Below are 72,089 nucleotides of genomic sequence, written 5' to 3' on the forward strand. Positions count from 1 at the left end.
ACTTTTATTTATCAATAGATAAATTGAGTTTCCCTAAGAAAATAGAAGAAACTTGGTGGAGCTGTTCCCAAATGGGATAAACATATCATAAAAGTTGATCCAATTGGTGCTGGGATATACTCCATTCAAGCTGCTGTGCACTGACCAGATCCCCGTTCAGCAGAAGTAAACATTCCCTATCTATTGGGAGTACTGTCTGTTGACTTATCAATGAATTTATTCCTAGATATGTTCCTCAGCTGAGGGTAGATATCTTGCCCAAAATAATAGCTTCTGCTTAGGGGCAGCCTGCATTAGGTGGCTTGTCCTTCTATAGCACAAAATCCAATCCTCTTGTTTCGATCTAGAACTTCTCTAAAAGGCTATCTCAATTCATAGTTTTCCCAGAGGATTAGCTCAGGCTTTGGCTGCAGGTGCTATTTTACTTTAACTTCTATCCAATTCTACTTCTCTTTCCTAGGTAGGTTTTTCTTGTTTGCTTGTTTTTTGTTTTGTTGTTTGTTTTCATTTGTTTTGCTTTGTTGTTGTTTTTTTTTTTTTTTTAAGATTGTATTTATTTATTCATGAAAGACACACAGAGAGAGGCAGAGACATAGGCAGAGGGAGAAGCAGGCTCCTCGAAGGGACCCCAGGATCATGCCCCGAGCCGCTGAGCTACCCAGGCGTCCCCATTGTTTTCCCTATAAATACTGTCCCAGTAAAATTTCTGTTTGCAATTTCTTGGGGAATTTGTCTCAAGACATCTACTGCTGAATGACAATGTTTAGTGGAGAAGACAGACAAGCAAAGACTTCACCAAAATATAATGTGGAAAAATACAGTGTAAGGAGCTCTAGAATAATGATCTGAGCATATCACTAGAGGCCCAAAGAGTCTGGGGAGCAAGTACATTACCTCTGCCTGGGAATTGGGGAGGGAGGTCATTAAATGTTATACACTAGGTATCACTAATTTAGCTTCTATCTATAAAATAGATGTCCATAGCCAGAGGTCTAAGAGTCCTCTTCTGTGGGGCTCCAAACCTAGAGGCACACATTACCGGCTGCCTTTCTGGGGGAGATTTACATATACATTTAGTTAAGCCTCTTCCTCTGATACACATCGTCACCAAGACTGAAGATCCAAATGTCTCTGCCTTTAATGATTCTGGGTATTTAAAGCATTGGCATGGTCCAATCTGGGTTTCTTTGGAACTAAAATAAAAATGGGAATACTGTGGTTTTTGTCACTTGGTTTTGCAATGCAGAACCGCTCTTCCTCCACCACACATTTCGGACAGCAGTTTGGGCAGTAATTCTTTTTTTTTTTTTTTTTAGAGAAGAAAAACCTAAACTTTAGATTTATATTCCCATTATAATGCTAAACACACCTCTGCATTTACACTTTTAAGTTATTATTACAGTGCTTCTTTCTCATAGCTTAACTCTGGGGAAAAGATAAATGTATGTGATTTTGGATATGTCTAATTTGCATATCAATCTTAAATAATGGATGGAAGGGCAGCTAGAAAACCCTGCAATATTCCTCTAAGATTTCAGAGATATCATTAACTCTGACCCTAAGGTTCAGGACATATTTCTTTGAATTAGTAGCTGATGTGGAATAGAAACACAGAAATTGAATTTGAAGAGATGAAAAAATTTTGTGGAAGTGAATAATATAGATGTGTTTTGCTCAGTAATAAAACCACTAGCTACATGGTGACTTAATTTAAAATAGGTAAAATTAATTACATTAAAAAATTCAGTTCCCTAGTCACACTAGCCACCTCACAAATGTAATTCAGACAGCAACAGACCATCCTTATTACAGTGTCTGATAACAATGGGGCCTAATAAATAATTGTTCATGTATGTATTGACTACACTTCTACTTCCCACTGCCTGATACCACATGTAGTTTACCTCATCCACTTGTTCTTCTTTTCCCATTTTCTAGAAAACGGTGGAAATACCCCCATTGAGTCTTCTTCTTAGATCTTTGAGAATCTTAATTTCTCAATTTCTCAAAATCTCAATTTTTGAGAAATCTCAATTTCTTTGAATCACATTATTAATAGTAGCAGACTCTGAGTCCCTGTGCACCAGGAGGTTTTGTCAATAAGTGGATCAGGCCAGGTGGAAATTGAAAAATGGAAGAGAACATGTCTTGTGTGATGCAACAACCACCACTTAGTTTCATATTTCCCCCTGAAGTAATGCAAATTCTCTGTGGTGACACTACTGACTTTAATTTTTGTTTTTGTTATCACTATTAGTTCAGATCAATGACATAGTGTCAAACTTCTTCACTTTGTAAACCTTTTCATTTGGGTGGCTTCCGGGATTCGACAACCAAAGAGTAAACCAAAGAGACTTTCAAAAAAATAAACTAGTTTCATTGTCTCTTATCTAAAATATAGTTACATGAGGGATATTATTTCACAGAAATATCTTGTTTAAGGTAAATGATTCCTTTTATTGCTACTATATGGTTCCATCGAGCACTACTGATTATTTCAAATTTAATTTTAGGGAATGTATACCTTTCCTAATGATATGTATAATTTTATCCAGATCAAAGTTCCCTTTACTTAGACTCTCTTCACCTGTTCCCACTATTTGTCTGTATAGAATCAGTAACTCCCTATGGACTGACTGACACTAGCTTTATTACAGATAAGTTTATTCTATGACTATGGAAATTTAAAAAGAAAGGGCATGGAGACATTGCATAAATTGAGGAAGCAAAATAGAATTACATGTTTAAATGTTTCTTTAGTAATTTCACTTCTAGTCAACAAAATTGGGAGACATTAAGTACCTACATATTTTAGGTGACTTTCAAGTGGAAGGGCTAGTCCAAATGAAATCAATGTTTGTAATTTTTGAAGCACTTTGATAGTACTAATGGACAAAATATTCCTATATGACATTTTTATAAATAACTCAAGGTGTATACATTAATTAATATACCAATTAATTCCAGTACATAGACTAATACTGTTCTTTTCATGTGCTAATGTTCTATGATCATTGTGATTGAAACATAAAGGATATGGGTGCCTGCATGGCTCAGTGGTAGAGCGTCTGCCCTTGGCTCAGGTCGAGATCCCAGCGTCCTGGGGTTGAGTTCCGCATCAGGTCCCCTGCATGGAACCTGATTCTCCCTCTGCCTGTGTCTCTGCCTACCTCTCTGTGTCTCTCATAAATAAATGAATAAAATCTTTATATATATAAAAAGAAACATATAAAGGATAGAAGCGTTGAATTATGTAAAATATGCACACTTAATTTATAATTAAGAATGTAACAACATGAAACTGAAAAATGGCTGTTGCTATTGGAGCAGTGCTTAGTATCATATATATAATACTATATATGTATAAGATTCATGGGAATGTTGTTAATTATAACTTCATAATTGAATTTTACTAATCTTTGTGTGTTTTTCATATTTTCTTGAACTGTCTGATACTATATATGATGCCAGTACAGATTACTAATCAGCTGAAAAATAGTCAACTATTACTTCTATGTAAGTTTGTATGGTGGCAAATGACTCACTGTATTGACTTATTTCACTGAATTAAGCTACCTAACAAACATAACCTTCTATAGGTATTTAATTAGATCTAATGCACACTGTAGCTATTAGGAAAATTAAGCAAAAATAATTCCCTTTTCTTTTGGGATACAAAGACTTGTTCAGATTCACATTTCACTTCTAAAATTGGTGTGCTTAAATTCCTTCTGTGTTGCTCTATTTTGTTCAATAGAAACCTATATGCAAAAACAACAAAAAAAAAAACAAAAACAAAAACAACAAAAAAACAAAAAAACAAAAAAAAGAAACCTATATGCTTGAGCGGGCCAGTCATGTAGTATTGTGTATGCAATATCCTAAACCATATGAGAGTATAAATCTGGCTGTGGCTTTAATTATACTCTACCCTCTCTCCTGTTGTTAAGGCTTTTGTCTCTCTTTTTCCATGTTAGCAAACCACATCACACCAAGCCAGGTTGCCACTGGGACCATCAGAGCCATCCTTAGCTGTCACTGCGAACCCACTGACCAGATACCCTTTATTTAGCTGCTAGGATTTATGGTAAGTTTTGAGATGTTTGTGTTACATTATTATAAATTCAGGAGCTTTATCAGAATCAGTTTCAAAAACAGAAAGCATGTCTGACCTCACTTAACAATGTTTCTGACACTGAAATGTGATAAACTGACAGCATAGGAAACAGAATTCTATTTTGGCGTTTGAGGAGAACACCATTTGGGGAAAAGACACTCTAGTTGCGTTTAACATTATTTACTTTCTTTTAACTTTGAACATTTTGAACGGTACATAACCTCATGAGAGAAAAGTAATCAAAAATCTAAGAAAAATTTGTATTTATTTCAAATTTTAAAGACTAGTGTAAAGAACTGAAGAGAAAAGAAACTCTAATTATTCCAGAATTATATTTGCAGTGCTGTATTCAATGCTTTTTAAAATAGCAGACAGACATCTGATTGAGAGGAAAATAAATTTTGCCTTGTAAACTTCAGCATTTGATGTCCAGTGAAAAGACAAAGTAGGTTAACAGCTCAGGCTTCTCCGAATGACTAATGACAATGTCAGATCTATTTTAGAAGGAGATATCATGGTTGCTAAAGTATCTTTAGGCTCATGAGTCCTTTTATTGAAAATATACAAAGGAAAGCAATGATCAAGGTCACCATTCACTGCGAACACTAAACAGTGTAATGACATGGACTATTGGAAACTTCAAACATTTTATCAAGCAGGAAAAATTGAATTACTAAGAACAAGAATACCGTGAAGCATCAAAAACTGAGAATAATTTTAAGATGCTAGACTAGCATATTTTGAACATCCAATTCTTCACCCTCTTGGCATGGCAGACCTTTGGGAGTGGTGGGTTAACCACAAATACACTGTGTGTTTGTCACTTGTAGAACTGGCTAGTGTTTGATATTGCTAAGTAACATCTTACCTGGTTAGACTCCTCAAAAGTGTGCCATCCCACAGGTTACCTGCTGTTTACACGATTTGTTCATTGGACAGTGAAGTCCCAGATTATTGAAGATAATGATCTAATTCACTGAAGAAGGGGAAATACAAACAAATTTAAGGAAAAGAACTCAAGTTATATTAACCAGCATAAGAACCAAATAAGGCAGAAGAGAAGCTTTACAAAGAGCTGATGAAGAGCAAAAGGGAGGGCATAACCTCCTATTGTATTGGCCCTTTTCAGGTGTAGATAACATTTCACATTAGCAAAATATTCCATATTACTCCACTTACTTACCATTTTAACTGTTTTGCAGACTAAAAATTATGAGAAATTTGGCTTAAAAAGCTCTACTGAAGAAAAAAAAAAGCTCTACTGAAATTTAATTACCTATTTTTTACATACATATTGTCTAAATAAGAAATCCAGAAATATTAAAGAATAGCCAGAAGTCCCTTCTTCCATTTCCATATTATCAGCTGTAGTATTTTTTATCTCACTTAATTACTTGGTATTTGTTTTTGTTAGAGATCTTTGTAATTTGTAGAATAAATCAATTACTATAAGGTTTCCTACTTTTTTAGTTTTACTGTGATTCAACTTTAGAATTTTTTTTTTAATCATTTGATTTTATCTTATTTTTTCATCATTATGATGATGAAACCCCATCCCTTCTTTCCCCTATCCCCCTACCCAACTCCCTTCTGGTAAGCATCAATTTGTTTTGTCTAGTTAAGGGTCTATTTCTGGGGTTTGTCTCCTTTTTTTTTCCTTTGGCTCATTTGGTTTCTTAAATTCCACATATGAGTGAGATTATATGGTATTTGTTTCTCTGATTGACTTATTTCTCAACTTTATAATTTCTTTATGGAGAAATATTATATTCTTTTATTTGTTTTCATCTTCCCCATTATTCCGTCAAAAAGTTTTTATAATATCATCACGTAGTGTGTACCTTTGTGAAATCTAATGTGATATGTAGCTTACACTTATCCTGTTATGTTTTATTTTCTCTATTTTAATCTCTGTATTTCATACTTACACTTTTAGGTAAATTTACAATGGATATAGGCTCAGATTTCATATTTGTCAATGGATATATTTGACCCAGTAAGAGACAGAGAAAATTAACATATACACATAGCTGAAAATATGCACTACTATTGTCTCTATTTCTTTGTAACACAGCAAAACTTTAAAAGTTTTGCAAACATGGGGCACCTGGGTGACTCAATCAGTTAAATGTCTGACTCTTGATTTTAGCTAAGGTCATGATCTCAAGGTCATGATTTCAGGGTCCTGTTACCTGGCCTGTATTGTTATTTATGAGAAATCAATGGTCATTATAATTATGGTTCCCCGGTATAAAGGTCATTTTTCTCTGGCTAATTTCAAGACATTTTATTTATCTTTTGTTTCCAGTGTTTTGTGGGCATGGTTTTCTTCACATTTATCTTTCTTGAGTCTAGTGGGCTAATTGAATATACAGATTTAAGTCTTTCATAAAATTGTGAAAATTTGGGGCCATCAGTTCTGACATTCTCTCTCCTTTCTCTCTGTAGAATTCTACACATATTTTGGACTTTTTAATATCACTCAAGAAATTGCTATGTTTTTTTTTTCCCCTTTTCTAAAACAATCTGTTTTCACATAGGATAATCTCTATTGAACTGTTTGAAAATTTGATGATGCTTTATATATGAACATCCTTCTGATATTTAAGCTGTCTAGAAATGTTTAAATTCTAGATATTATATTATTCAGTTCTACAATTTCCATCTTGTTCTTTTTTCAGAGAGAGAAAAGAGAGCACAGGCTCAAGCTGGGTGTAGAGGGTTGGGCAGAGGGAGAGGAAGAGAGAATCTTAAACAGGCTCCACAACCATTGTGAGCCCATAATGGGGCTCGGTCTCATGACCCAAGATCGTGACCTGAGCCAGATCAAGAGTTAGGCACATACCTATTGAGGCAGCCAGGTGCCCCATTATTATTTTTTCTTTTTTTTTAAGATTTATTTATTTACTTGAGTGGGGAAGGGAAAAGGGAGAGGGTGAGAGAGAATTACTGAGCAGTCTCTCCAGTGATCACAGAGCCCTACACAGGGCTCGGTCTTAGGACCCTGAGATCATGACGTAAGGGGAAACCAGGTGTTGAACACTTAACCTACTGAGTCACTCAGGTACTTTATCATTTTTCATTTTCTTAAGTGTAATTTCTCTGCTGATATTTTCTATCTTCTTGTTCCAAACAAGCAATTTTCCTTTATCTCATCAAGCATACTTATAGCAGCTATTTTAAATTCTTTCTCTGATAATTCTAAAATATCAGGATTGGTATCCATTGATTTTATTTTCTCTAAGAATGGGCTACATTTTCCTATTTCTTCATATATCAAGCAATTTTGGATTGTTCTTGTATGTTATGTTGTGTATACTTTAGATTCTACTCAGTTTCTTCCATGAGTGTTAGTATTATTGCTTCAACTGGCAATTAACTTGGTTGTATACAAACTAAAAATTCTGTCTTTTACAGGAGCTCACATCTTGGTCTGGTCCTTCTTTTCCCATCCTTTTCTTTCCCTTCCTTTTCTTTTCTTTTCATTACTTTTCTTCTCTCTTTTCTTTCTCTTTATCTGGGTTGTTTATAGTCTGTCCATGTGTGGTAGCAATGGGGCCAGCCAAAGATTTGCACATGTACATAGAAATTTGGCTTCTGTCTCTGTTCTCCATTTTCTACAATTATCTTCTACTATTTTCATCTCATTCTATCATTTTAGTGGCTATAGGTGCCCTGATCACTGGCCTCTTGCATTTCAAAGTCAAAAGGCTGTGAGCCATCAAAGTTTTGGCCAGCCAAAAAATCCCCAAAAGACAACAAAACAAAACAAAACAAAACAGGACAGAACAACAAAAATGGATGACTGCAGCATTCCCACAGGCATAGCAAATAAAAAAGGGAGGACGTGGTGGTCGTGGTGGAGTATATCACATGCTCGTCTCTTCATCCAAGTTTCTACCTCCTTCTAGAATCTTCTACCTTTATTCACTTTCTAGATCCTTTAGGTAGCTTGTTGTGTATTGTACAGAGTTCATGGTTCTAATCTGCAAGAATGTTGGCCTGTTAGAAACTTAGGTGGTTACACTGGAAGTGGAAACTGGAGTAGATTATATATTTGTGCATAGAAGGGGAAATAAAACCTGAATATTGGTGTACATTGGTGATACTGTCTTCCAAAACTTCCTTCAGTGTACCCCAAACTCTTCTGATAGAAGTATTAGAGTTGAAGTCCCTGTTTAAGATAAATTGCATAGTATAATAGTTTTTCCCACTTAACCAACATTTGGTGAAGTGCACAGAAATAGATATTAAATAAACCCTTGTTACATTAGCACTCTATAAAGACTGAATAAAACATAATAACTTTCATCTAAAACCTGACATATTTCTTGAATTTGCTAACTGAATTCACTAAGTATAAGTATCTAAAATATTAGATCAATATCACATTTTAATATGGCAATTAACGTACTAAAATGTGAGATAATTTTAATATATAATTGCTTGAGAGCTCATCTTGACATCTTTTACTACAGATTTAGAACTGAAAATATATGAATAGATTCCTTCTGGTAGTAAGCCAGAAGCTCCAAGGAAGCGTGCCACCTTCTTAGAAAGAAATAGTAAGATAAGAATGGTTTACTGAGGACACACTAATTCTCAGATATAAGGAATTTTATATAAATATATAGATAGATAGATACAAATATAACTGTGGATAACCACAATTCTATTTTGCTTTTCATATATATATATTTTTTATGAAAATTAAATTTGTCATGAAGTAGCATTCCATGAAATGATATAAGAAGGGTATTAAATTGTTATTAAAGATGAAATATATATGATAAAACAAATGCTTTGAGAATGTCCTTCATTTGCCTCATCTAACTGCATGTACAAACAACTGAATACCTTTAATCTTAAATCTAATTCACTAATAACAACTAAAACAAATCAAACTGGAAGACAAAACACAGTGACATATTACCAATATAGAATTATTGAATCTAAGTTAGGTTTTTAAATATTATAAACATACTCATGTGGCAAAGAACATTTTATTATAGAGATCAAATATGCATTTTAAAAATCAATCTAAACTTTGTTATTTTTTAGACACATTTTGTTTTTCCCCCCAAATTTCTCAAGGTCATGCATATTAATTAATTGCTTTGAGGTATAATTTTATTGTAGCTATAAACTATTCACAAAAAAGTTTTATAGTAAAGAGTCATGAGCCTAAGAACTAAGTGTAGCTATAAAGAAATATCTTAGCACTTGGACTTTTACATCCCTAATACATTATTTCTAAAAGTGACTTAATAAATCTGACAGTCTTTATTTATTTTTTATTTTATTTTATTTTATTTTATTTTATTTTATTTTATTTTATTTTATTTTATTTTTTTATACGATAGTCACACAGAGAGAGAGAGAGAGAGAGGCAAAGACACAGGCAGAGGGAGAAGCAGGCTCCATGCACCGGGACCCTGACGTGGGACTCTATCCCGGGTCTCCAGGATCGCTCCCTGGGCCAAAGGCAGGCGCCAAACCGCTGCACCACCCAGGGATCCCGACAGTCTTTATTTCTGTTACTTGGTCTCAATTTATATCTTTTAGTTCATGGGGTATTAAATAAGTTGGTCATCCTAAGAAATTTGTGAGACCCACCAAAGACAACTAGAACACTGTAGAGCTAATAGTCACACATGTATACATATACACAGGGTGGTAGAAAAATCCTCACTTCTTGTGTTCAAAAAAAAAAAAAAAAAGAAAGAAAGAAAGAAAGAAAAGAAAAGAAAAGAAAAGAAAAAAAAAGAAAAAGTAATGGCAGCCCAGGCCACACCACAAAATTGCTTCTAATGCTCATATCCTAATAGTCTTCAAGCCATTTGGAACAAAAACAAAAACAAAAAAAATCCCAAACAAAACAAAACAAAAACAACAAAAAAACATTTGGAACTAAAATCTAGACTTCTACTCTTTTCTTCATCATTGTGGTTGGCAGAGTAATTTCTGTGTCCTAACTCTCAGAACCTTTGATATATTATCTCATGGCAAATGGGATTTTTCAGATGTGATTAATGGCTTTGAAATAGGGAGATTATTTTGTATTATCTGAGTAGACCCCAATGTAACCACAAAAGTCTTTATAAGAGGAAGGCAGGAAAACTCAAAGTAAGAAGTAGAAGATGATGGGACAAAAAATTGGAATGATATAAAAAAGGGGCCATGATCCAAGAAATGCAGGCAGCCTCTATAAGCCAGAAAAGGCAAGAAAATCATTTTTCCTTTAAACCTTTAGAAGTAATGCTGCCCTTACAACACCTTGAGTATAGACTTTTCTCAACAACATGGATGCATCTTAAAAACAGCAAATTAAGCAAAAGATGTTAGGTTAAAGCAGGTAAATAATATATGATTTTATTTATTCAAAACAACTTTAGAAACAGAGAAAAAATATTGTACAGTGATAGACGTAGGGATAGTGATTTCCTAGTGAGTTGTGAGTGACTGGAAATACCATAAGGAAAATTCTTGAGTGCTGAAGATATTCAAGTTCATAATTCTGGTGGCGGTAACATAGGTTGGTTCAATTTGTGAAACTTTAACAAGCTGCAAACATATGATTCCTATATTTTCCTGTATATGTCATATTTCAGTGAGTTTACTTAGAAAAAATATATCAGACTACTTATGCAAAAAAACATTTCCTAATCCACAATTCAAAGAGTTGAATAATGGAGCACAGGCGTGGCTCAGTAGGTTAAGTGTCTGCCTTTGGCTCAGGTCATGATCCCAGGGTCCTGGGATCCTGCTCCACATTGAGGAACGTTCTTCTCCCTCCCCTTTGTGCCCCGCCCCCTTGCTTGTGCTTGTTCTCTCTCTCTTTCAAATAAATAAATAAAATCTTTTTAAAAAACGGAAGGAGAATTCAGTTAAAGTAGATTGTTACAGTTTTGGCACAGCGGTATGTAGCTGACCTGTTCCATAGCCCTGGGTTAACCTAAGCATTATGCTACTCGGTTCAGGTGCCCTGTTCTGATCCAATCAACTATAAGCTTGGAGAGTGGAGAAAGGACACAATGCACTCATGGAAGAGCTGTGGATGGGAAAATGTATCTTGAAAAGGAACTGCAGGATGTCTGATTGGAAATGTTTTTATGATGTTTCACTATGAGACCTTATATAATCACAATATACGAGGGCAATCTAATTTGATGATCTGAGCTGTTTGAAAGGAACTTTTTAAAGCTTCTGCAACCCTAATTAAGGTGATTTGGAAGCCATAACTTTAATGTTGATCATTAAGCATGACACTAGATGGTAAACAAGAGATGCTGAGAAGCCCACAAGTCCCTGCTGTTATTTCAAAAGCAATACATTTGAAATAAAGTCATTGGGACTGAGATTCTTCTGACAGAACAAAGTGATCTGGGAGATAGGTAATATTGCCTGTCAGAATAAATTGTCTTGTTTCCTCTGTTGTGCCTTAATTATTAATTAGGGATGAACATTTAATGTCCATTCTACATTTTCTTAGATCTCCGTAATCATGACACATAAAGTTTACTACAGAAAAATACAATTAATTCAAGAAATAAAGAAAGAGATCAATATCATTAAATCAAATATCATTAAATCCATTGCTCATAAAATCACCAAATTGTCTTATTTACAAAAAAATGGCAGTTTTAATCAGTTGAACTGCAAATATTATGGCTTAAGATGGTAAACTGAAATTTTATTATTTTTAACAAATGGGACACAAAATTAAATTATTTTCATACTGTTTTACTTAAAGAATAGATTTTTGAAATTTCTAAAAATAACTGAAAGGTGTAATGGCTGTTTTTTTTTACCTTCAATATATTCTTACGAGTAAATCTAAGAGGAAGTGAATAGGTTCCTTTTTGTTTTTTATAATATATATTTATTTTATTTATTTTTTTAAAAAGATTTGTTTATTTATTCATAGAGACACACAGAGAGAGAGAGAGAGGCAGAGACACAGGCAGAGGGAGAAGCAGGCTCCATCCAGGAAGCCGGACGTGGGACTCGATCCCGGGTCTCCAGGATTATGCCCTGGGCTGCAGGTGGTGCTAAACCGCTGCGCCACCGGGACTGCCCATGATATATATTTATATATTTAGTTATTTTTGTTTTTTATAATATCTAAAAAGGAAAATCCATCCTTTCATAGGTATTCTAGAAAGCATTAATTTGAAAATTATGATTTTTGGTTGGAAGTTATTACATAACAACCAAATTCGATAACTTATATTGGAGAACAATTTGACCATGTGAATCTTTGGAGAAATGCATATTATGTAGGAATTGGACCAGAAGTTCATAAAATTGATGGCTTCAGGATCTTTGTGCATTATTTTAACAGTAGATCATGTTTGTCTATGAGTAATACATTTATTCATCTAATTGGTCAACAAATATGCACTAAAATTATATTATATCTGGGAAACCTGGGTGGCTGGTTGATTAATCAGCCAACTCCTGGATTCAGCTCAGGTTGAGCCCCACAACTGACTTCCCACTCAGCACAGAATCTGCTTAAGATTCTCTCTTCCTTTATCACTCTCCACTCCCTAAAATAAATAAATAAATAAATATTAAAAAAATAAAAAGAAATTGTATTGCATCCATTTGTTATCCTAAACTTCATTAAATTACTCATTCATTGCCATCTAGAGCATGGTAAAATAACTATATTGAACCAGCTCTCCACTATAAATAGTTGTGTGTCTGATCAAAATATAAGAGACAACTACTTTCAAGTATTTTATTATAAGCATTAAGCAACAGACAGTGAAGAACTATAATCCTTGATGGAAAAAAAAAAAAAACATAAAATGTGAGTTCTATATTTATCCTAGCTCCTTGCCTTAGGTCATACTCTAGACTGGGGCCCATGCAAGTGGGGTGCAAGCAAGACAAAGCACTATGAGTAGAGAAGGTAGGAATCAGCATTCGGTGCTGCTTATGCAGCTTGAATTTATGGAGGGCCTAAAAGAAAGATCTGAGCAGAAAAGAGGACTCAACAATCTACAAGGCCCTGTTGCAAGGCTGATCTGTGCATATGCAGGGTGAATTTCCATAAAACTTAGTGGAGAGTAGCTGTGGTGGCACCTAACACTGAAGAGAGGTATTACACATTAAGCAGATCTGAAGGTTGTTGGAATTGTGGCTCAACCAGGGTGGGCATACTTCACTGGGGAATTTATTTAGTTCAGAAACCTGAATGGAAAGACAGGCCGTAAGGGCTCTACCCTCCAACATATGACATACCCTGAGTCTAAGGCAAAGTTAAAAATATATCAACTCTATCAAACAATAAGTGTGAAAGGACAAATATGATCTACCATTAGTTGTCTGCCAGAACAAAGCTATTGAATATAATTAAAAATCTCTTCAAGGTATCATGCAGATGTATAGAATAAAACAAAATTTATGTCATGTGAAGCAGAAGAAGGTGACATAAAAAAGGTTTTTTGTTTTGTATTGTTTTGTTTTTAAGTTGATATGTGTTGGGCTCAGTGGTCAAGGGACTTTATTTTTTTTAATTTTTTAAAAAAATTTATTTTTTATTGGTGTTCAATTTGCCAACATATAGAATAACACCCAGTGCTCATCCCATCCATTTCCCCCCACAGTGCCTGCCACCCAGTCACCCCCACCCCGCACCCACCTCCCAGAGTTAGGAGTCTCTCATGTTTTGTCTCCCTTTCTGATATTTCCTGCTCATTTTTCTCCTTTCCCCTTTATTAGGTTAAGGACTTTAAAAGAGGTATTTTAAATATGTTCAAAGCTCTTAAGGAAAACATTGATATAGTATGTGGACAGATAACAAATTTCAGAAAAGAAAATGAAACAAATATAAATAAATAATAAAAAATTGAAATTAAGTAAAATATCTGAAAAGGAGTAGTTATTTAGATAGGTTTGATAGCTGCATCAGATTGAAGAAAAAGATCACTGAAGAATATCTTGCACTAATGTTTGAAAATCCAACAGCTGCACATTTTCAAAATTGGTGAAAAACATCAATGTGGTTTTCTGAAATGCAATTAAATCGAAGTAGGACACAAACAATAACCACACATCATAGATAACCTTAAAAGCCAAGGATAGAGAGAAAACTTAAAAGTAGTCAGAGGAAAAAAGTCACATTACATAGAGAAGGTATACAAATAAATGATGAATCGCCTCAGAAACGGAGGCCAAGAGACAAAGAAACAGAATCCTTAAAGTGATGAAAACAGTTACAAAAATCACTGCCAATCTAGAAATCAATATCCAGCAAGAATGTTATTTAAGAGCAGGAAAAACAAGCACATTTTCTGATAATCTTAATCCAAAGATGAATTTGTTGTCAGTAAAATTGCAAAAACAAACATACAAAAAAAAAAAAAAAACCTCAAATGAACTCTTCAGTCTGAAGGAAATGTTGTTAATGTTCTTAAACTTATATGGAGTGGAACAATATTCATATTAAGTGTACAATGATAAGTTAAAGGTACATATTGTTATCCAGAATTAATCTGTGTAACCAATAGCATATGGTAGAGGAGATGTATGTCACTAACAAGAATGGATTATAAAACAGTGTAGATTATGTCTTTTCAAATCTCCCTCTCTCTTCCTTTGTCCCTTATGAGAGAGACCATCACAATTAGGCAGACTTTGGAAAGGCCTACATAAGAGACAGAGGTTTCTGACTAACAGAGATTTCTGATTAATGAGAAATCAGGCTTTGCTAGCAAAACAGTGTGTGAGCAGATTCTCCTGCTCATTTGAGCCCTGATATGATTTGTAGCCTCATCTGACAGCCCGACTGCAACGACATGAAGGACACTGAGCCAGCGGAATTCAGCTAAGCAACTTGTAGATTCCTGACCCTAAGAAATTCTGTGGGATAATGAAGGTTTGTTGTTTTTAAGTTGCTGGGTTTAAAATTATTTGCTGGGCAGTGACAGTAGCTAACATGACAATGCATTTCACAACAAATAAAATAGACAATTTCCTTGAAAGCTACGGGTTACCAAAGCTCACTCTTTGAGAAATAAACTGAATAAATCTATAACCATTAAAAAATGGAAACATCAAAAGCAAAACTAAAAAAAGTACTGTATTTTAAACTGAGCCAAAAGATCGTATTTATGGGCTGCTATTAAAGCAGTGTTAAAAGGGAACTAACTTCATAGCCTTCTACACTTATGTTGGAAAAGAATAAAGGTCTTGAATCAATGACTAATGCTTCCATTGTAAATGAAAAAAAGAACAACCCAAAACAAATTAAGTCTAAAATAAACAGAAGAAAGGAAACAATAACAAGCATAAGTCATCAGATAGAAATTTTTAAAAAATTAATGGGACCAGAAGTTGTTACTCGAGATCAATAAAATTGATAAGGTTCCTGTCTGATTGATTGAGGGAAAAGGATACAAATTTTAAATATCAGGAATGATAGGAGAAATGCCACTAAAGATCCTGCAGACATTAAAATGGGTAATTTATTAGTATAAGTAAAGTATTTTCTATGTGCTTATAAATATTTCACATTATTATAGAGTGTAAAGATCTAAGTAGGCACAGCCTACACTCACTCTATGTATGTATGCTGATACTGAATTATTGTTCTTCCCTAATAACTGGTTGTGGCTAGTCATTTGGATTATTTGAGTAATGTTTCTTATATGAAAAACAAGGCATTAAAAAAAAAAAAAAAGAAAAACAAGGCATTGATTCTTCACTTTTATTAATCATCGCAAATTATAGAAAATACAAAGAACATACTTTAATTCAACTGATAAAATATAAAAACATTTTACTATTACTGAACTAATTTTTTAAAGGTTTTATTTATTTATTCATGAAAGACACAGAGAGAGAGAGAGAGGCAGAGACATAGGAAGAGGGAGAAGCAGGCTCCATGCAGGGAGCCCAATGTGGGACTTGTGATCCAGGGACTCCATCTGGAGACTCCAGGACCATGCCCTGGGCCCAAGGCAGACTTTAAACCACTGAGCCACTCAGGCTCAGTGAACTACTGAACTGATTAATCAGGATAATTACAACAATAACGAAATATTAATATTACTGCACCATAAGGCTAAAAAATACTGGTTCTTTTAGTTCAGTCTCTATAGAGCTTATCGTACTGCTGATATGATATGTAGGAGCTCAATAAACTTGTGTTGCATAAATAAAGAGGTTTAAATATTGCTCTTCACCTGAATTTTTATTCAAAATATTTCTAACTTATTCAAAGGCAAATATTTCTCATGATGGTGGTTTAGAGTTTCAGAGAACAGTGTTTAAGTTTCAGCAAAAAATGTAGAAAAATATTTGTGTACACTAAAATTATATGAGGCCATTCTCATTATTTTTATAAGCATGACAATGTAATTAGCTTTGTGTAAATCACATTTGTTTGGGACACACATTCTTTTTGCTTTCTAAGTATTCTTGAGTAATCCCAATATTTATGGCCAAATATATGAATAGTACTTTCATTCCTAGTTCCTTGACATGGAACCAAGTTTCAAATATTGATTTTCCAATGCCTGTGGAATAGTATACTCGCCATATGGCATCTAGATGATATACCTGGACACTTCTGTTTTATGGGTCAGCCAGCTTGATTTTCATGGGATGAAATCAATGGCTTTCAGCAATCGTAACGAATAGATGACAATTTGTTGACTTTAATTCTTTATCTTTTAGTGTACTCTTTGATGCAAAGGCATAATTGTCATTTACATCTTCATATTTCTCATCCAATCATTAGACATCCAATCCACTCTTTCCTTAGAGCACTATACTGCTAATCTCACTAGCATTTTGTATATTAATATGTTATATTTTGTGGTTGGGAAATACCATTCAATCTGAAACTGACAGTAACACATCAGTGTCCAAGACAATGACTCATAATTACTTGCTGTTATATGACGAAAGAGACATTTCGGTTGTTTCAATGACCATTTTGTTTTATTCTTTGGTAGTATAAAAGTATTAATTCTTGTGAAGGGTAAGCTTATTGGAATATCAACATTGACTGGTTTAATTTAAAATATATATGAATATTTTTGTGCCTTGAATGTTGGAGAGAGAAATCTGTGAAGTATCAATATAAAAAACATTGAACAACATAAACAGAATATCTGTAATCATTCTTAATTAGCTATTGAAGGTCTATCAAGTCAAAAGTTCTTATGAATGTTTTGAATTATCATAGTGCCATAAGTCTTGGAGATAAATTATTGCAGAGTTTTAGGCTTATAAGGCAGAATCAAGTAACTATTTTGGTCTCTATCAGAAGATCTCTTTGGTTCTACAGAGAAGATGGATTATAGGAATGCAAGAAGTAAAGAAAGAAAATCAGTTCCACAGTTTTCCGAGTAGTCTACCAATTAGATATTGGTCAATTCTGGGCCAGGATAGTGGTATTAATGTGTGGTCCAAGAGCTTTTGAGCAAGATGAGACACTTCAGTGGATCTGCAAGGTCAAAACTATTTTTTTTTTTCATAATAGTGGTAGGATAGGATTTACCTTTTTCACTTTCATTATCTCAAAGTGTGCAGTAGAGTTTGCCAGAGGCTACATAACATGTGTGAGTGTAAGGGATTAAATATAGAATCTGAAGCAAGAAAGCAGTTATCTTCTGTTAAATCAGGCCAAAGAAATAGATAAATATTTGAAACAGTACCACTCTCCTCACCTAGTTTTTGTTTTGGTAAAAGCAGTTATTTTCCATTAAGTATACTAACAAGAAATGTTGATACTTATAAATTAATAAATATGCATGTATATATAATTCATAGTTGTACAACCCAATATAGTAAGTGTCAATAGCTACAACCAAATAACCAAAAGCTATTTCGGGAGGATCCTCAATGATTTTTAAGAGTGTATAAGGGTCTTGTGACCAGAGTATTTGAGAACCAGTGGACTAAGATTCTGGTAGCTATAGCATTACCCTTCTAATTTTAAACTGTTAGGTTATTAGACTTTGTCTTATTTCCTGAGCTCTCTCAGCCTCTACATACAATTGCTCCATAATTTCTATTGATTCTAGTTCTAACTTCTTTTCATAAATACATAATTTTGCTATTTCCACTACCAGGGAATGATTAAGTCAGATACTTTCTTTTGACACACTCTTTTTTTTTTTTAAGATTTTATTTATTTATTCATGAGAGACCCAGAAAGAGAAGCAGAGAGACAGGCAGAAGGAGAAGCAGGCTCCATGCAGGGAGCCTGACGTGGGACTCGATCCCAGGACCCCGGGATCAAGCCTTGAGCTAAAGGCAGATGCTCAACCACTGAGCCACCCAGGCGTCCTTGATAAATATATCATTTTACTATTTCCACTCCCAGAGAATAATTAGGTCAGATACTTGACACTCTCGAATTCCATTTCCATTCTCCTCTATGGGAACATTGGAAGGCTAAATTCTAAAGTTCTCACTATGAGGGAGACTAATTTGCCCAACCAAATCCATTTTTCCTTTTATTATAGGAATATAAGCTTATTTAAGGCAATGAGTGGTCATGGGGTTTCACTGGTTTAGTGTGACAGTAAGTGACCCCTGTTTCTTTGCTTAAATGACACTTATCCTACTTTCTCACACCTCACCTTTTCTTCATGCCTGTTGTAAATGAAGACAATCACCCTTGGCAGCCATATCTTGTAATTAGCAGAACAGTCTACTTACTATGTTGACCGGAAACCAAAAACTCATCAGGGATTACTACATGTCATTAAAATAATGTTCTTTAGCAATTGCATTTCTGGGTCGTGTTGTTTTAGTAACTTTTCTCTGCATCCTATTATAATAAATGTGCTTGAAGAATAAAGGTACTTCAAATAGTTACTTAAAGTAGGTCTCAAAGTATAAATAGAAGTTATACCAACACTGTGCAAACATGCTGAAACCAAAAGGACTTTTCAAAATTATGTTAATGCAAAAAAAAAAAAAAAAGGGAAAGTGAATGGAGCCAAGGCCAGTATTCAGGGTGTACCAAATGGTGTATTAGCAGATTCAGTTGGAATGGAACTCTTATTCAGGATTGACTGAACTATAAAAAGAAAGCTGGAAATGCTTATAGAGCAAATGGCCCCTTTTCTCAAAAAAATTCTCTGACAACCTAACTCCTTAGCTGTCTTCCTCTGCTTATTGTCTTCTATACCACTCACCAACCTCTGCATAGTATATATTTATTGCCTTATTTGTTTTTGTATTTCCATCACTAGAATAGAAATTCCAAGAGGGCAGAGAATTTAAGTCTATTGCTGGCTGATTCTTAGTAATTAACATAGTAAGTGACATCTAAAGGTGCTCAATGAGCATTTTATTGCATGAATACATACTTTAACTTTTCATAGCACAAAATGCCTTTCTTTTTGTGTCACTGCCACACTTCTATTTGTCATTTTAGCACATACATGTTAGTATGATTATTTTAACAAGGCGTATCACAGAAAGTTCCAAGGGGCGCGAACAGCTCCTATTTTGTTCAACATTATACAAATGTCCAGCACCTTGTACAATAACTGATATATATGAGAGGCTCAATACAAATTTATTGAATTAATCAGAAGACTCTTTGAACCTTTTAAGGTGGGGATAAGTAGGTGATTTCCTTTCCACAAGTTCTGAAGCAAAGTGACTTGGTAAATATTAAGTTTAAAGACAGCTCTTTAATACAACAAAGACTTTGAAGTAGAGAGAAGTATCAAATTATACTTTTAATTTTCCCTTTTAAAGTATGAGTTGCTGAGTGGATCAATTATACACTGACTTTGGTGCAAAGTGAGACATAGGTAGTTGTCTATTGTGAAGTGTATTCAGTGACTGATTTTTGACTGACAAAGTTTGATGTCAATCACTAGCTGCACTATAATGAGAAAAATTGAAAATCCTCAAAATACTGTTATTTTGTTATCTTCTGTTAGTAGACTTAAAATATCTTATAATATAGTTTCTTGAGATTATGAGAAAAATAGATACTTCCATTTCTATTGCTTCAGATAAAAATTGGAGGGAAGTAGGATGTGTTGACAGAAAATTGTGAAATAAAATTGAGTGATGGTAGATTACATGTGTTGTGTTGGCAATTACATGCTGTTGTTTATCAGCTGGAAGGTTTGACACTAAGTTGTAGTAATCCTATTGATGTCCTATTGAACCAGGATGTAAAGTGGGAAATGATTTAATTACCTTTACCTTTCCTGGATTCTTATTTGGTATGTTCATTATGGAAAAAGTATGTGAACATAATTCCAAGATGGCATATACTTTAGAAGGAACATAATTTTTTTGAAAGAAATTCTCCAACAAATCTTTACATTTTTACAATAAATGGTATGAAGAGTTAGTTTTTTTTTTTTTTAAGATTTTATTTATTTATTCATGAGAGAGAGAGAGAGAGAGAGAGAGAGAGAGCCAGAGACACAGGCAGAGGCAGAAGCAGGCTCCATGCAGGGAGCCCAATGTGGGACTCGATCCTGGGACTCCAGGATCACACCATGGGCCGATGGCAGGCGCTAAACTGCTGAGTCACCCAGGGATCCCCAAATAGTTACAGTTTTATTAAGGATTGTTAATAAACATGATAGGAAAAAATGGTAGAAATTTTGCTTCTAAGTATAAGTATCGAGGGCATTTTTATAGACTATTATACAAGATAATACATGTATGAGATATGAGATTTGCTGCTTAGATCCTATAGCATAGACTATACACTATATATTCTATATACTATAGCAGAAGGTATAGGAATTTGTCATATATCCACTAACCTCACACATGCATAGCCTTCTTCCATTGTCAACATCCCTTAGCGGAATAAAATATTTGTTACAACTGATGATTATCACATCATTATTATCCAAATTCCATAGTTTATTAGGGTTCACTGTTGGTGTTGTACATTCCATGGGTTTGTAAAAATGGGTAATGGCATGTGTTCATCATTGTAATATCATTCATGATAATTTCACTGTCTGAAAAAAAGATGGATACCCTGCTTTTTCATCTTTCCCTTCACCTAAATCCTGGCACTATTGATCTTTTTTATTGTCTCCATAGTTTGCCTTTTATCTTGAATGAATGTTGGATTTTGTCAAATGCTTTTTCTGCATCTGTTGATATCATGTTTTTTTTTTTATTTTTTACTATATGATGCATTACATTAATTGGTTTTCAAAAGTTGAAGCATTCTTGCATATCTGGGATAAAGTCCTTTGGGTCATGGTATGTAATTCTTTTAATACGTTTCTGGTTTTGACATGCTAATACTTTATTGAGGCTTTTTACATCCACGTTCATGAAAGATATTGGTTTGGAATTACTATTTTCCTTGTGATGTCTTTGTTTAGTTTTGATGTCAGGGTAATTCTGGCCTCATAGAATGAGTTAGGAAATTTTCCCTCTGCTCTATCCTTTGAAAGAGATTGCAGAAAATTTGTATAATTTCTTCCTTAAATGTTTGGCTATAATCATCTATGATCCTGTCTGGGCCTGGTCCTTCAAATTATGAACAAGTTTCTCATTGTTCTTAAATAATGTCTTCTCCTTTATTTTGTTTTGTTTTATTTTCTGCTCTCTTTGCTTTTCAGTTTTGAAGGTTTCCATTGAGATGTCATCAAATTCAGAAATTCTGTTTTCCACCATGCTGAGTCAACTTATAAGTTCACCAAAGACATAATTAATTTCTGTTAGAGAGTTTTACAAATTCCAGTATTCATTTTTCATTCTTCCTTAGGTTCCATCTGTCTGCTTACATTGCCTATCTGTTCTTGCATGTGGTGCACTTTATCCATTAGAACCCTTAGCATATAAATCATAACTGTTTTAAACTTCCAGTCTGATAATTCTAATATCCTTGCCATATCTGAATTTGGTTCTGATGCTTGCTCTGTCTCTTCAGAGTATGTATTTGCCTTTTAGTTTATAATGTAACATTTTTCTCAACAGACATGTATGATATATTAGGTAAAACAAACTGCTTGAAAATAGGCCTTTGGTAATGTGTTCATAAAGGTCAGGGGAAAGAAGCATTCTATAGTCCTATAATTAGATTTTAGTCTTTTAGTGAGTCTTTGCCTCTGGACTGTTAACTTCACATGTTAGTCAATTTTTACCATTGCTATTTTCCTCTTTGTGGATGAGATGGTATAGCTAGAGTGGGCCAGAGTTGGATATTTACCACTTCCAAATGGAAGGCTAAATCTGTCTACAGGTGGCCATTTCCTCTTCCCAAGGTCTGGTGAGCTATGAAAAACATAAACAAAACCAAAAACAACAAAAAAACCCAGCAGGTCAGAATGTGCTCCTGAAGACGTACATTGTTATGAAGATCGGAATGCTATGATATATTTCAAAATGTTTTTCCTGCCACCCCCTGGCAGAAGTATGAGGGAATTTTGCTCCAATATTCACTGTGAAAACATAGTAGAGCTCCAAGAATAAAACATCATAAAAGCATCAGTGCCCCTGATAACTCTGTGTGAGGTTGAGTTTCTATATCTCAGAGGTATCCAGAGTGGGCCATTAGTAATTTGTCGATTACAATTCAATTTCCTTACCACCTACTGGTTCCTGTGCAAGTTTCAACTCTTAGGTTTGTGCTCCAATAAGTTGTCATTATCTGTATTTGTGTGTAGGTGTCTCAAATTTGAGGGGAAACAATTTGTCCTGTAATCTAACTTCTCTTGTGGATCTTTGAAGAATTATTGATTTTTCAATTGGGATAGCTTTCTCCTTATTAGGACAGAATGGTGACTCCCAGGTTTCTTGTATATGGGAGCAGAACCCAGAAGTCATATAACTTGTTTTTTTTTTTTTTTCATTTTAGAATCTTTATTAGTGCTTAGTCATCTTTTCTAAAGTGTGGTCTCATTTCCCTTAAGTGCAACTTTTGCTTAATTTCATATTTACACATTTGTTTAGTAGACCATTTTGATCTCTGAATATATCTGAGAATGGTACCAAATACTGTGTTAAAATACTAATGCATATACTTGTGTGGGAACCACTTATAAAAATTACAATACAAAGTAATAAGTTCTATAAAATAGGTCAGCAGCATGCTGCTGAAGCAAATGAGAGAAGGGATTAACCCTATGTGTAGTAGACAGTTTCATAAGAAGGTATGTTGGGTAAAAGGTAGGAATCTGTGCTTTGTGTCAGAAGTTCTGTGAACTATTCTTGGTTCTGCCATTAGCAGTCCTGCTATTGGCAGAGGAACTTAACCTCCATGGCACTGACTTTTAAACTTTAAGGATGATGGAACCATTTGAAAATTTGATGAAACTATCCTCAGGAAAAAATATATGACCATACACATATATAGCCGAAGGAATACGGCTATATAAAGATCTATTTCTGCATCTACGAAGAGCAAATATTATGAGACAATAAATTTCTACATTTAAAAATCACAGTTATTTTCCCACTATTACTCATTTTCATTTGTACTTAAAATTTTTTAAATGGATGTTGAAAAATTTATTCAGTCAATACATTATGGAGCATGCACTATATATCATTCATTGTACTACAAGCTGGAATAAAGTAATTAGCAAGCTGACATAAATACTTCCCCTCACGGAGAAGTAAAAAAAGGTAAATGATGGTAAATATTTACCTTTTGTACTATATTTTGGCCCTTATGCAATAAATTCTCAATATACTTAACCCTGAAAAAGTATGTAGTTGGAGAAAATATGGGTACCATATATTATTTTATGGAAAAAACAGAACAAAACTATTTAATGTCAGTTACAATTTAGCCTAGCATATCAGTCAGGAAAACAAACAAACAAACAAAAAAACACCAATTATATTAGCAAAGATTATTTATTATGGAGGATTGTTTTAATAGATTTCAAAGAACTGAAAATCTATAAAGACCAAACTGAGGTAACAGAACAGGAAGCAGCTACCATCTTTCTTTGTGTGCCAGTCAGATCAGTGAATTCAACACATCTCTTTGAAGTAAAGCAACCTTACTAGGAAACATCTCAATATTGCACATTTTATTTTCACATTTCCAAGTATAAGATATGAAATTTCCATAGGTATAGTCAAACTTTTCAGTTTAGAATTTGGGTTTGAAATATGTCTTAATATTGTTCTATTTAAATATATCTTGTCTTTACTGGAAATTTCAAAAATGAATGTATGTGTTGGCTTTCATTTGCCTATCTTCTATGGCACCATTATTAGATCTCTTAAACTCTTGATTATGTCCATGTTACTTTTCTTTCTCATGTGTCACAATCCTGTCTTTTATATCTTTCACTTCCCTCTGACCTCTTTAAATGTCATCAAAAAGGGTACTAGAAAAGGAAATACTCTATCAGAACAAACTAAGGGAAAATGGAAGAATATGAACCAGGAAGCTAGTCTCAGGGAAGAGATGCCATGATAATTCCTCACCCTAAGGTAGGAATGTTTTCAATGTCTTTCTAGCAAGATTTCAGAATTTTCCTGGACTAGTGTCAGCTGTGGAATTCCCATTCTTCCTCATCCCGTGTTGGGGTATTTATTGTCATTATTTCATCCTGGTTCTACTAACAGACTGTTGGAGGGCAGGGAGCAGTTCCTATCTTTTCACTTCATAGCTATCTAGAACAAAATAATACATGAAACTTGACATAGAAATTACCATGAGGACGTCTGGGTTGCTCAGTGGTTGAGCGCCCAAAGGGTCCAGGGCATGATCCTGGAGTCCCAGGATTGGGTCCCGCATCAGGCTCCCTGCATGGAGCCTGCTTCTCCCTCTGCCTGTGTCTCTGCCTCTCTCTCTCTCTCTCTCTCTCTCTCTCTCTGTGGCTCTCATGAATAAATAAATAAAATCTTAAAAAGAAAAATTACCTTGAGGTAATGGACAGGCTTTTGGTTTGTCTCATTGAGGGGTATTGTTGATCATATTTCACAAAGAAGAAGAAAAAGTAGTGAAAGGTCATGTGTAAGTAGAAGAGATTATACTATATATTTATTATTTATAATCTTATTCCTGTTCATTTCTGTGGAAGTATTATACTTCCCCTCCTCATTGACATAAGATTATCCTTGAGCATTTTAGCAAATGGAACATGAGTGGAAGGGACATTTTACTTCTAAGTAGAAGTTTTAGAAGCCAGCAGGTAACCTGCCTATGTTCCCTTTTATCCTTGCCATGAGATTGACAATAATTACCACCTCAGGTCAGCCATAGAAAGTATAGTGAGAGGGAAATTATACTTTTTGTTTTTGTTGTTGAAAGCTAATGAGATTTGGGGATCCTTTGTTTCAACAACACACCCATCCTTTCCTAAATGATACACTTCTCATTATGCTTTATAGCCACTGCTTCGTTTGGTGTCAAATGAAGCCAGATTGGGGAGCTTCATGCATTTTAGGGGTTTGGGACGGGTTGCTGAGAGTCTTCTGTTTATACTCCCTGGTGGTTAGGATATAGCCTGACTCCCTGTTATCCAGTATGGGGGTGGGACAGAAGGGTGGGGAGGGAGCTGTTCAATCTTCTCTGTCCCTGCCCACTGCCTGGATGACTGGGTGCTACCCCTCCATCCTCCAGCTCTGGCCTCTGGGTCTCCCTCACCCTACCTGTGTTAGTACAATCTTTGCTCTCTACAATCAGCCTCTCTATACAATAAACCACCCTCTCCAAAAAAAAAAAAAAAAAAAAAAAAAAAAAAGGCAAACTATTGTCTTCAGCTCATGTGCCCTATTTCTGTAGTTTCCAGTTTTTGAGGTTTTTATAGTATTCCTGTTATTTTGAAGAACTATGACGCTGGCTTTGTCTCATATCTGATGCAAATAATAATTATTTCTCTGAATGAGAAATTTCTAAGAATCTACTCTATCATTCTTGTCGCCATTCTTTACTTCAGGGCAGTGGTTTAGAGTTTGATGCATATATTGAATATTCAAGATTTCTCCTATTAAAAACTAAAATAATGATCCATTATCTGTAATTTAGAGATCTAGCTTTTTTTTTTTTTTTTTTTTTTTTTGTGGAAGAACTTAGAAACCAAGAAGAAACCAGACTAAAAAATCCTGGTTATTATCAAAACTTTGAAAATCGTTTGCAATGTCTCATGAACGATTGACTCAGATTTTCAAAGTGAACCATTTTTATCTAATAATTCCAAAGCTTTTAACTTGATTTCCAAGTAAACAAACAAGCAAACAAACCATATTTTGATTTGATATTTTATTGCTTTTAAAAATACTTTGACAAAAAAAATTGATGATATGGTAGTACTAATAACTGAGACAAACAAAACTGATTTTGGTATGCATACCATTCAATTAATGGCAGTAGAAGAATGCTAGATGCAGAAAAAATAGTCTAGCCTTCATAACAATTTATCTTTTCATGCACATCAGTCTGTATCTTTCATGAAGAAAATATAAAACCACAGTTAAGTTTGCTTAATGGATGGAGATGTGAAAGAGCTTTTAATAAAGCATGGAAGTATATGTGTCACCATGTTAAGAAGGTTTATTTCTTAGTGTTCTTAGTGAAGGAGTTTTATGACCAAATTTTCCTCTCTGCTCTTTCTATTTCTGTTTTTCTGTGTTTCTTTGTTTGTTTTCTACAAATGGTATGTTATTCTTGCCATCAGACTTTGATCATTACAGAATACTATGGTTGGTCACTTTTAATTTCTGGCCAAAGATTTTAATCTTACACCTGGATTTGATGTTAAACCATCTCTAAATGCCTCTTTATTTGAATTATTTTACAATAAAAACAAATGACTCATTTTATTAAATATTTCAATTCATTTCATATCTGAAGTATTCCAGAGGCTACTGACACAATAGACACATACAAATATTTTTAAAATAATTATAATCATGTCTTTGGAAGTTAAAATTCAATAAAAAGCTTGATGAACAGTAAAGAGTTATTATGACATTGTTTAAGAAAAAAAACAAGTATCAAGAATATTAGTAGATTTCATACATCAGCTAAAATACTCCTTTTAACATATGGTAGCTGCGGATTATTTTCACAGTCCACAGATCTGTGAATATGACAGTAAACATATGCTTGAGCTCTAAGCATCTCAAATAGAAAGAGTCTTCATTTGAAATAAATAATTTCCAGCACTGATCAAAAATTGTTTTCCTTATCTATTCACAGGCCGTCTGTTACTAATATAATTACACTGTATATTTGTAATGATTCTTGGCACTTATGTTGAGGCAGAGGGGGAAGGAATTTAGAAGGAGACCGTTAAACTAATAGAGGAAATGAAGAAAAGGGACACACCAAAAATGCCAAAATGCACACTGGAAGTGGAAACAACATTTCTATAAACATCTAAATTTATCAACTTTATTAATTTCTATTACTTCACAATCTTTATTTCATGCCTATATAGCTTACTAAAATTTAAATTTTCCTTAAATGTGTGTTTCTTCCACGGAATATCAACTCCATGAGAATATTGCCTCTGGCTCTGTGTTATATTTTTACCATTTAATTGAATGACTGGTCCAAAATAGGTACTCAAATATTTGTCACATAGATAGTCACAAGACATCTACTTGAGGGATGCTGGAAAATCTTCAAGAAGAAATTTGAGCTGAATCTAGAGAGTAAATAAGAAACAGAACATTGCAATATGTGAGATACAACTGTGTCGTAATGTCAGGAACACTAATATTTAAAAAGAGCTGAGGTACAATATAAAATAGTAGTGGCAGAAAGAACAACACAGGGGCAGGACCACTGAGTGAGAAGATTGGATACTGTTAAGAAAACAAAGGAAGAGCAAAGTAGCATAGTTTATTTCTTCCATCTTTTTTGTAGAGCAGGTAAAAGAGAAGAACTTTCAAGATAAGTTAATCATAATAAAAACATAACAGCAATATCAGTTTCAACTGAGATTATCTTTTTTTTTTTTTTTTCAACTGAGATTATCTAAAAATACTTTTATCTGTACCTGAATAGAGCATTTCTTGCTTCTCTTGGGAAGACACAAATGTTTCCTACTTTGATCCTTTATCTTCTGCTTTCTTTTCTTTTTTCTTTTCTTAAAATCTGAGTATAATTGACACACAGGGTTACATACATTTCAGGTATATAACATAGTCATTCAACAAGTTTATAAATTGTGTTATGTTTACCACAAATGTAGCCACTATCTGTCCCCAAACAACACTATTACAATATCACTGATTATATTCCATATGATGTGCCTTTTATTCCCTGACTTATTCATTCCATAGCTGGAAGCCTATTTCTCCCACTCTTCACATTTCTCCCAACGCCCTCCAACCTTTCTCTCTCCTGTTTATTCTCTGCATTTATAAGTCTGATTCTGTTTTTTTTTACTTGTTTATTCACTTTCTTTTTTTAAGATTCCATGCATGAGTGAAATCATGTGGCATTTGTCTTTCTCATTATGACTTAGTTCACTTAGCCTAATACCTTCCAGGTCCATCCACGTTGTCTTAAATGTCATGACATTATCCTTCTTTATGTATATAAAATATTCCTCTGTGTGTGTGTGTGTGTGTGTGTGTGTGTGTCTGTGTCTACATACACCAGATCTTCCTCACCAATTTGTGGATAGATAGACACTTTGGTTGCTTCCATATCTTGCCTATTATGAAAAATGCAACACATAGAAGTGTATATATCTTTCCAAAGTAGCATTTTTGTTTTCTTTGGGTAAATACCCAATAGAATTATTGGATCACAAAACAAGAACAAATAATACTAAAATGTTTATGTCACCACTAAGGACCCCTAATGCTCAAAGCATCTTGATAAGGAAAAACAAAGCTGGAAGTATCACAAGTCCACATTTTTAAGATATAGTCAAAGTTGTAGTAATCAAAACCAGTATGGTACTGGCACAGATACAGACACATAGATCAATAGAACAGAATAGGGCCCAGAAATAAACCCACAGCTGTATGGTAAACTGATATATGACAAAGGAGGCAAGAATATATAACGGGGAAAAGGCAGCCTCTTCAAGAAATGGTGCTGGGAAAACTGCACAGCCACATGTAAAAGAATGAAACTAGACCATTTTTTAAAACACCATTCACGAAAATAAACACAAAGGTAGATTAAAGATGTAAACCTGAAACCTGAAACCATAAAAATCCTAGAAGAATACACAGGCAGTAATTTCTCCTCTGCTTTCTTACTAACCTGGAATTTGTTTAGGCCATCGTGGTGCTTGGTTGAAACTCATAGATAGCAGCAGAGATCTCCAAAGACAGAAAAATGGCAAATAATTTCATATACTTATTTATTTTGATACAGAGGAAAACATTACTTTCAAAAATCGGTAACTGGTGGTTGATAATATCTGGCAATTTCTAATAGCATTATTTACCACTGTTAACATTAATGTTAATATTTAACCATATATAACACCATTATTTAGTTTGAAAGCATATGGAGTTAATTATTGCTGGAATTCCTAAACGATTCATTAAGAATGAGTTATTTAATGCAACTTATTATGTATGTATTTGTAAGGCAATGGGCAAGATGCTGAAGACTCTATAAAGATCCCAGCATCTCATAATCAATATGGCCAAGAAAATTCCCAGTTCTCCAATATTATGCCCACAACACTCCAATATTAATTTAAAGCTTTATATTTCTATATTCCCAACAAATGGCACCATTTGAATTTATCCAGTTCAAGTCAGAATCCTGGGACTCATTCTTTATTTCTCTTTCGCTTTCTCCTTTGTCTTCTCTCAATGTTCTCATCCATCAATCTCAATCATCAGTATTTCTTCACTGTGAAACAATATATTTCTTATTCATCCCTTATGATTACATTAATAATTTAACAAATATTTATAGCAATATTTATTCTTTGACTGGAGCTACATTAAACCATAGTGAAACAGTGGTGAGGGATAAATTCTAGTGCTTCTGGACTTTCACATTCTAGAAAACGTAACATGAAATGAGTAAAGACAAAGTTGTAAGCACTATGCTACATCTTATTTCAACGATAGGTTCACATATATATTCGTATTTATAATTTTAAAAATTCTTTTCAGTTCTCTATACTGACAAAGTACACATTTTATGATATATAATTTACCTTAATGAAAAATGTAATACATAAGTATACACATCTCAAATAATTAAAGATAGATAACCAGCATATTGAAAGTAATCAGAAAAAAATTAAGTATAATTTAGGAAATTACTAGTTGTTACCTTCCCACTAAGTCTTCTACTGATTTGAGATTTTATTTATGATAGGCTGACATTAATAGAGCCATGAAGAAATATAAACTCATGATTCACAAGAAAGTTGTCAGCCTCAATAGAGGAAGAGAGATAGCTTTCTGAAGTGCTCTGATAATATATGAGGTAATTTCATTAGGCACTTTTGTAACGGCTCTAAAACAGTACAATTAAAGCAAAACAAATCTAATGTTGATAAAAGGTGTATATTTGCTTGAAGGCATCCAATTTAAGTCCACATTGGTAAAGAAAATCTAAGAGCTTAGAGATTTTTTATTTTTCAGATCAATGTATAATCAATTCTATCTTGAAAATTTATGCAATATGTATGTTTCATCCTTTTATCTTTTGCAAATAAAATGTGCTCTGTTATATATTTTCTGTAAAACAGGCAACAAAACTTTATATTGCATAAAGTGTGGCATCATTTGATGTCATCTGAATTTGAAATTAAAATAAGTGTAAGTGATTTAGAAAGATTCAGTTTATTTCACCTTTTAATATAGGCCCAAAAGCAGTATGTTGTTGGTTACATCTCTGGGAAATCGGTTGGAGGATCAAGATTTGCCTCTAAGTGAATTATTCAAGAAAAACATTCTTCAGTGAGAGAAGGAAGCAGGATTTGGCCGAAGCAGAAGTTAAACTGCAATGCAATAACAACAAAATCTTTCAAACCTGGAAGGAGACCTGAAGCTGAAATGATCTCTCAAAGGTGTCTCAGATGAAAAGAAGAAAGCCAAGTCTTTATATTCCCATGTTGACCAATAATTGAATGTGGGCTGCTTTCAGGAGGAAGAGTAATACTAGGGGAGTTAGTTCTCTTCAGCAGAGTACATTGCTTACCTGTGGACTCGGCGGTGAGCCATCCACAGATGACACTGAGCAGCAAGGAGAAGGAGAGGTCTGTACCTGATGGGGCCATGAGTGACACACCACAGTATCCACTTCCAGGTAAAATCAGTAAGAGGTAAAAGTAACACCTCGGTATTTACAGATGGCAATATATCTCATTCAATTTATCTGACCACGTTCATTAAGAGCAAATGCTAAAACAAATATTTACTCAACATGATAAACTTTTGAATTTGACTTTTAACAAAAACAGTGCATTATAGTATTGTGAAATCTTGCTCTCCAGTCATCCTTTTGCAAATTTTTTGCTTTTTTGTTCTTTTAGGCACATGGTTAAAATTCAGTCAATCCTTAAAGAATTATATTGAGGATCATTATAACCTCTTTACACATTTTCACATTGCTAAATGTGTACCCAGTTGTTGTTTCTTAATATACTGTCAAGTACTGTGACATCTACTGTACATGGCAACTTGCTCATTAGTTCCAATGAAGACTGACTTATTACTTCCAACCCAAGACTGGTTGGGTTGCCAACACCATGAGACGAGCTACTGGGCCCTTCACTAAGGTGAAGAATTTACTCATATCAGCCAAAAGAAGTGAAAGCTAAATTATAGAATCCTAGCATTATCCTCAGAGAACACTGAATGGTACCGTTATAGAATAAAGGAAAAAAAAAACAATTACTCAAAGCCAGGAGTACAACAAGGGCCTGAGATGCAAGACAAACTGAATGATCTCGGGTACTCAGATATGGCAAAATATATTATATTGAAAGGAAATTAGAAATCGTCAACAAAATTGGAGCAAATAGACTTCAAGTGACTACTGGTAATTTTCACTGTTTTCACATTTATTATTACTCATTCTTATCTCTTGGCATATGCTCAAGACAAACACAAAGCTAGGATATATGGGAGTGGCTGTATTTAGGGAAATATAAAATCATCGTAAGATAGCTTTGATACCACGTATGTGACAAACTCTGCCTACTAAACTTTGAGATTTTGTATTTGTTCAGATATCACCCCATGACCTCCCAACACATTTGTATAAACTTTGACATTTGTGATAGAAACTTACCAAATAGAACAAGCATCTCATAATCTGCCAGAAGGTAAATATAGTGGGGGTAGGGAAGAATTATTTTGAATTAGAAAACTACTGTTAATAATAAGAAGAAAACAAATATTTTGAAGGCAGAAATCAAGTCATAAAATATGAAATAAAATCCATTGTCTTCACCAAGGTATATCTCTTATGGACAAAAAGAGAAACCTGGTTGTGGTTAATTAAGTGCCAGAATAAATGTCACTTGTTCAAAGCAAAGCCAAATAGGTATCATGAACTAATATTGACTAAACTATTTCATGTTATTACTTTTGTAGTACTGATGACTGATTTTTATATAAATGAAAGAAGATTGTTACAAATACTTTAGATTAACATACAACTTTTAGAGTGGTTCATAAGCAATATTTTACATTTTGATAAAGCTTCAATTGAAATACAGAGACAAGTATGTCCCTCCATTTGTCTCTCTTATAGATATTTCAGTAAGATTCCCTTACAAAGATTAATTCTATATTCTGGGTAATTGGTATGCATTAATTTTGTTCCATATGTTCATCTTTAAAAGGAAGTCACATAGAGGCAGAGATTATGGCTATTTTTTATGGGCATATGTTTCTTGTTTTATTTGCTTCTCAGCTCAGATGTTTTATATGATCCTGACTTAAATTGTCACAAGACTAAAGTTTGCCCAATGAAGGCCCTCTGTTGCTTTAGCAGAGTGATTGGTCTGAGGTTGGGCATTTGATCCACACCAGTGAGGAGTTCTATTAGCGTTAACAGGAAGAAAGTCCATTGTATTACTGGGAATGTTAAATTCCAAGTATGTAAGCCTGGTGCATCAGAAGAAATTGCTTTAGGCAAATCATATTGAAAGCTTCTCAGTAATGTTTTGCTAGATAAGCCTAAAATCTCTTATTTTGGTATTGTCAGTTGCTCAACCCACATGCTTTTCTTTGATTTGGTTGAGTTATTTGAACTCAAAAAATTCCATAAAATTAGACCTTTATTTTCCGATGAGGCACTAGGGGCAATAGAGAGAAAACAAGAAACAGTTATAAATTAAAAAAAAAAAAAAAAAAAAAAAAACCTTTTTATATAGGACTTAGAACCCAGTTGTGCACAGAGCAGATAGTGATGGATCCTAGTAATCATATGAGATCACACACAGATAATTGAATATTGATTTTACTTTGATTAATTTCTGTTTTCAAAGCTCATAGGGCCTGTTCAGCAAATATGATAGTCATATATTTTGCATTTTCTTTAGAGTCTCTTAAAATCCTAGAAGTCTTTAATTTTATGGTGAAATTATATTACCTTTCAAATCACAGCCAAAAAAAATATATTACTTTATGCATAGAACTAAGTGGTAATTAACAGTGAAAATAAGTTGGAAACAGCACTCTAATAAGATATGTTGCAAATCTGTAAGATACTAAAAATTCTGAACATTTGAACATTTGTATTTTTTAAGTGAAGTAGAGTTGAAATACTAGTCATATTTGTTATATTAGTTTCAGGTATATAGCCTAGTGAATCAAGAGTTCTATATAATGCACAGTGTTCACCACAGAAATGAAGTTACTTTCTTTTACCATACAACATTATTGGCTATATTCCCTATGCTATACTTTTATTTATTTTATAACTGGAAGTTTGTACTTCATAATCCCCTTCACCTATTATACCCATTCCCCACCTCCTATGGCAACCACCAGTTTGTTCTCTGTATTTACGATTCTGTTTCTGTTTTCTTGGTTAGTAGTTTGGATTTTTAACATTGTTTGTCCATATTATACATTCTATTCTGACTATATATACTCAAATAGGAAAATGATCAGAAATGTCTGCATTATTCAAAAAGATGTGTACCAAGATAAATAAAAATGTTTTACTATTGATGTTTCTGTTCAAGACAGGAATATCATTTTCATATTTAAATTCTAAAAAAAAAAAATCAGAGGAAAGAAAAAGCATCTTCTGGAATAACTTTACTGTCTGGAATAAATCCTGTAAAATTATTTCAAACAGTATTCTCATATATTTGAACACATGTTTACTTAATTTTTATACAGTAATTACATTTTGGTTGCCTATTGGAATGTATATTTTAAATTAGTTTCCTCATGATTATTGCTGTACTATCTTCTAAGACTTCAACCAGTGTTGTAATAATATAGATAACATAGATATATAGATATTAACATATGTATATCACTTTTATCATTGTCTCTGTAGATTAAGTGTAATCCTCCTCCCTGTGAAGATACAACATTTCCCCTTTTTCTAAATGTTAAAAATGATCAGTAAAATAACTAAGAGTCTAGTTTTTTCTTTCTCTCTGGGCCATTGTCATCTCATTGTCTTGAGTATTGATTTCACAACCTTCCCTCACTGTTGTCTATTTTTCTATTAGGCAAATGTTGTGTCTCCTGGGAGTTGTCTTCTGATTTATTACTTGTTTTTCATAAATTCCATCTCCATATGCTTTTGTGATACACTCTCAGAATATTCCTCAGCTTTCTCTTTGAGCTCTCAATGTGTTCCTTAACTGTATCCATTATATATTCATCCTATCTATTGAGTTATTTCCCCATGATCATTTTGCACTTTTATGGTATTTTAATGCATGCAGTATACTTTTGAATCACTCTGTTGTTATTAGTTATACTTGCTGTAACATCCTGTTCAGCTTATCTATTAACTCTATTTCCTGAAACTTTTCTATTTTTACTCTATTATGATGCTGGCTTTCTTCCAGTATCTGGTAATTCTTGGTTTTATGCGTATTATGTAATTGAGTTTCCCCAGTTAATTTTTTTCTGTTGGAGCTGCACAACCAGTCCGAGGTTGTGCTGAATGCACATAAGTGCTAGCTGCTTGGTGTGTAAATGGGGGAGGGTTATGGCATGTAACTGAATGGAATACTTCAGTCCGTGTATGAGCATTGGTAGCAGCCCAGCCAGTTTGGGCCCTCTAACCCCAGGTTCCATATCTTCTGTCCTAGTGGGAAGAAAACTCCCATTCCATCCTGTTCCTGCTGCTGTTCTCCAGGAGCATGAGGAAGGGGCTGCCTAAATCAACTAATCTAAGCTCCTACTATAATAATGCTCATGTCACCATATGACTGTGTGCTATGTTGCAGACCCAGAAATATAGAAATGGCTGAAAGTAGGAATAGAACTAGAAGTCAAAGACACATAAATTAAGGGATTAGAATTTCTCAAAAGAAGAAGGTTCACTACTGTCAACATTTTTAAGTCATCGAAAAATAAGTCCATAAACCACTCTCTAGATTTCAATCTGCAGATATCACAGTGATTACCTCCACATTATATTAACTGGTGGGATGAGAGAAGTTGGATTGGAGTGGGTCAAGAAGATAGTTATCAAGATTACTGAGGCTAGGGCAGCCATGGTGGCTCAGCGGTTTAGTGTCGCCTTCAGCCCAGGGCGTGATCTTGGAGACCCGGGATCGAGTCCTGCGTTGGGCTCCCTGCATGGAGCCTGCTTTTCCCTCTGCCTGTATCTCTGTCTCTCTCTCTCTCTCTCTCTCTCTGTCTCTCGTGAATAAATAAATAAAATCTTAAAAAAAAAAAAGATTACTGGGGCTATCAAGTAAGTAAGTTTTGATGTTGTATTTAAGAGTTTGAATGAGAATAAGTGATTTAAGCATAGAACTAGAGATTATGGCAAATATTGTTTGTTCCTTATGTAACATCCATTCCCACCTTCTTTCTTACAAGAAAGTCTTGATTTTGTTCAAAGCAACTGTGGCACACAAAATTTTAAGAATGACCTCACACCCTCAAATTATGTAATTTCCTTCCCTTTCAATGTGATTGGAACCTGTGAATATGATGAGATATCTCCCCCTTGATTGTAATTATGTTACATGGAGTAGTCAACCTTCCAAAAGAAATTATCCAGATGGGCCTAAGGTAATCATATGAGCCTGATGATAGAGAATAACCTCTAGCTAGTAGCGGTAAAGTAAAACAGCTTCCAAGTGTGAGAAGGATTTGATGGTCCATTGCTGCCTTATCAAAGGTGACTTTGTGAGAGGGGATGTGGGTAACTGATGGAACTGAGAGACATACCAGTGGATAGCAGAAAAGAAATGGGGACCCAGACTTACAGTTGCAAGGATCTGGATTTTGCCAACAATCTGAATGAGCTAGGAAGAAATTCATCCACAGAACTTCCAGATACAAGCCCAGCCTGGCCAATACACAGGAGTTGCCTTGTGATCTCCTAAACGGAGAACCAAGAATTCTGACCCATAGAACTATGATCTAATAAATGGATATTATTTTGAGGAATACTTATAGTAATTTATTATTCAGTATTAAAAACTAGGATATTAGTAACATTATCAGCTAAAATTTCTGTCCTTCCCAGAATCTTTTTTTTTTTTAAGATTTTATTTGTTTATTCATGAGAGACACACAGAGAGAGGCAGAGACACAGGGAGAGGGAGAAGCAGGCTCCATGCAATGAGCCCAATGTGGGACTCGATCCTGGGAATCCAGGATCATGCTGTGAGCCAAAGGCAGGCACTGAACTGCTGAGCCACTCAGGCGTTGCTGTCCTTCCCAGAATCTTGTATTTAGAGGTTGTCACAGGAAAATATTTTGATCATTTTTGATATGTAAGTATGTCTCTCTCAGACATCTGGAAAGATTTTTGCTTAATTAACATAGGCTTCATCACTTTCCTTTTACCTTTTCATCATTGTAAAGCAAAGGTAGAAATGGGTTGTACAGGAGCCATCTTATGACTATGAGGCGACAAAAATGATGGCAAAATATAACAAAATAGAGATGGTGACATTTTTAAAATATCATGTAGATTAATAAAACATATTACCAATCTTGGAATAATTACCTCCAGCTTCCTGATTGTGTGAGAAAATCTACTCCTCTGTGTTTAATATACTAAAAGTTGATATTTCTTTTTCTTTAAAATTTTATAAATTTATTCACGAGAGACACAGAAAGAGGCAGAGACATAGGCAGAGGGAGAAGCAGGCTCCATGCAGGGAGCCTTATGCAGGATTTGATCCCTGGGCCCCAGGCCCACGACCTGAGCCAAAGGCAGACACTCAACGACTGAGCCACACAGATGCCCCAAAAGTTGATATTTCAATAAGTAACATCAAACTAATAGAGGAAAGAGGCATTTAAAATTGTGTATTATTTGTTTCTGGGGCCAGGAAATTGAGGGACATAAGCATCTTTATAGGCTAACATCAGAAATATTTATATGACTGTATGCCAAAAGAATGGGGCAAGAGAAATTAATTTGGAAAGAAACATGTAGAAAAATACAATACAGGTTAAATCAAAAACAGAAGATGGAAGATTCATGTTGACAGTGAGCAAAAATGGCATAACTAAGTTTTTTTTTTTTTCATAACTAAGTTTTTAGTTAAGTTTGTAAATGTGGGATAGGGATGGAGGTGGGAAATGGGTGCCTAATCACTTCAATGATCACATTAAGCATTTTGCTGAAAGTGATGAAGAATAGAGGAGCTAGTAGAATTTTTCTTTCTTGATGAAATATTAAACAAAGATGTTTAGGGAAAAGTAAAAATGATGTTAAGTGACCTTAAGTTCATAAATGTTTGAGGGAATATATTTTTGAAATATGGCTGTCTGTAATAGTCTTTTTTTTTTTTTTTTTTTGCCAGCAATACTGTATGGTCAAGAAATAGAAGCAAAGGCTGAGAATTGGAAGATTGCTCCACTATTGAGAATTTTCTAAAAAGTTCCACAAATAAAAAAGTTCTGTGTGTCCTGGTGAGTGACAATTAAGTGCATCCCTTTTCAAAGTGGGAGAAATGTACCTAAGGCCAAGACAATCAAGAAAAAAATAGAGCAATCACAGATGGGAGCAATATTACTCAATGTTGTCTACAAACACCTGCACCTGCCTTATCAAAGGTGACTTTTTTTTCCTCTTTTTTAAACAGAGTGGGGGAAGAGGGAGGGGCATAGAGAGGGAAATCTTATTAGAGTTTTGATTCCATCATGAGGGACCCACCCTCATTACCTAATTTAGACTTAATTACCTCCCAAAAATTCCTCTTCTAAATACCATCACACCGGGGAATAAAGCTTCAATATGGGGATCCCTGGAAGGCTCAGCAGTTTAGCGCCTGCCTTTAGCCCAGGGGGTGATCCTGGAGTTTTGGGATCGAGTCCCATATTGAGCTCCCCACATGGAGGCTTCTCCCTCTGCCTGTGTCTCTCATGAATAAATAAATACAATCTTTAAAAAAATTTTAATATTTTTAAAATAAAGCTTCAATATGTAAATTTTGGGGAGACCCTAGCAGTAATGGGGCATGCATACTTCCTCTGTGGTGACTTCACTGCTAGGGTAACTGCATGAACACCTGCAGATATTCACTGTCCTGAGTTCAGCTTTCTGACACATAATAAAGAGACAGGTGAGGAGGACAATCTCTTTAGGAAATCTTCATGTTTATATACATTTTTTTTTTATTTCTATTAATGTGGTCAGCCTAAGCAAATTCCGGTCACACCGTATCTGAAACTGCATATTAAGTCTTGCTTTCTTATTTTTTCATTTCAAAAACTATTTATTGAAATCTTTCTAAATGCTTTATCTAAATCATTTAATTTTTTACAGTAAATTTTCTCTAAAGAAAGTATTTCAACTCAATGAATTCACCCTGTTTTTGTAATTTTGCTAATTTTTATTTTCTTATTAGATATAATGTTTAGTTTTTCTAATTATAAGGGTACTATATGTTGGGGGACCTGGGTAGCTCAGTTGGTTAAGCATTGTCTTCCACTCAGGTCATGATCCCAGGGTCCTGGGATGGAGTCCTGGTGGGACTCCCCAGTAGCATGGAGTCTGCTTCTCTCTTTCTCTCTGTACCCCTCCCCCCATTCATGTTCTCTCTCTCTCTCATGTGCTCTCTCTTTCTCAAATAAATAAATAGAATCTTTAAAAAAAATTGGAAAACAAAAGAAATGTATGAGGCAGGAAATAAAAATCATGCATTTTCCAAGATATATTTCATATTTATTTTAAGCTCACATTTTATATTTAATATTATGATCTGTTAATTTTCCATATCACAAGCACTGAAACAAAAGAAACCAGGGAAATATTTTGTTACCTAAAATATTAATAAAAATGGGAGCTCTTGGGTGGCTCAGTTGCTTAAAGGTCTGTTGATTTTGGTTCAAGTCATGATCTCAGGGTTATGAGATTGAGCTCCACATCCAGCTCTCTGCTCAGTGGGGACTCTGCTTAGGATTCTCTCTTTCCCTCTTCTCCTGCCTCACTTCTCTCTCTCTCTCCCTTTCTTAAAGAAAACTAATAAAAATAGGTAATGGCAAAGATTAATATTCTTCATTTGCCCTTCATTTGTCTTTTCATACTTAGAATGATACCAATAAATGATACTTCTCTGAGATAAGCCCAGCTGAATTTTTATTGCATAAAATGAAGTCATTATTAATTATATCCTTTATACAAAATGGATTCACACAGAAGACTTATCACATACTGATACATGAATATATACATTTTGCCTTTATTTTCCAAATGAAGATAAATTACTATGGCCAGGAATTGAAAGTTACATTATCTTATTTTACTTACATCTTTATGTGAAAAGAAATTTAAGGCAAAAATTACAAATAGATATAAATATTATTCAAAATATTTTTCCTTTTGTACTTGCAGAAATTCCTTCATGGTAGAGAATAACATTAAAATATACTTTTCTGTTTTTTAACCAATATTAATTTTTTATGTGTCACTAAAGGAAAATTCAAATCTGTGTGAAAAAAATCAAGACTAACAGATTCTTTACTTAATTATAAGTCTTTTCAAATTTTAATGGGTTATAGCCATATTTGTACTTAAAAAAAGCAATAAGATAATACATGGGCTTTTGTTTTTTAAGTGAAATTTTGATTTCATAAAAATGAAAAAAATAGTAATATTTTTATTGCAGAATATTTTCAAAGTGTTTATTTAATATTTTATGTTTAGCTTTATTATTAAGATTCTACAAATTTCCTACTTGCATTTTCCAAATACATATTTTCGTATCTAATCTATCACTATCATCTATTTGTATCAAGCTATGTACCATCTGTCACCTGCGCACACACACACACACACACACACCTAATATTTATGGAGGCAACTAAATGCTGAACTAGGAGAGATCAGGGTAGTCAGAGGTTCTCATGCACTGAACTGCTTAACTACAGTGAGGAAGTCAAATTCTGTTTTTGAATTTCAGCTGCATTATTTGAAAAAGAAAGATGCGGATACTCATTTCTACATCAGTCAAATGAAGATATTACTATTCATTATGCATTGTAAGAATTACAATGAAATAATGAATGCAAAGTAGCAAAATACTTGACAAATAGAAAGTGTTCCAATTTGATCTAAGATCATTTCCAGTTTTAAAATTCTACTGTTCAGTAACTAAGTTTAAAAAAAAATTTTTTTTTGGTCTGTGTTTAATGGGAATACAGTACAACACTTCTACAAATTATTCATTTGTGCTATTTCCCTTCCCCTTTCAGGTCATTGAAGGTACAGCACTTAATCTAGCTGTTAACCACTTTAACCTGAGGGGTTGTTGAAAATAAATCCTCTTTAGAAGGCTTTCTAAGGTCCACTGATGATTTCAAAATAGCTTGAGAATCAATCAGATTAACTAAAACATTTTCTACTCAGACATGTATTACAAAACTGATGTCTGCATAATACTTCTTTGACATTGTGAACCTCTATACCAACTCTACAAAATGAGTGCTAAAAATTAATATATAAAGGCAGATTTTTCCTGAAGTAATTATTTTCCTAAAAATTCTCATTTTTAATTAGCATTAGGTTAAAATGAGTGTGACTTTTTCTTTGAAAATTTCAACTTCAATGCTTTTAGGCCAATGAGTGTGTGTAGCCCTCTCATATCTATCTAAATCTATATATAATATTTGTAGACCAAAAAAAAAAACTCCAAGAAAAAAAAAAAAAAAACTTATGTCAGTCCTTTATCTCCAGCAATTGCAGGAGAAGTGAATAAAAATTGGAAATTTAAAATATAGTTAAAGCTATGGCACATTCAATTAGAAGACTTGAGTCTTAGATCATTCTGATAGTAATTAACTTGTTAACTTTAAAAAGCCATTCAGTGTCTCTGGACTGAACTTTCTCCATCAAATATTCAGCAATTTGGATTGTGCTACCTCTAAAACACAGTAAAATATATTTTTGATATATGTGACTATTTGTATAACCAATTAAGTGGACTTTTCTAAAGCAGACATTATGTTTATCTCTTCCACGCCTATATCAACCAATACTCTGAAATTGTTCATCGCAAGTAGATTTCTAATAAATGTTAATACACAAATGACTTATTAATGATTATGTTAATACACAATTTTCTGTTATTAGTTTGATGAATAAAAACTTTCAAAATCAGGAGACACAGTAATATATTCCAAATAGCACACAAAACACATGCAACCAAATTCTATTATAAGGTACTTTTAAAAATTAAAATTTTTGAAATTTATTTATATTTTTTAAGATGCATTTATTTATTTTTAGAGGAGGAGGAACAGAGGAAGAGGGAGAGAGAGAATCTTGAGCAGACTTCCCACTGAAAGCAGGGCCCAAAGCAGGGCTCAGTCTCAGGATCCTGAGATTGTGACCTAAGCCAAAATCAAGATTCAGACCCTCAAGCTACTGAGCCACCCAGATGCCCTTAAAATTTTAGGAATTTAATACAATTAACTTTCCATTAGCTCATTCTCATCATGTAGGAATATATCCTCACATATAAGCCAAGACAGAACTTAGTTGCCAAAACAAAATGTGAGTTTGAAATCTCTATAGTATTCATCAATATCCACTCCAAATAATATGTTTTTACTATAATAGACTCCAAATAAAAATTCATTCCTTTAAAGCAAAAAATAAAATGTGAATCTACAAAGTCAACTACCACAGATATTCCATATATCATTTTCTGAAGACACTTGACATTGCATACTTTGGAAAACCTATAAGGGGACTAATTCTGCTGAACAATTTGAAGCTAATGGCATCTCTTGTCACGGGTGACAGTGTGAGAGAACAGCTGACTTCATTTCAAAAGGTACTACACTGCTTTGAAGTAGTCCTTATTATAGAAAATCGAGAACATCCTTGAAATGGTTTCAAAAATAGACATTTTAGGGGAAATTACCACCTGATTCATTCCAAGACAAAAGAACGTGCCAATAATACAAATGCCAAATCTCATAAAATATGCCTCGAATCCTAATTGAAACTGAATAATATAATTACTAACACATAAATTTTATCTTATATTCATGTATAACACTTTACATGTATTATATAAACTTAATATTACAATTGTCTTATGATGCTAACATTAGAGTCTTTTTATTTCTTTCATGAAAAAAAAAGGACCTGAGTTGGAAAGTTGAATTGTCTGATCAAGATTTAAGTACTGCTGTTAAATTACATTGTCAGCCTTGTAATAAATTCTGATTAAGAATTTACACCTTTGTGAACAGATTAGCAGACCTAATTGATTTTGATCCGTTAACTTCAATTTGCAGCTTTAAAAAGGTGTAACCTCACCCAGATTTATGGTTTGAAGCTCTTGTCTTTGAATTAATGAATTTTACATCTGATCTCATTAAGAAGAATTTTGGTTAAGTACATATATTTCTCCAAGTGGAAACTCTTTGCCTTAACTCCTGGGCATTGCATATATTTTCATAAATGTCCCCATTTATTAATCTCCAAACATATGAAGCAATAATTTTACATCTCATTTATTATCTGTCAACCATCAGTTTCTACTTCCATGTAATTATGAGGAGAACTTATCCTGTATTTTTATCTTCTTACCATCCTCCTGGACTTTGCCTGCAGTGATAGACATATGGTCAGGATGTGCTAACTCCGTTGTTAACATGCCATATTGCAGATAACAATCATTTATCATAGAAGCAGTTAGAGACTCTGGGAAAAGCCAGGCACAATAATTATAAATTATACTTGTAATTATATTTTAAGGTTTGAAAAAACATGGTTTATAGAAATTCATGATGTGGCGATGAGTTCCTGTTCAAAATAAATATGGAACCTGAGTGTGGGTTCTATTTCCTAGTTCTATTCCTTACATTTTATTAAATTTGGCATCACATCTATGAAAAATATTTTAACCAGTTGATTAACAATAGAACCCTGCATTATATAGTACTTAAGCTCACTCAGATTTTTCTTATACAAGTAAACATTTTTTTTGTTTAAATAGACATCAACAAAATTTATTGGGGCAGCTAATTATTTCAAGTACCATTGGATAAGAAGCTTTTGCACAGCAAAGGATACAGTCAACAAAACTAAAAGACAACCTACAGAATGGGAGAAGATATTTGCAAATGACATATCAGATAAAGGGCTAGTTTCCAAGATCTATAAAGAACTTACTAAACTCAACACCAAAGAAACAAACAATCCAATCATGAAATGGGCAAAAGACGTGAACAGAAATTTCACAGAGGAAGACATAGACACGGCCAACATGCATATGAGAAAATGCTCTGCATCACTTGCCATCAGGGAAATACAAATATAAACCACAATGAGATACCACCTCACACCAGTGAGAATGGGGAAAATTAACAAGGCAGGAAACCACAAATGTTGGAGAGGATGCGGAGAAAAGGGAACCCTCTTACACTGTTGGTGGGACTGTGAACTGGTGCAGCCACTCTGGAAAACTGTGTGGAGGTTCCTCAAACAGTTAAAAATAGACCTGCCCTACGACCCAGCAATTGCACTGTTGGGGATTTACCCCAAAGATACAAATGCAATGAAACGCCGGGACACCTGCACCCCGATGTTTCTAGCAGCAATGGCCACGATAGCCAAACTGTGGAAGGAGCCTCGGTGTCCAACGAAAGATGAATGGATAAAGAAGATGTGGTTTATGTATACAATGGAATATTACTCAGCTATTAGAAATGACAAATACCCACCATTTGCTTCAACGTGGATGGAACTGGAGGGTATTATGTTGAGTGAAGTAAGTCAGTCGGAGAAGGACAAACATTATATGTTCTCATTCATTTGGGGAATATAAATAATAGTGAAAGGGAATATAAAGGAAGGGAGAAGAAATGTGTGGGAAATATCAGAAAGGGAGACAGAACGTAAAGACTGCTAACTCTGGGAAACGAACTAGGGGTGGTGGAAGGGGAGAAGGGCGGGGGTGGGAGTGAATGGGTGACGGTCACTGGGGGTTATTCTGTATGTTAGTAAATTGAACACCAATAAAAAATAAATTTAAAAAAAATCGAGTACCATTGGTAGCAGTGTTTTTAAGAGAGATTTTCTATTTTTATCGGCCTTATGGAGGTTTTTAAAAGTCATCTTATTGCCCATACCATCCAAAACCTTGACTTCAAGGAATCCAAACTGTAGTCAATACCTCACAATCTTCCAGTTCTCCTTGTACTTCCTTTTCTTCAAATATGTATTTCACTTCATCAGGATCTCTAGTTTTGACTGTCATTCCTTTTACGAGCGTATTTTCCTTCTTAGCCAACTTTGATTACATGGTTCAATTTGCTATCATCCTTTTTTTTTTTTTTTCATCCTTTTGTATATACCCTCAAATCCTTGTCCTCTTTCCTCTCCTACATGTATGGGACAAGAGAAGGGTTTTACAGCACTTGCTTTGGACACAAATGTAAAGATGCACCAAAAAGCTCATAATCACAATAAACAGTATTTTAATGTAATATTTTAAACTTAAAATTTAGTATAAAAATCCACCATGAAAAAATATCAAATTATATATAAAGGCAAGATCAGTATTTTTTTTTTTTTTTGTCCCAGCTAGGCACTATTTCTGATCCTGTCTGCCAAAGTCATGTGTCTTCCCATTAGTAAAGAAATTGACTTAATCCTACTTATAGGGTCTTTCTCTTTTTCATACGATTTGCTGGGTATAATATTGGAAAGAAGACAAACTGGAGTTTATGTTATATAAAATCCAATATAAGTAAACTCCAATATAAATAAACTCTGATTCAATGTAATTTCAAGGCCTTCTTTGTTGTATATTATTATTTTTCTCCCATTTGGTGACTTTATAGAAGTACTTAGGGTCTTCGTTAACTTGTCTGTAAAACAGAGCTATCAATGAGGAATAATCAGCTTTAATGGAATAAGTATACAGTACAGCAGACTGCATTCAAAAAATACATCCTTTCTATTCCTAGTTTGAGTATGCTTTTGAAGAGGCTTAAACATGCCATGCTTCTTTTGAACTTCATATGTGCTGTATCAAAGTGTTGCTCCTTCTCTTCTTTCTCATGCCTCATTTCTTATAAAATTACTACTTATCCTTCACGACTCAGCCAGGTTGTCACTTCCTGAGAACATTGTTTTCAAATCCTAAGCTAGATCACATTCCCCATTGTAGGTATTCATATCAGCATGCACCCTGTAGCATTTGTCAAAGTTGAAATGATTCATTTAGGCAATTAATTGTTTAATGTCTGTCTTCTATACTAAATTGCAAGTAAGAGTACAGTTCCTTTCTCCTCTCCCGCCTTCCACCCCCGCCCCCTGTAGCTGTTTTATTCCCAACATAGAGCACAGTGTCTGGTAATTGGTAGGCACTCAAAGCAAACAAACAAACAAACAAAAATCCATTTTTAAGTGAGTAATGTTTGAATGAATCGTATGAGCCTTGTATTAGTTGATTTTTTTCTCCTTCAATATTCTAAGAAAAGATCTAGGAAGACATAGGCAAAAAATAGTCAAATCAGGTAATTTATTCTAAGATTTTACAGGATATATATAGCAGGGTAAGATTCATGCCAGCAATTTCAGGATATTTTAGAATTACAGAACTTATTATTATATTAGGTTAATATGTCAGCAATAAATTCTTATGGTAATCTGTTACACTTAAAATACATATTATACAATTCAATATTGGTTTCTGTTAACTTAAAACACTCTAAATGGAAAGCTACATTCTTAAAATTACAAAAAGAAACTACCTAAAAAAGATGTCAACAAAACATAATAGCAAACCATTAAATATATTTGCATATTATGTGAAATATTACAGCTACATAGAAATAAAAATATTAACTACAGGAGCCAGGATATAAATTATTGTTGTTTGTCTCGAAAATCACTCAGCTATGTGACTTTGGAAAACTTCAGAATTCTTTTCTGTACAGTTTTACAAAACACACAGTTTATTGAAAAAAAGAAATAAGAAAGCATATGTGATAAGTGACATTTTTAAACTGCAGAACACAATAGAAATATTCATACATTCAAGGCGATTTTCTAGTAAAAGAATATTTCGAATGTATAAGATAAACATTTATTTAATTATTATTTATTTATTTAATAAAATAGACTTTGATATTGTAGTAAATAATGAGCCTAACATTGCAATTAGGCAGTTTTTGTTATCACTGAAATAACTTAATAACTCATGACATTTTTAGAATTTGTCTTTTAGGAAATTATTCTTCTTTCTCTTCCAAGCATCAACTGGTCATTTAGTAAATCAAGGGGCATGGTTTTCTGTCCCCAGAGATTACAACATGCTACAGAAAGTCTATCAAAATTCAGCTCAGGTGTCTGCAATCCGGTATATGCTTCTCATCTTTAGTCATGATGTCATGCTTCAGAGGACAGCGTGATAAGAATGTAGTTACTCCATGACAGCCAACCGTCCTGCTAAGAAAATCTTAGCTCTAGAAAAACATAAAAATCTTAACTCAAAGATGTGATCAAGTTAAGCTCTCTTCATACCACCTGAAACACAAAAAACAGACACTGAGGTTACTCAGCTGTGAAGTAACAGTGCTACTGCAAAGTGATCACTGAGCTATCTTCCTGTTTCCCCATGAAATGCATTTTGCGAAATCTAGTGGATTTGACAACAAAGCAATGTAGTATCTTGGACCAAGTGTTCACATATGAAACCAGCTACAACAATATGGGTTGTTCATGGTGGAAGCAACAAAAATGTTTTGTATAAGCCTAATCTTACTAAAGTCATCATAAGAAGTGTCAATATAAAGTTAAACTGGGGCACCTGGGGGGCTCAGTAGTTAAGATATATCGAGAGAGAAGGCAAGAGAGCACATGAGTAGTTTGTTTTCAGCTCAGGTCATGATCCCAGGGTCCTGGGATGGAGCCTCCCATCTGGGTCCCTGCTCAGGCTGCTTCTTCCTCTCCCACTACTCATGTGCTCTCTTGCCATCTCTCTCACTATATCTTTCTCAAATAAATAAGTAAAATCTTTTTTTTTAAGTAAAACTTCCTACAATGCATTTTTAAAGTACTTGTGAATATGGAAACAGTTATGGATCATATATAAAAATATTTTATAGAATTAGACAATACTGCAATTATCACATAAAAAAATCTTTCAAAAGTTTTCAGTGGATGCATTTAACAATTATGGATTTTACTCTATATAAATGAACACTTTCTTAGAATAATTTTTCTATAAATCCAAAATCTAGGTTAATTCATAAAAACACTGCAAATATTTTATAAATTTTCATTATCATTAATTTGTGTACTGTATTTACTTTTTAAATTTTTGCTAAGTATGTGTACTTATGGAAAGAGCAGAGTTCTGGTTCTTTGCAGGGTTCTTTAAGAGCCTAGTAAAGTCATGTTGACAGTCTTAGTTATAGTCAAAATTACATATGTGAGAATAGTAAAATCAACTGAATTTTCATTCTATTTATAAAGGCAACCAAGTTATTTGAAATCAAAGAGATTTAGAGTCAGAATTTATCATAAGGGGTACTCAGTTAAGCACATTCTCTACAGATGATATACTGAGGAATAGAGAGCAGTGTGGGTTTCTGTAAGGACTCACCCTACTGTTATTGATAGACCAATATCTGAAGGCCATTGTCCTAAATGCTAGTACCTCCAGAAAGATGAATTTTACTAAAAAGTTATCCTGAAACCTACCTAAACCTAAGCCAACAGATTTATTCTACATGATTAGTTAAAATTTTTGAAAGAATAATTATTATTAGGAAGATATTTTATCACTATAAATTTATATATAATCATCTGTCAATGTATGATAGTCATTCCCTTAGACTAGAATGGGGGAAATTTCGTCTTATGACAGAAAAAGGAAAGCTTCAATAGTAATCTGAAAGAATCTATTTAGATATTTAAATTTTTGGTTTGTTGTAGGTAAAGCAATTCCAGGGAGACCCTTCTTTTTCTACAACATACAATTCATGATACACATTTCATATAGAGTTATATATAACGTATTCAATTCCATATTTTTGTATTAATTTACCATTCAATTATAATCACATTGCATAAATACAAATATAGGAATATGTTTATAGCAGAAGGAAAGAAAGCACATGAGACCCATGGGCTTAAAATGCAATTTTACCTTGTTTAACCAGTCACGCTTATGATAAAATGTAAAGCCAAGCTTTAGAAAGGCTTTAGTAATAAAAATAGACGTTACATTCTGAACGTGAATTTAAATGTACAGGTAAGAATTAATATCTTCATATCCTGAACTTCATTTGGTCACTTCTAACCCCAAATATCAAACTACCAAGATTTGTCCCTCTGGCTGATTTTTGTCAGTGGTTGGGTGAAATAATAAAAAATGGTTGCTGAATACTAGTTATAGTTGTCATGTAACTTTGCTCCTCTTGAGCATTTACATGGAAAGTATCAGCTTTCCTAGCAGACTGTGGTTGAATACAATGTGATTCTTTACTTCGCTATGAATTATTCAAATTATTTTTAATTAAAGACTAAAAAGAACAAAAGGCAGATTTTCTAAGTGCATACAAGAATTAGGCAAGAGAGAAGTAATATTAAATTACAATTTTAATTTTCAAGATCATTTTAATAGCTTAAAAATTCTGAACCATCGAAATGAAATTTAACACCTTTAAAATTCTATAATCATGATTTTACTCAATTTCTAGTACAGTATAGTTAATAGTTGGCTTTTTTACAGTTCTGTCATTTAGTTGAAGATGAATGGAAATGTCCTGCTATTAAAATTTGCTAACTTCGGGGTGCCTGAGTGTCTAAGTCCATTAAGGGTCTGCCTTAGCTCAGATCAGGATCCTGGGACTGAGCTGGAGTGAGGCTCCCTGCAGCAGAGAGCCTGCTTCTCTCTCTCTGCCCCTCCCACTTGTGCTCTTTCTCTGGTTCTCTGAAATAAATGAATAAAACCTTTTTAAAAAACCTGCTAACTTATTTTTTAAAATTTAATTTTAAAAATATTTTATTTATTTATTTGGAAGGAGCATAAGTGGGGGGAGGAGCAGAGGAAGAGAGAGAAAGGATCTCAAACATTCCCCACTGAGCCAGGAGCCTGACTAGAGCCTGAGATCATGACCTGAGCTGAAACCTGAGCCATCCAGGTGCCCTAAAAGTTGCTACTTCCTGAATGTTACATTGTAAGAAACATAATTTTCTGGAATAATATTTCGCCTTTGTAATATTAGGTTGAGTCTAGGGTAGCAAATTTTAGGAATAAGCGCTAGCCATAAAACATTCAATGATGTATGAGAAGTCCAATTGCTAACATTATGTTTCCTATTGTTCATGTAAGATGATAAAATTAAATATTTATAGTAATTCAGTTGTTTTGGAACTGTATTTTTCTATGTGACTTCAAAGAGCAAAATACAAACTTTTTTTAAAGATAAAATGAATAATCTGACAGACAAGGATATTTTGGTACATACGCTGCATGAATTTGCAACACTTCATGCTGTCCAATTTTAAATAAATGGCTCATTGTGATAATGGCATCCCAGTACAGATATCAACACTAAGAGACTGAGCGATAGCATGTTCAGGGATGATGGAGAAGGGATTCACATGTGCTAATGTGATTTTATGGTCACCTGGAAGAATTTCAGTATTTGATATTTATTATAATGTAAAATATAAGCTGTATATCAACAAAATATGTTATACAGCAATTACAAAGACTGTAGGAGGATTTAGGGATTGGAGAAAGGGATAGTTGGTTATACAAATAATCATCTTTGAAAGTTATGAAGCACAATAATAAACACCTGTGAATGAACTACACTGTTTATGAAACAGAACATTAACAATTGCTATAGATTGAATGTTTTTACCTCCAAAATGCATATGTTGAAATTTAATCCCAAATGTGAAGGTTATTTAGAGGTGGGGTATTTGGGACTTGATTAAATCATAAGGAGGAAACCCTGGTGACTGAGAAGAGTAACATTTTTTTTTTTAATAGAAGAGATGCTTAGAGCTTGCTTGCCCCCTTCTGTCATGAGAGGCTATAGTGTGAAGACAGCAATACAGATGAAGCACACACTCCTTTCCTACCAGAAAGAAACTTGATCTTAATTTTTATACTATCTTTTTTGTTCTTCCATTTGCATTTTGTATCCACTTTAGACCAATCAGGAAAGGCCCTTGCCCTTGGCACTAGCTGGTGCTACATTTTCACAATTATAAAAACAACACATTCTTTAAGAATGAATGTCCTTTTCTCGCAGGACCTAGTCCCCAGTGATGGCACAGTATGGCCCATAACTTTAAACATCCACTCTTGTTACTAGCTGCGTTTAAGTCCCAGGAAGATAATTTCTACATATCTTGTCTTAAATCCTTGAGGGGGAAAAAAAAATTAACTGATTTGAATGCCAAATGCTACCACTCAAATAGAACAGAGACTTTACTTCCCAGGATGAGGAAAACTTGAATGATGAAAACACTTAGGTAAGGGAAACATAGTTTTAATTAATCATCAAACAGCATGAATAGCTTAGGTTCTTCTATAAGGAAGTGCCATTTTCTACAGTGCTGAACATTCTTTTTTTTCTTCTCTTTGAGTCACTTGGTTCAGTAGTGTGTAGGGATTAGTGCTGTATTCACAACAGATGCACATTTTGCAGTATTAAACAATAAATGTCCATCTTTTGCAGATACAGAAAGACACATGCATGAAAAAAGGGGATGAATGCAGAAGTACCATGAATAACATTTGATACTGATTACTTGCAATACTGAAGGGATCTAAATATTGTTTTCAGAGATAGCATTTTTATGTAAATCAGCATCTCCTTCAGTATTTTCTCTAGCTCAATAACTCTCTTTTGAGTTTCTGGAAATCAGAGTAACTATATCTCGCAATTCTATTCTCCAGTTCTTGTAATCCCTGTTTCTTATTTTCCAACTTCTTATATCTCTAAGCTGAATTCGGCATAATTTCTTTAGTTATATTTTTCAGCTTAGTAATTCTTTAGTTTTGCCTCATACTCTATGAAACATATCTATTAAGTAATCATACTCATTTTTCATTTCTAAAAGCACTTGTTGGTACTTTTAAAATCTACTTTCTTCCTTTTGATGATGTTTTGTTTTATTCCCTGCTTACTCTTACCCATTTATTTAAAAATAATATATGGGGATATTTTATATCTGTATATGACAAATCCAAGAACTAATTTTATTGAAGACTCCTTTTTTTTTTAGTTTCTTTTCTGACTTTTATTCATAATACACTCCTTCCTCATTCGTTGCTAACTTTTTTAAAGATCAATTTTTCTTTGAATTTTATCCATGGAATCCTGAGTATATAATTGGGTAAGCCTTTTTTTTTTTTCATTTTAGTTTTATTGAGATATAATGAATGTATAGTACTGTATAAGTTTAAGGTGAACAGCAGAATGATTTTATTTACATGTATTATGAAATCATTACCAAAGTAAGCTTAGTTGGCATTGAATTATCTCATAAAGACACAAAAAAAAGAAAAAGAAAAAAGTGGTTTTTTTCCCCCACAATGAGACCTTTTAGGATCTACTCTCATAGCAACTTTTAAATAAGCCATAGAGTAGTGTAAACTGTAGCCATCATGCTGTATATTACATCCCTAGTACTTATTTATCTTGTAAATGGAAGTTGGTCCTCTTGATCACCTTCATCCAATTCCTCCTCTCCCTACCCACTCACTACCTCCCTCCTATGACCGCAAATCTGATCTCTTTTTCTGAGTTTGGATTTGTTTTTTAGATTCCACATATAAGTGAGATTACACAGTAATAGTCTTTCTTTGTCTTATTTTACTTAACATAATGCCCTTGAGGTCCGTCCATGTTGTCACAAAATAGGAAGCAAGGCTTTTCACTAAAGAAATTTAGCTTGTTTCCTTTTCACTAAAGAAATAGGAAGTAATGCTTGTCACTAAAGAAATCAAGCCTGAGGTAGAGCTATCAATCTAGTACCACATTAAATTAATTTCTTAGTTTGCAATTCACATTTTTACAAAGTTGTATAAATCTGAACTCTACATCTATGTGATAACAAGCTTACTCTTGGTTGCTCTTTTATCAGAAAAGACTTTTTTCCTTCCTGCCTCTTCAGTGTGTTGTGGTGGTTTCCTATTATTTTCTACAAGGTGGTGGAGTGACATGAGATTTGCCATCTTGAAATCCATAAAAATTAAAAATGTCGATTATGGATAAATACTTCATAATTCCCTATAAAAAATAATCTACATTTCCAGCCTAAAAACCTTAAACTACTGTCATACCAAGCAGATAGCATACTTCGAAAGGGACGCTACATTTTAACCATGGTTGGTGCTATTAATAATGAGTTACTTTCACCCTATGTAACAAACATATCAATAGTAGTACACTATCTGCTTTGAGGGTTTTCAGTATATGTGTTGCCGAAGCAAGCGCTCTTTGAGGTTTTCAATTTTTATTTTAATATATGAAAATTTACTGGCTCATCAAAAATACTCAAAAAGGGTTTTGGAGAAGTTAAAATCTGGGAAAGAATTTATTTTTCTATTACTATATATCATAGCCAAAAGTTGGTATTTAATGTTTTAAATTATCCTTACTATCCTATTAAATTATAAATTTCTTTCTTGTTGGGCACACACCCATACTTTTCTTCTATTCAATACTGGTGAGGATGTAAGACACCTAGAAAATCAAGCCTCCATTTGCACAATTTATTAAAGGTGATGGTGGAAGCAAAACCAGTGTCTGCATGTGTGTGTATAAATGCCACGATAGAAAAATATATGATGGTAAATACTACATTATGAGAAAGTTTTTTGTTGTTCTTGTTTTTATTTAGTAGGAAGAGGCTGGCATTTGGAATGACATTCAGAGGACAAACAGACATTTTGAAAGCATGCAGACATTTGACAGAGAAGAAAGAAGAGATGGAGGTGGAGAGGGCATAATTTTAGGGGAAATAGCAGAGAGGGTGTTTTGCAACTTGATAGAAGAATGGTCTTTGTTGACAAATTCCAGTTTGCTTATAACTTGAACTTGGTTTTTTTATGTACATTTTACTTGTCCCTTTCTTACTAGTAATAAGGAAAGAAATAGGAAGAAAGAATTTCTGGAATTTCTTAGAAAATGGAGCTTGAAACAAAAAGAAATGTTTAAAAAAACCCACCTTAGTCTACTAATGAGTGCAAGATATTTAAATAAATTACTAAATTGGAATAAGTGCAGATTAACTGCATTTATATAATCGTGCACCTATTATATGGGTTAAAAATTGCAAATATGGAGTTAGTAAACCTTCTGGTTTTACTCTTCCACAGAAATTATGATTTTTGAGTTTTCTTTTTCCATATGCAGAAAAGCTATTACAGATTGCATATAGAGCTAATGATTAGTGATACCTATATGTAGATCTCCTCGTATTTACTGCTATTGATTTGTGAACCCCTAGAATATTTCATTACAAATAGCTTATATCCAGTCATTGTTCAGTTGACTGAATTCTCTTTCCAATTTATGATTTTTTTTTCTGTATTGTGCCTTATTATCAGTTATAGTCATTGAAGTTGTCTATGGCCATCTATTCAATAATGGTGGTTCTGAACAAATTTTTACTTAACTTTCAAAGTAGACATTCCTTTAAAGATACAGTTAATCATATTGATATAAAGAAGTACTATCACTTTTTGATTACAGGGAATGAATTTTGGAGTTTAAGAAATTTGATTCTAACCCAGGCTTTATCACTAATAAGTTTGTGATCTTATTCTCCCCATATGCTAAGCATTGGTTTCCCTTTTTATTAAAAGGTAATACTAATGCCACTTCATGGAGAAGTTGCGAGAGTTTTATGAATATTACTTGGAAAATACTTAGCATAGTGCTTCACCTAGAAGGAGCTGCTAAATATGTAACTATTCTTCCTGTTTTAGGTGTTCTGTATCTGAAGTGACTGTTTTGCTATGTGTTTGAAGGAATGATGTTATCCACATACCAAAGGACCCTTTTATAACTAATATTATGATATAAAATCAGAGAGTAGCATTGCATTGCATTAAGGTGAAAGGAGAGTTTCAGTTTTTGTGGCAATGTCATTAAATATGCTGATGTAAGTTACTGGGTTTGAGGAGTTACCCTGGGATGATGGCTATCCCAGAAGTAGGAGGGATCAAAGACAATTGACTGAAGAGTTAAATCCTGCTGTCACTGTGAATTCAGAAGACCTTCCCAGAATAAAAGGTCGCTGGCAACTTTTTAAATGTACTACAAATGGTCTAGTCTCCTTCAGATTGGCAAAGAAGTGGACCATGCCTAATCTTGTTTATTCTTTTGTTAGGTGATGAGAGACAGATGCCCGCAATTAAATATATATATTTATAAATATAAATAATATTACATAATAATAATAAAGTTATATATAAATCAAATATATATCAAATATATATTATATATATCAAATATATATATATATAAATCATGTTGATAAATGTTAAACAAGTCTTTTCTTTAACAAAAATAGTACTACTTCTTTGCTGATTTACACTAGCAATTGGAGAAACATACTTTAGATCTTTTGGGGTCACGATCATTAAATATCTCCTAAGCCATACTAAACTGTAACAGTGAGGTTGAGAGATTTCTGGAGAATCCCAAGTACTTTCAGGGGATTTACTAGGCAGTTTTGACGTTTTAGGCATGATAATGGTTTGTTGTAGAGGGTCTCTTGCACATTATAAGATGTTTACCAGGATCTCTGACCTCTTCTCATTAGGTTTCATAACTCATCACAGCCTCCTGTCTGAGTTGTGACAACCAAAAATGTCTCTAAACATTCACAAATCATCTCTGATAGAAAACAACTATACTGAATCTTATCCATTTTTTTAGCTCTGATTCTATCATGAACATACTGATTTGTGATCTTATAAGAGATTATTCTATCTGAAAATGTTTTCATTTCGCCTTCCTTTTAAAAAATTAACATATCAAAATATATATATCATAACATTTATCATTTTAATCATTTTAAGTGTATAGTTCAGTGGCATGAATTACTTTTGCAACGTTATACAATCATCACCACTATCTATTTCAATTTTCATCACCTCAAATAGAACCTCTATAAAAATTAAGTGATAATTTCACATTCCTCCCTGTTTTGACCTCTGGTGACCTCTAATCTACCTTCTGCCTCTGTTCTAGATATTATGCATAAGTGGAACCAGACAATGTGTCCTTTGAGTCTGCTTTATGTCAAAATGAAATTTTCAAGGCTTATCAGAACTTCATTGCTTTTTATGGTGGAAAAATATTCCATACTATGTATTAACCACATTTTGTTTTATTCATTCATCTGTTGAAGGGCACTTAGGTTTCTACCTTTTGACTATTATGTTTAATGTTGTAATTAACATTGGTGTACATGCATCTTCTTGAGTCTTGGTGTTCAGTTCTTTTGAGTAAATACCTAGGGGTAGTATTGCTGCATCCTGTGGTAGACTTATGTTTAACTTTTTGAGCTATTGTCAACTTGTTTTCCATTTTAAGTACACCATCTTACTATCCCACTCACAAGCACCCCATTTTATCCACATCCTCTCAAATAATTTTTCTCCATATTGCATAGGAGATATAAAGTGGGATATCATTATGGTTTTGATTTGTGTTTACCCAATAACTAATGATGTGAAACAACTTTTCTTGTGTTTATTGGCAATTTGTATATCTTCGTAGGTAAAATTTCTATTCCTATCCTTTGCCCAATTTTTAATTAGTTGCCTTTTGGATGTTGAGCTTCAAGAGCTTGAAAATATAAATATTCTAGATAATAAGCTCTTCTCAGATATATGATTTGCAGATTTTTTTTCCATGCTCTTTGTACTTTATGGAAATATCCTCTGATGTACTTTTTTTAAATGATGATTTCCAATTTACCTGTGTTTTCTGTTGTTTCTTGTACTTTTGGAGTCGTATATGAAAATCCATTACAAATCGAAGGTCATGAAGATTTACTCATATGCTTTCTTCTAAGAGTTTTATGGTTTTAAAATTCATAATTAGGTGTTTGACTCTTTTTGAGTTAGTTTTTTTATATAGAGTTAGATAGGGTGTGACAAATCAATGTTGTGAAAATTATAGTATCAGCTCCTGTGTTGAAGACAGTTTTTTCACCACTTAATGGGCTTCACACTCTTGTTAAAAGTCAATTGGCTGTATATGTAGTTTATTTCTGTACTCTCAATTCCATTCCAAGGATCTTTGTATCTATTTCTATACCAATACAAAAGACACTGTTGTTATTACTATAGCACTGTAGTAATTTTGGAAAGTGGAGTGAGGATCTTCTAAATATGTTCTATTGCAAAGTTGTTATGGTTATTCAGGGCCCTATTCCCAGGTTTCTGGGTGAGTAAACAAGTCTGTGTGTGTTTAACCATGAAAGTGTATTGCATTTTATTAAATAACTTCTCTGCTTTGATTGAAATGATTTCTTTTCCTTTTTTTTCCTCCCTTCCCCCACATGAATGTGTTACATTTTATTGATTGATTTTCTTAGGCTAAATCAACTTTTCTTTGCTGTGATAAATCTCACTTGGTCACATGCTGCTGCATTCAGCTTGCTAGTATTTCATTAAAGATTTTCACATCAACATTTATAAGGGACACTGATCTGGATTTTTTTTCTTGTGATTCTTTATCTGGTATCAGAGTAATGCTGAACTCATAAAGTGAATTAGGAAGTGTTTTATTCTCTTCTATTTTCACATAAATTTTAGAAGAATTGTTGTTAATTTATTTAAAGGTTTAATAGTCTTCACCAATGGCACAATCTAGATATTTCTCTTGGAGGAAAATTTTTGGTTACTGATTTCATCTTATTACCTTTTTTTTTAACAGGTATATTGAAATTTCCATTTATTCTATACTTTTATTTATTCTTCCAGATAAATAAGTCAGATTAGGTAACTTGTATGTTACTAGAAATTGTCTATTTTATCTAGATGATCTAATATGTTGGAGTACAATTGTTTATATGTTTTCTTCTTGTTCTTTTTATTTTCATAAGGTCAGTAGCAGTATTTTTACCTTCACTTTGATTTTAGTTATTTGTGTCTTCTCTCTTTTTTCCTTTGTTCTTCTAGCTAAATGTTTTTCAACTTCATTGATCATTTAAAAGAGCCAATATTTGTTTTGTGATCCTCCCTAATGCTTTACTGTTCTCTATTTTATTTATTGACACTAGTATTTCCTCCCTTTTACTAACTTTGAGTTTAGTTTGCTGTTCTGTTTCTGGTTATCCAAGATGTAAAATTAGGTTATTGATTGAGATCTTTCCTCTTTTTTAGTGAGGGTATTTGGGGGTATAAATTTCTACTTGCTAACTGCCTTTGTGCACCTTATAACTGTTGGTGTGTTGGGTTACATTTTTCTCTACAAATATTTTCCAATTTCCATCGTTCTATAGTTCTATGATCAGGTCCCAGTCTTTTCCTGAGCCTGTGCCTTGAACTGTAAACTTAACAAGTGTTTCTCAGATTTTTTTCTCTCTCTCTTTTCATGAGACATGTTGGCTAGAGACTGCTGTTCATTTAGGCTCTGATGATACTCCAGCAGGTAAGGCTCTGATTAACTAGTTTCACCTAAGGGAAGACATTGTCAAAAAAGAACAGAGTGATCTGATATATCCCCAAATGATTTCTTTCCCCTTCCCCTGCTGAAAGTGAAAAAGGACTTTTTTTTTCAGTACTTACTGCGGGAAACCGGTGAGGCTCCTGGAGCTAAGTCTCACACTATTATGGAGACTCCCCTATGACTGGAGCGCTCTGGAGTTTTAACTCTCAGAGTTATCCAACACAGGGCTTCCAGCAATTTTTCAATTACAGTTCAGGTTTTCCAACCCCAGTCTGGTTCCTGAGGTGGTTTCTGCCCCGGAGTCTCTGCTCTGGTAAACTGAGGGCCCCTGCAATCACCTATCTTTCCAATATTGGGGTAATAGTTTACTCTGTGTTTGCACCTCTCTTATGGATCAGGAATTGTTGACGTTTCAGTCTGTTCAGCTTTTACTTGCTGTTAAGACAGGGTAGCAACTTCTAAGCTCCATATTTGTGTAAGTGACTCTTCTTGCTTTTGATACTTGTTTGCCAGCCAAAAACTGGGATCTATTTATGCCATCACGTTGCTCTTGCTTCATTTTTAAAACTACTTTTACATGATATAGAATTTTTGATGTTAGGTACACACACACCCATACACACACACACCATTCAACCAGTATTTAAAGACTTTTTTTTTAACGTATTCTAGCTTCTTTTCCCATTTCTTGATGATAATCCTATGCTTATTCTTATCATGGTTCTCTTCTATGTAATACATACTCCCTACTACCAGCCCCATTTGCTTTTAAATTTTGAGCATTATTTTTGGTTTTCATCAAAAAGAGTGATCAGTCTGCATGTGATTTTCTTTGTACTTACTGATCAGGGTATTTGTGGGCATCATCAGTCAAGTGTGATCATACTTGTTTTGGTTTTTATTTTGATGTTGATTTTGTCCAACATGTCTCTCTCTTAATCTCTTTCTGTCTCTCTCTTCTCCCTCTCTCTCTGTCTCTCTGTCTCTATAAATATGTGTGTGTATATATACACATATATATTAATAGTGTATATTCTTTTTCATTTTCTCTTTTCTAGTCTTTAGGAAATCCAATTATACTCCGATTATACTCCAATTATACTCAATTCCAGCTGAGGAATACCTCAGTTAGACCACTTGATAATGTCTCACAAGTCACTAAGACTTGTTTGCTTTTTTCAATTTTGCTTTCTCTTAATGCTTCAGTTTGGATAATTATAAGTATGCTTACTCTTTTTCAGTTGTGTTCTGCCAATTGTATTCAATATATTTTATGAAAAACTTCAGATGAATTATTTAATTCCAGGATTTTCATTTAGTTCTTTTTTATACTTGCCATACCTTCTAAAATTCTTCATCTTCTTCATCTCTTTTTCATTAGATTCCTTAAATATATATTATGATAATTTTAAAGAACTTGTCTATACATTACAATAGCTATACTATTTTTGATTCTGTTCACATTGACTGATATTTCTTCTTTATGCTATGAATTATATTCTTCATACATGCCTTTTAAGATTTGGACTGTATTCTCAAGTGCTCCCTTCTCCATGTAGTCTTCCCCAGTGATTATTACCTGACATTTGAAAGAAGGTTTATTTATTTTGTCTCTTAATCTAACAATGTTTGCTGCATGCCACTAGGATAATTTTTTATTCATTCATTGCTGAAACCATAGCACATAGAGCCATAGTATAAGCAAAGAAGATATCAGTAAATCTATGCTCAGTAAGTAAATTTATTCATGAATATTTAAAATAACTGGAAATTATTTCCAGTGAATACTTACCTCAGTAAATGTTCATTTAGAGTCTTAAATAAAGTCAAAGCTACAGAATTTTCCGTGATAAAGCTCCTCCCATGCTGAGTGAGACAAGCTTACTTTTACCAAATTTAGGAAGAAATATTAGCATGAATAGTTGTCAGCAACTTCTAAATGTTTTCTAAGCCAAATAACTCAGTAGGAGTCCTCAGGGAGCATTTTCATTATTAAAGTTACTTAAGGGAGTTAATGAATGACTAACGGATCATGGAAGATTCTCATGGGGAGCCGTAATGAAGTAAGTCTTATGTCTCTGCACTTCAAGTTCCTTGACACTTAAGAGTGTGAACATAAACTATGTAAGTGTTTAATAAACATTACTAACAATTATGAATTAAATTCACATATGTACTCTGTGTATATTAGGACAGTGTTTAACAAAAACATTTAAAATTAAGCTTCTATCTAAGGAGCTGCTATGAAAGAGAATACAGGTAGGAGTACCAAGAAATGGAAAAGTCTGAGACAAGAGATTCCTCCCTTTTAATGGTAAGGAATTAATGTGGTAGTTTTCTTGGTTTAAAAAAATCATTTTAGCGACAAATAGAAAGTGGGAGTAGGTATGTTTTATATGATAATGAGAAAATTCATTTTATTTTTATTTGTTTATTTTTTAAGATTTTATTTATTTATTAGAGACACAGAAAGAGAGAGAGAGAGAGAGAGAGAGAAAGGCACAGACACAACCAGAGGGAGAAGCAGGCTCTATGCAGGGAGCCTGACATGGGACTCCATCCCAAGTCTCCAGGATCACGCCCTGGGCTGAAGGCAGGCACTAAACCGCTGAGGCACCCAAGCTGCCCGAGAAAATTCATTTTAAACAAACAATACAATGATTCATTTACAAAGTATCTAAAATTATAAAGCCTTCCTAAAGTAGAATTAGTTTTTTTTTTAAATTGAGAGTTATTTACATATAATTTAATACTAATCTGCTTTACCCAAATTTGTATTTCTATACTTTTGCTGTGCATTTTGTGGTTTGAATATCTTCTTACTAGATTCAGTCATCAGATTTTGACATAGTCATCAGATTATATTACCCAGCTTCAGTTGCTGTAATGTGAAGATAACATTTTTTCCCTTTACACAAAATCTTGTAGTCCAGAGCACACTTTACCAAAATATGCATATTTTTTAACAAAATGATTGTGAATATATTTGAAGTTTGAGTATATTTAATTGAAATATGAAAAGACTTTAAAATATCTATTAAATATCCAGATAAAATGATATATACACCTTTGATTTATTTCTTACTTCCAAGTAAATCTTTTAGAGGAATTTGTCATGTATTTTGGTGTGTATTATTATTATAATTATTAGATTTATAATTATTAAATTATTAAAATTATTATTAATGCATTGTATTTAATATCTTCTAGAAAGATACTTGCTTGTAAGCAATGTACAAGAGTATCCTTTTTTATTTCCAAAATATGAATATCATGCTTCATTTTAATGCTTTACTGTACAAATAAAGCTCTATTGATATGTGTCTTGTTAATATGCCATTTTTATATATCCAGCATTTATCAGTGTACAATTCTAATAGTTATTCAATGAAAAAATGTTAAAATAGTAAAGTATTAAGCTAATAATATAAATATATAGTAATATAAATAATATAAATATTTAAATATAATACAATATAATATATAATATAATAATATAGATATATAAACACTAATATAAATAATAAAATAATAAGCTAATAAATGGTAATAACTGAGAATGCATAATCCCATCTGTGTGGACTGGAATACGTATATATTGCATATGAAATAATCATACCAAAATGTCAAAATGAAAAATAAATCTATGATTCTATTTTGTGTTTCTTTTTTTTCCCCCAGTAAATTCAATATAATCACTATAATTCAGTACTGTTTATATTGTGGGTGGAGGCTTATACTTCTGTGAACTGTTGTTACTAGTCCATGATAAGGTCAATACATACACTGAAAGTAAACATTTTGAAAATTTTATAGCCATATAATGTATATAACTAATTTATGACACAATGATTCCAATTTATAGCCATATACTTCAGGGATGTACACAAGAAGTTTTATAACAGCAATAATTATTCTAGCTTCAAACTAAAACCAATCGAAGTGAACAATAGCCAGAAAATAAATAAATAATTTTTGGTATATTTACATTATCAAATTCTATCCCACAGTGTAAATAAATGAGATAAAGCAAGACAATTAATATGCATGAATTTCAGGAACATAATGGTGAATGATAAAGCAAGTGGATGAAAATATCAACAGTATGATTTCATTCATACAGAAGAATTCTTGAAGGATATATATTTGTTAAAATTTTCAAGAAAAGGATGGAAAGCCTAAAGAAAAATGTCAAGATATTGATTGTTTTGGGGGTTTGAAAGGACATGAAATTATAAGAGCTCTTTGGTTTATAAGTATTTTTTTTATCTATTAGGTCCTTTTATAGGTGATTTAAAAAAACATATTTAAAAAAATGAGTGAGTAGTTGGTAATCTAGATAACTGCTCCCCAAAGTTTATTCAGAAAATATGTGACCCAGTCATTTAGTTAAAATTGGCTTGATTTTAATAGGTTCTGGATGGGATCTCCTATTCTGAATTTCTGATGAATTCCCAAGTGAAGTCCATGCTTTCAGTTTGCATTTTACTTTTTGAGTAACAAGAATCTAGATCGAGGGAGACAGAACATGAGAGACTCCTAACTCTGGGAAACGAACAAGGGATGGTGGAAAAGGAGGTGGGCAGGGGATGGGGGTGACTGGGTGATGGGCACTGAGGGGGCACTTGATGGAATGAGCACTGGGTGTTATGCTTGCTATATGTTGGCAAATTGAACTCCAATAAAAAAATAAATAAAAACAAGAATCTAGATCTCATTTAAAACGTGAGAGAAAGACAAAGTGAGAGACAGAGAGAAATTAAGAAACTTGCAAATATAAGAAATCAAAAAAAGATACAAATATGGTTACAAATATATAGCTTCAATTAAATATTAGATCATTATTTGCCTCAAATTTGGTGAAGAACAAGTATGGAGTTTTGAATTAGAACAAAATAGGTTCATATATTGATACCAAATTTTAGCTCTGAAAATTTTATAACATTTATTTAAACTACCTTGCCTCAACTATATAATGGGAAGATAACACCTACTTCTAGAACTTTTCCATAAAGCATTTAACATAATTCCTGTCACATAGTATTCAGTGAAAAATTATATTAATTATATTAAGCATTTGTAATACTATTATTTACTTTTTAAGTCATTTTATACTTTATACAATAATATTTTTCTTCATCTATTTTATATTTTACATTTATTTTATAAGAAAATAAGAGATTTTTTTTAAGATTTTATTTATTTATTCATGACAGAGAGAGAGTGAGAGAGAGAGAGAGAGGCAGGCAGGGGGAGAAGCAGGCTCCATGCAGAGCCTGATGTGGGACTCCATCCCAGGTCTCCAGGATCACACCCTGGGCTGAAAGCAGTGCTAAATAATTTAAACAATTGGGCCACTGGGGCTACCCAATAAGAGATGATTTTAAAAAATTTGAACAAGCTTGCTTTTCAGTCCTACATATTGGAATTATCCTGAGAGTTTTAGGAATTGATCATCAATTTCTACTTTCTCTGAGAGTAAATATCCATCAAATACGATAAAGGAAATAGAAAACTGAAAAAAAAAAAGGAAATAGAAAACTGTGTTTATAATAATTATATAAATGAATTTCCTCAAACTTTCCCAAAGCTTCCAAGTAGTTTATGTAGAATACAACCAACCATTAACTGCAAAACTGTGATAGGCACAGATTTCAGTTACCCTAATTTACTTAAATAACACTGGTAACCAATAACATGGTTCATATTCCATTTACCATGGTATATTGTCACTAATTACACCAGGTACAAAGTTTACTGTTTCTGTCTATGAGTGAATCACTAACTACATGAGTAATCACTTCACTTCTTCCAAAGTCTGTGAAAGATTGCTCCATGTGTAAGCTGTTATTCAGTTCATGCACAGACACCCCCCCAAAAAAAGTGCAGTTTTCCACATAATATAAATCCATCCTTATCATATTACAAAATGAACAATTCAGGGGCATTTGGGTGGTTCGGTTGATCAAGGAACAGACTGGTGATTTCTGCCTTAGGTCATGAGCTCATAGTCCTGGGATCCAGCCCCTCATAAGGCTCGGAGCTCAGCATGGAATCTGCTTGAGGATGCTCTCTCTCCTTCTCCTTCTGCCCCTCCCACTACTTGCATGCACTCTCTCTCAATCAATCAATTAATCAATAAATCTAAAAAAATGTAAAATTCCGGTGGTAATTGACAAAACTGAAAGTACAGCAAAGAAATGAAAAGTGATAACACTGGAAGAGAAATTAGAATTAAAACATGAATGAAATTATAAAGAGAATACCTGTCTTTGGAAATGTTGATAGCACTGCTTTACTAGAGACACTAGAGGAACATAGTGAAGGCAAACTTACTAAATAAATGAGAAAAATGATTTAACAAAAAAAGATGAATTTGTTCTAGAGAAAGTGACACCAGCAAAACATTTCACTTTAAAGTAACCGTCAGAGATATTTCACAACATTTAAAGTGTGAAGGATGAAATGTGGGTTCCAAACTTGGAAGGGAGTAAGACAATCTGCTAAGACATTGAAAAGATGGACACTCTGTGTTAACAGTTATATGATAAACAGAAGCCCAATATTGCTCAAACTATTCTTGATAAGAATTTATTTAAAGAAATAAAAATACTTTAATGTTTTAAGTAACAGAGCCTCAAATAAATATGAGTTCTATGTTTCTTAAATATTTTATTTATTTATTTGAGAGAGACTGAGAGAACACGAGCAGGGGAAAGTGTAAAAGGAGGCTGACTCCTCTCTAAGCAGGGAGAGTGATGCAGGGCAATATGAGTCCTATTTTTTTTTCATTTCCCTTTACATTTATAGCAGATATTAAAAGATATTTTGACTTTTTAAATGGATTACAGAAGTCATAATTTTCATACTGATTGTCATTTTCCACAATTTTAGATTTCATAGTCATTTTTATAGTCCCACACTACTGTGCAAAACAACTACCTATAGATGATCCTTAGCACCAAACTTCTTGTTTCTAGTTCCATAAGCTTTATTATATATAAATATTTTAATTGATCATGACATCAATATATCTATATATCTAAGTATACTTAGATATATAGATCTATTTTCAAACTTCAAATAATGCAATGGTTAGACTTCTGAATTTCTGATTTTGCTTATTTCATGCTCATTTATTTGGTACTAACCATTAATTCTACTATGAAGTTAATTCTAAGAGAATTTATAATGTTTTCTAGTATAATTTGTGTAGCATAAATGATGTCCACAGATGTTTAATAAGCTGTTGCAGAATCACACAATTACTAAAGAATATTAGGGATTTGCTTATACATACCTTAGAACATTCAAGTAATAAGTTAAAAAGAACTTGCAATAGTCTGAAAAACTTATAAAATCCAAACAAAAAATCAAAGCTGCAAAAAGTGAACATATGTTTAAAGCATATTGCATTTATCTAATTGTGAGCATTTGTTAATCTAAATTGTTTTAAAGGAAGATGCTGCATTTTTAAGAATTATGCCTAGAAATTCTTATATGGACATTTCAGACAGCAGTAAAACATAACTTGAGACTTCAAGTAATCAGACACGCACAGTCATGAGAATAATTGCCCTAACATTCCATATTCTTTTATCTGCCTTGTTGGGGACCACCAGTAAGTATTTTAGAGCAAAATAACAATAACAATAAAAAGAACAATAATAATAAACATTAAAATAAGTTTTATTTCTATTTTAGATAATTCTTATATTTTTCCTTTCCATTAGTAAGTGTATTTTATAAAAATATGTAACAGCTGTATTGAGACATTATTTATATACCATACAATTTACCCATTTAAAGTTTTACCATTGAATGGTTTTTCAGAATTGTACATTACAATTTTAGAGTATGTTCATTACTCCATAAAGAAAACATTAGCAGTCACTCCTCATTTACTGCCACCTCCCCCAGGCATAGGTAAACACTAATCTACTTTTTATCTCTATGAATTTTCTTATTCTGGGTATTTCACATAAAATTAATTAGGTAATATGTGGTGTTTCATGGCTGGCTTCTTTCACTTAGGATGTTTTCAAAGTTTATTAATGTTGTAGCACGTATCAGTACTTCATTCCTTTATATTACTGAATAACATTCAACTGTACCAAATATACCACATGTTGTTGGTCAATTCATCAGTTAATAGACATCTAAGTGTTTTCTACTTTGGAACTATTATGAATAATGGTATAACGTTCATGTAGCAATTATTGCATGGATTTATGTCTTTGTTACTCTTGGATATATACCTAGAATAGAATTGCTGGGACATAGGATAACTATTTTTAAACTCTGGAGGAAATTCCACAATGTTTTCCAAGAGAGAACCTTCACTTTTTTTTTTTTTTTTATTTTTAAAAAATATTCTATTTGTCAATTTGACAAAGAGAGAGAGAGAGAGAGCAATCAGGGGAAAGGCAGACAGAGAAGTAGGCTTCCAACAGAGCAGGGAACCCTATATGGGGCTCGATCTCAGGAGAATGGGATCATGACTTGAGGCAGATGCTTAACCGACTGAGCCACCCAGATACCACTGAACCTCCACTTTATGTGGAGCAAGTATAAAAGGTTACAATTTCTCCACATCCTCACAAGCATTTGTAAATAGCTAGGGGGTTTTGTTTTTGTTTTTGTTTTTGTTTTGTTTTGTTTTCATTATAGCCATCCCCGTGGATGTGAAGCAGGAACTCATTGTGTTCATGATTTATGTTCACATATTGAACATAAATGTTCAGTTGACCACTTCTGTTTTTTGGTCCCTTGTACATTATTTTTGAAGAAATGTCTATTCAGGTAATTTGCTCAATTTATTTGGGTTATTAGTCCTTTTATTATTGATTTTTTTTAAAGATTTTATTTATTTATTTATGTGAGACACAGAGAGAGAGGCAGAGACACAGGCAGAGGGAGAAGCAGGCTCCATGCAGGGAGCCCAATGTGGGACTCAATCTCCAGACCAGAATCATGCCTTGAGCTGAAGGCAGTTGCTCAACTGCTGAGCTACCCAGAAGTCCTCTTATTGTATTTTAAGTGTTTTTTCTATATTTTAAATATAATCCCTTTATCAAATATATGAGTTGTAAATATTTTATCCCATTCTGTGAGTTGATTTTTAACTTTTTTGATAGTACCTTTTAAATTGCAGTTACTTTTCTTTTGTAACTTTTACTTTTGGAATTATATTTAAGAAACCATTGCCTAACCAAGGTCACAAAAATGTACCTATACATTCTTCTAAGAGTTTTATAGCTTAAGCTCTTACATATAGAACTATGACTCATTTTTATTTAGATTTTGTGTACAGTATTTATTTAATGTGAATATCTAGTTGTCCTGGCATCATCTGTTGAAAGATTTAATCTCCTACACCACCCACATTTTGGACCCCACCTCATGTAATTGTCTTGCCACCCTTGTCAAAAGTCAGTTAACCATAAATAAGGAAGTTTACTTCTGGATAATCAATTTTATTCTACTAGTCCATATGACAATATTTAAACTGGTATCACACTGTATTTATTGTAGCTTGGATTGAATTTTGAAGCTGGGAAGTGAAAGTATACTAACTTTGTTCTTTTTTACAAAATTGCTTTAGCTAATCAGTGGCCTATTAATTTCCATATTAATTTTAGGATTAGCTTCTCATGTTTGCAAAGAAGCCAAGTGAGGTTTTTATAAGAATTAAGTGTACAGATCAATTTAGGGAGTATTGTCTTCTTAATGTTATAAGATCATTGAACATGGGGTGTCTCTCCATTTCTTTGGATCTTTAATTTCTTTCAAGCAGCATTTTATAAATTTCTGAGTATAAATTTTGCATTTCTTTTCTTTTTTTAATAAAATTTTTTAATTTTTTTAATTTTTTTTATTTTTTTATTTATTTATGATAGTCACACACACACACAGAGAGAGAGAGAGAGAGAGGGAGAGAGAGGCAGAGACACAGGCAGAGGGAGAAGCAGGCTCCATGCACCGGGAGCCCGACGTGGGATTCGATCCCGGGTCTCCAGGATCGCACCCTGGGCCAAAGGCAGGCGCTAAACCGCTGCGCCACTCAGGGATCCCTGCATTTCTTTTCTTAAATATATTCCTGTTTCATTCTTTTTGATGCCACAGTAGATGGAATTGTTTTGTTCATTTAATTTTTAATGTTAGCATAAAAATAAAATTCAATATTGTCTATCTTGTGCTCTGCCATCTTACAGAACTAGTTCAGTTGTTCTAATAGTTCTAAGTGGCCTCAGTCAAATTTTCTATACATAAACTCATATCACCTGCAAATAGAGATAGTTTTACCTTTTCTTTTCCAATCTGGATGCCTTTATTATTTTTTCCTTGTATAAAACCTACAGTAAAATGTCAAATGGAAGATGCTAGAATGTACATTCTTATCCGGTTTCTGCTCATAAGGGGAGAACATTCAGTCTGACCATTCAGTATGTTAGCTATAGACTTTTCTTAGATGCCCTTTATCAGTTGGGGAAATTTCATTCTGTTCTCAGCTTGTTGAGTACTTTTATCATGAAAGGATGTTAGATGTGTTAAATGTTTTTTCTGTGTCTAGGTGACCATACGGTTTTATCTTTTATTCTGTTGATGTGGTGTATTATATTAACTGATATGCAGATTTTAAGTCAATGTTGCGATACTGGAATATGTCTTTTTGACCTTGATGTATAACACTTTTAACATATTGCTGGATTTGGCTTACTATTATTTTGTGGAGGATTTTGTATCTATATTAATAACAAACATTGTTCTTCAGTGTCTTGTGGGTTTTTTTGAGATCTCTGTGTAGGGTTGGTATCAGGATGACTTCACAGAATGAGTAAGGGAATATTTTTTCTTTATTTTTTAAGAGTTTGTGGGGAGACAATGGTATTAATTGTTCTTTAAATGTTTGGCAGAACACATGAGCAACGTCTCCTGAGCCTGAGCTTTCCTTTGTGAGAGGTTTATAATTAATCATTTAATTTACTTTATTGTTCTGGGTCTACTCAGATATTCTACTTTTTCTTGAGTAATTTCTGGTAGCTTGTATCTTTCTAGGAACATGTCCATCTTGTCTAAATTATATAACTTGTTAATATAGAGTCATCCATAGTGTTTCTTTAGAGTGTTTTTTCCTTCCTGAAGACTGTAAACAACACACCTTCTTTTATTCCTGATTTTGGCAATTCCAATATTTTATCAGTTTTCTTGGGTATCCTAGCATCGACACTATGCATTTGCTGGAGCAGTCACCCTTGTCGAGAATTTAGAGACAGATATTGATAGACCTAGACTTTTCCTGAAGGTGAGCATGAGGGTGCCAATTTGTTGGGGTGTGGCAGTTTCAGTCTGTGGGGGGCCCAGCTGTGTAGTCTCCACACAGTTCTGTTAGCTGAGGTCACTGTTGGCGAAGATTGCAGGGATCTGTGGGAACAAAGGCTGAAGGTATCTGGTGGCTTTTTTAAGGTTTAGTGGCAAAGGCTACTGGGAACCACTTGATCTCTTTTTCTCCCATGGGAGATAATATGGCTTGTGAGCGCCCCACAGTGGCATGGGAACAGATATCTGGTGTGCAATTCCCTTGAGAGCAGCCATGGGGCCAGACCTTGGAATGTGGGTCCCTGGGCAGTAACAGCGACTCCGGGTCTGGGGCACCGGTTGTCATCAGTAATGATTCCTGGGCCTCAGGCATGGACCAACATGGCAAATCATAGAGCCGGGATCTGGAACACAGGCACCCTGGTGTCCAAGGCACCGGCTACTTCACAGGCAGCACTTCCTTGCCTGAGATTCAGGAGTACCTGGGGCAGGTGGGGCTGGAGTGTGGAGTGTGTGCAGAGTGGCCTCAAAGCCCGGATGTGAGGGGCAGGTGTGTTGGAGTCACTCAAGGGTCCTGGTCAGGAGTGTCTGTGGTGCTGGAGGGAGCTCTCCTCTCTGGTTCCAGGGTGGTTCAACAGTGGCTCCCTCTGGGACAGCACAGGTGTGGCAGCATCTCCCTCTTCAGAGGCTATGCAGTGGTGGCGGCTCTTGGCCCCCACCACAATGTCACAGTGGAGAAAAGCTGTGGGTTTGCCTTGCGAAGCAGGGATGCCCCTGGGGTCTGTGCTGAGAAGCTCTGTGGAGTCCTCCCCTCTGATAGTTGCCCTGAGACTGCGGCTCTCATGAGGACTGTGGAAACCTTCAGCAGCAAAGGCTTCCAGAGTCCTCTCTAGCACAGGCCTCTAGGAGCCATGATGGCATCTGCTGTGTGCCCACTGCCAACCCCAACCCTTCTGTCTTGGAAGCTGTTTCTTGACATCCCTGCTAAACCTATCTTTCCTGTAACTCTCTGTGTGGTTATTCTCCCCGTTTTTACCGTTTTTTTTTTTTTTTTTTTTTTTATCTTCACTGGGTTGCTGTAGGTTCTTAATTGGACTCTTGAGCCCTCCCAGGGGCTATTTTTGTTCTTGGAGAGCTGTCTCATGTTGACTGCCCCCCCCAGGTGGGGCCCAGTGGGGGTTGGGGGGTGGAGGGGGAAGGAGAGGCCGATGTCTCTTACTGTACCGTCTGACTGATGTCTCTCCTCTGAACATTTTTTAAATGGCCCCCTTTGAAGACTTTGTTTAATCTGACATTCTGGCAGCCTCTCAGCCAGTTACTCTTTCTCGCTTTTCTCCCCCATATGTGGGTTATGCTTTCCTGTTTCCTTACATGCCTTCTTATAGATTTTTTTTTTTTTTTTTTTTGCTTAAAACTACACATTTTAGATAATATATAGTAGCAACTTTGGAAGATTTCCCCCGGTCTTGTTGTTGTTTGCTTGTTTATCTGTTGAATGACTTGGCTGAACTATTTCAGTGAAGTCCGCTTCCTCTGCAGAATTAAAGCTCTGACATTGCTCCTTGGGCATGTGCAGGATCACACTGCATGACATTGATTTTTGCTTGGCTCTACTTGACCCCCTGTACTTCTTCTGATATTTCTGTTAAACTATTTACCTCTGTTGGTATCACACCCAGCTGAAATGCTTCATTAATTGCTGCATGATTGCTCTATTGTTTTTGACAATTCCATGAGGGTCAGAACGTTCTGTCTGATTTAGGTAAATTCAGGCCCCTTTGCAAAAATTACTATTTTTTGAGGTCAGCCTTTCAGGTTTCTTTTTTCTCACCCCTTGGGGGCTTCTCTGTTTTCCTGCTTGTCTCTTGCAAATCAGCTGGCCTGTGGTTAGTTTGTTGTTCTCATGGCACCACCAGCCTCATTTTAATTGCTTATCACCAGAAAATCTACTGTTTCGAAGAGTGCCCATAGTTTTGAACTTTCCCACACTCTACTCCAAAGAAGGTCAGTTCTTTTGGGGGGAACTTGGAGCTCTCTGTAGTTATGGCCTACTGCTACTGGCCAGAATCTGGGAGACACTTGGCTGAAACAGCAGACGGAGACAATTACTACAGGCATTTTTTTGAATGTACCAAATTGATAGGATTTGATGACAGATTATTTGCATTTCATCAGCAAATAATGTTCCATTCCACATAAAACATGCATTTGTGGGGGGAAGGGTATGGGAACAGGCAATTAAAAAGTACACAAATATATATTTTATAATGTTTTTAGTTCTATAATATTTTAGGTGGATATATGTGAAGGGAAATAAAATGTGGCTCATTGTCAGTTTGTGACTGGTCTGACGTAGGGGTAGTTGTGCTTTAGATGGCATTAGGGGCAGATTTCCTCAGAAGATGCCATGTGAGCAAAGATATGCATAAACCATGTGGAGATGTGAGAGAATGTGCTCTCAGCAAAAGAAGACGCAGAT

General features: G+C 33.9%; 1 long non-coding RNA gene across 1 annotated transcript; it reads left to right on the plus strand.

The window, feature by feature from the left end:
* The first annotated feature begins 6,979 nt into the window (after positions 1–6,979).
* On the plus strand, positions 6,980–43,874 carry LOC144291071 (uncharacterized). Its single transcript, XR_013358481.1, has 3 exons — positions 6,980–7,181; positions 37,966–38,218; positions 43,615–43,874. It is a non-coding gene; the product is annotated as an uncharacterized LOC144291071 (long non-coding RNA).
* Positions 43,875–72,089: the final 28,215 nt, after the last annotated feature.

The sequence above is a fragment of the Canis aureus genome, chromosome 2, assembly GCF_053574225.1.
Source record: "Canis aureus isolate CA01 chromosome 2, VMU_Caureus_v.1.0, whole genome shotgun sequence".
In the NCBI taxonomy this organism is placed as follows: Eukaryota; Metazoa; Chordata; class Mammalia; order Carnivora; family Canidae; genus Canis; species Canis aureus.